Source organism: Phytophthora infestans, genomic scaffold (assembly GCF_000142945.1).
Source record: "Phytophthora infestans T30-4 supercont1.2 genomic scaffold, whole genome shotgun sequence".
Classification (NCBI taxonomy): domain Eukaryota; phylum Oomycota; class Peronosporomycetes; order Peronosporales; family Peronosporaceae; genus Phytophthora; species Phytophthora infestans.
Window position 1 is genome coordinate 1005227 of NW_003303757.1, and position 70288 is coordinate 1075514.

A 70288-nucleotide genomic window follows, 5' to 3' on the forward strand; every position below is an offset into this window, starting at 1 on the left:
AATTCCATGAAGACTAGCTCTGCAAATTGCCCGTGAAGTAAGGCTATTTAACATCGTATTGGAAAAGAGCCCACCGCCGTTAAGCTGCGAAATAGATGGCCACTCGATTCGTGTCAAAGCGAATCATCGGAGCAAAAGTTTATTGTAGTTGATACCAAATTTCTGCTTGAATCCATGAATGACAGGCCGAGCCTTGAATCGCTTCACGAATTCCTGTTTGTCCTTCTTCCCAGTATACACACACTGGTTCCTGATAACCTGTGCGTCTCTAGATTCGAGCGCTCCGCATCTATCCACACACCATGTCTGCGTAGCAAATCCAACTTTTCGTCCATGGCTACCTACCATTGCGACGCAAATTTCGAGCGAATGGCTAGGTTTTGAAGTGGATGGAATTGGTACGTCTCGAGAGTGCAATTTCGATTCACCAATTGGTCGTAACTCGCTCTGCAAAACCTTCAGCACCTTGTGGACAGCGAGATAAAGCTTGAAATTATTCAACCGTGAACTTCTTTTCCGCTTTCTTCCAAATCGTGAAACTTTATAGTATCACTTTCAGCAACATTTACAACGGGAGAACTCACTGGAACTTCCAGTGGAAGTACACTGATATCAGGCTGATCAACAGGAGCCGGATTGGCAGGGGTGGTAGCACCAGGCGGCTCCACGACAACTTGAACTTGGTAGGTCTGCACGAATATACTATCTGTCTCTGAATCTAACCGTACAGCATCCTCTAGCTTCATTTGCATTAGTACGAGCGATACCCTCGCCGGAAGGTCATGATCGCCGTGATTGTAAACATTACTCAATAGCATGATCATGTAATTGCGCGCCACTGTGTAGTCTTTAGAAATGTTAAGATTCCACCACGATGAGTCGAAACTGCTCCACTTGAGAGATCCAAAATCTTATAACCATACGTAGCAGGAAATTATCAGATGAGAATTGAAGTTCCAACTCTAAACGACAATTTTTTTTCTTGGATCGCGCACTAGCAATGTGGTAGTAGGTCAGGCATCCCCAAGTCCTTAAACATGCAATATCAGGCAACTGACCGGAGAACGTTTCGTGTAGTGTCACCCCTCCTAAGCCTCTCGTCGCCGTGACGTTCAGCGTGTAGACAACATGCTGCGCGGCCTCTACCCACAGCGACTCCGGAAGGTTAGTCGTATGAAGAAGAATTCGAACCTTACGTAAAACGATTCCGCTGGCACGCTCAGCGACACCTCTTACTTGTGGAATGTAGCCATTGGCTGTCGACAGATAAACCCCCTCCTTAGCGCTGAATTCTTGAAGGCAGGTGTTATGCCCCCCCCTCCCCCCCCTTGATCCGAGTGTATTTCTTCAACGCGCCAGTTCTTAGCTCTTTAATTAACATGTAGGCGGTTCACAAGAGCGATGATTTGTGAATTTGCGTCACTAATGTGCCGCAAGAGATATATTCACTTGTATCTGCTGAATTCGATCACTACAAGCCAGAGAACGGTACTCCCATCGATAGTGAGCTCATTCACCGAACAAACATTCACTTGAAATCGTTTTAAGGGGTGTGTCGCATGTATCAACCACTCTGGGTAAGCCATTTGAACCTTCTTGCCACGAACACACGGAAGACAGCTGGATAACGTGTCTCCCTTTCCAACAGCAATATCCAGACCGTGAACAGCTATCTTCTTGTCCATGTATCGGATCGTCGAGCCGCTTGCATGTACGAATCGCTTGTGCCAGACAGCCAAAGGTACGGACTTAATGGGGCTCCCTATTGCACTATAGATAATAGATTGCTTCTTCCTGTGCTGCCGTGATGACCACAGTCAATACAAATCGCCAGCCTTTACAAACTTGAGTCGCATTCCTTCTCAGATCAAGAAGCAAAACAGCAGATCCGCAGGCATGGAGACAACGTAGTTCTGTTGTGTGTGTATGTTGTCATGCGAGAGCAAGTTAGCGGGTACATCTGGCACATAGTTCACATCAGGAAAAATACGCTTCCTCTGGTGTCCTGTTAGCTCGTTAACGATCGCGAATTCCACAGTCCCAGCTTGATTAATGACCACAGTATTTCCATTCGCGCACAACATTTCAAGGCCTTCCCGAATTGCCGAGATCTTCGTGAGCTGTGAGAGATCGTTGCTGATGTTCGCCGTCGCAGCCCTGTCCAACTATATCAGGACCTCCCACCGACAGAACCCCACCGATATTTGCTATAAACGACTTAAGACCAGACTTGCTATGCCGCCCACCACCTCGAACACCGCGACGATCGTCACCTAGTCTAGACGAGCCGCGACTACCGCTGTTCTTCAGCTGGCTACTAGAGTTCTGGTCGTCCTGCTGCCAGCATTCTCGATACCAGTGGCCCAGTTTGCCACACTTCGCACACGGTCGTCGCGGTAAAGCTTCTTTCACTGACCGTCGGCGGCTCTGGCTCTATCTGCCTTGATACGGGTGGTGGTGGTGGCAGGCATCTCCTCCAGTCGAAAACTGGAAAACCGCATTTGTAGTAGATCGACCATTTAGAGAGCATGTAGCATTACCACCGCTTTGAGGCACATTAGCACTGGACGGAAGTCGCATATTCTCCTCCTGTTCTCTCGACAATAGTCGGCCACGTACTTGACCGACTTCAAAGTCCCTGGCTTCATCCTTGTTCCAACCAACTCTGTACTTAGGTCCGGGAATACTTCATGGGTATTTGTGAGGGTAAGTCGAGCAAGTTCAGCAATTTCAAGAGGGTGACCAAGCGTCACGAGATCTTCTTGTAGCCGCATAACAGCGTCAAGGTACGTGTCAACACGCTCATATTTAGCCAGTTCCGCGCAAACATCGGAGCCTTGATCAGGATGGCGTTCCTGGCGGCGCTTCCAGTGTTGATTTCTTTCTCAATCTCTTATAATTATTGCACAGGATCATAGCTCACAAGCAGTCGCCTGTACCGGTCGGCTAGACGCGGGCCGAACGAGCCGGCGATGACAGCTTGAGCCTTGAGTCAGCGATCATTCCAGTGACGCTTCTTGACAGAGTTTTAGGAACGGTCTTGAACCACTTCTTCGGTCACTAAAGACCACAGTTATTGTACCTTGAGTACCAGTGAGCATGGACACTTCCAGGGCTGGGGTGTCCCTAATTACGGCCTCACTACGCTTATCCTTACTGGAGCGCTTCTTCTTGCTAGCACGCTTTCGCTAAGAGCTGCTTCGCCTTTCCGATCTACTTGTACTTGATTCAGACGCACTGCCGTCCAACGAGAAATCCGAATGCGCAGAGCTCGCAGAGCCATCGGACAATGGTGACGACGGTGGCGAGCCTGGAAGCTCCGACGCAGCTCCACTGACGCTGTCTCCGTCATCACTGCTGCTCCCCTTGCAAGTTAGCGGTTCAGCTTGAACACCTTCCTTGAAAAGCCTTGGACACGAAGAGAGACTTTGTTTGGACTCATAACCTGACGTTTGCTCGTTCTGAAGCTGATATAAAAGGAAGGTGAACGCTGTCTAGCGGGACCACAGCTCCGGGATCTTGGTTGCCGTCCTTGGCAAGGAGAAGGAGAATCCATAAGTGATAAAGTTTGTCCTTGCTGCAGCCTAAATATATTAAATAAAATTGGCGCACTACTCCAACATCTTATCTACTGGAACTTTCACAGCTGACGTGATCATACGAGTCACGCTGAGTCAGAGGTGATGCCCAACAGATCGCTATCCGACAAACCATGGCGGATACCAACCCAGCATTGTCACGTCCTACGAGACGTTTGACCCATCACATAAGACTCTCTCTTGTCAAAACTTCAACATCGTTTTAACCCTTTCGTGTTAACCCTTTTAAGAAAGTTTAAAATTCATGATTAAAAAATCCACAAAGTAACAACCCATCGGAATGACGGTAAGTCACACCAACCGCCGCATTTGCAACAGTACATGTACTGAACCCCCCTTGCGAGGAACATGCCCTCGCTCCTCGGAAACACCCATCAAGCTTCGCTAAGCTATGCAACGTTTATCAATCCCGAGCCAACCGATCGTCCAGGCCCGCGCAATGGCACACTCACTATATCATGGTCTTCTCGTTTGCTCTTTTCCTTTGCTGAACCCTTGATGATGAACGACAGCTAGCTGAAAAAGATATCTGGGAACTTGATCTCGAGAATCAAACGCGGACGGCACTAACCAAGCTCACGAGACAATATGAGAATTCAGGGGGATTGTTGCTGCGTGCTGTGCTTCGCTGTTACGGACTGGAGCTGGCCATGTGTGGTTTGGCTTCCATTGCGTCTGCAGCCTGTGAACTGGCTGCACCAGTAGTGCTGCATCATGTGCTTGAAGCCTTTACTGCACCGCAGACGGACTTACACGACTTGTGTATCTGGTTGGGGCTCTTCTTTGCGTCACGTCTACTGAATGCTCTACTGTCGGCGCATTTGGAGTATTATGTTCAAATCATTGGACTTCGAGCTACGTCGGCCATTAGAGCGTTTCTGTTTCTAAAGTCTCTTCGCAGTTCTTCCTCCAGCTCCAGCTCTGTCGAGATTATGAACCTGTTTACTTCAGACATGGGTAACATCACGATTATGATCCAGTACATCAACTCTACGTGGGTGCTTCCTCTTCAGATTGGTGCAATTGTGTACATGTTGTACTGGGTTATTGGTCTTGCAGCTTTTGCAGGGCTGGCTTTGATCGTGCTTTGCTCGCTTCTAGGAATGATTGTTGGCAAAATGGCCGCGGGTGGGTTTATGAAACTGATGCACAACGTGACCGCCGAATGAAGGTCATCCAGGAGGTATTTGGTGGTATTCAAGTCGTAAAACTCAACGTGTGGGAGAAGAAATTCTCTCAACGTATAGAGGATTGCCGATCAACCGAAGTGAAGGCTTTGAAGTCCCTAATGTTGATTTACTCGATCGAGGACATAGTTGTATCGACATCTCCCTTGCTGGTATCGGTTGTGTCGCTCGCAGTCTACTCGATTGGATTAGGAGAGACTCTCACAGCTGCAAAAGTATTCACGGCTCTAGCTTTATTCAATGCGCTCCGCTCGCCTCTGCAAGAACTTCCCTGCGTTATTCAAGCATGTTTTCAAGCCAATGTCTCGCTGGAACGGATAGCAGGTTATCTACAGAAAAAAGAGTGACTTTAACAGCACAAGTATCCTTCGTGTAGATCCCACACAAGAAGAGGGTGTTGCTATCGACGTGCAGAACGGTACATTGGGATGGAATACCGATACGACGGTTTTAAACGATGTAAACTTCCAGATCAAGCGAGGGGATCTAGCGGTTGTCCATGGCGCGGTGGGCTCGGGCACGAGTTCGTTGTGCTACGCTCTACTAGGAGAAATGCAAAGAATCGACGGACGTGTTTTTGTTCGTGGGAAAGTGGCCTACTACTCACAGCAGCCGTGGATCCAGAACTTGTCCATTCGTGACAATATTCTGTTTGGACACGAGTTCGATGAAGCCAAGTATGGAAAAGTGCTGGAGGCTTGTGGGCTTGTGGCGGATATGAAGCACTTTCCAAGTGGAGACTTGACTGAAATCGGAGAAAAAGGAGTCAACTTGTCTGGTGGCCAGAAAGCTCGTGTTAGCCTGGCTCGCGCTTGCTACGCTGACGCAGACGTGTATAAACTGGATTCCCCTTTGGCCGCTGTTGATGCTGCTGTTCGAAATGAGATCTTTGGCAAGTGTATTTGTGGTTTACTTGGAGACAAGACAGTTCTCCTGGTAACTCATAGCCGCGATGTGATTCGATCTCCAGCGGTTAACTACATTGTGAGGGTAGAAGACGGCACTGTGCATGGAGAACGACTAGCGAACCAGATCCATCGCAGTAAGTACGCAAAGCGTTGCTCCATGGATAAGACCAGCATTGTCGCTGATATCCAAGTATCCAGTGGGCGTTTTGTAGTGGATGAGGAGCGACAACAAGGACGAGTTACTAGTGACGTGTTTTGGATCTACTTCAAAGCGCTAGGCGGGGCGAAAATGTGTGTGCTGGTGGTCGTATCGCAGCTACTGTGGCAAGCTTTTCAGATTGGGAGCGATTTCTGGTTGAGCCACTGGACAAGTGAAGCTTCTGTTGCCGATAACGAGACGAATATGGAGGTATACGCTCTTCTAGGTGGAGGAGGGGTATTAATGGTATTGCTACGCTCAGTGTGTGTAGTGTTTGCTGGACTGCGTGGCGCTCGGTACCTCTTTGGCGCTATGACAGACGCGCTAATGCACGCTCCAATGAAATTCTTCGATACTAATCCCATTGGAAGAATTGTGAATCGCTATACGACGGATATTGGCTCGATCGATTTTCAGCTGCCTTTGATCAGCGGTGCGTTTCTCGCTGATTTCTTTCTCGCCGTATGCCAGCTAGTAACCGCAGCCTACGTGGTGAACTTTCTCGGCATTCTGGTGGTCCCGCTGGCTTGGATGTACGTGAAGGTGGCGAATTTCTACTTGGCATCGTGTAGCGAGATTACGCGACTGCAACGCTTGGTGTCCTCTCCTGTGCTGAGCCATGTGAAGCAGTGTGAAGAAGGTTTGCAGGTAATCAGAGCATTTGGTCCGGACTGCGTTTCTCAAATGGCCGACAAGATGTTCCAACTCATTGATCAAGGTGTCGTACATTCAGACCGTGAGCGAGATGTGGTACATTGTGCGCATTCAGCTTATCGGCTGTGCTGTTGTGATTGGCATCGTGTCTGCCCTGGTATATCTCCGCGACCTCTTGCCTCCTGGATTCATAGGGTTGGCCTTCACGTACGCGCTCAACGTTGACGCGGGTCTGGCGAATATTGCTCGCCAGTGGTCGTTCGTGGAGCTCATTATGGTGAGCCCAGAACGTGTTATGGAGTACGCGTCAATTGCCCCAGAAGGTAGCAACATGCTTGTTGAGATTGAACCAGCGATTGATTGGCCTCTTCGTGGGGTTATCACCTTTCAGAATGTCAACTTCAGCTACGAGCGAGGAGATCTCATATTGAAGAATGTGTCGTTCACGATCGGGAACAATGAAAAAGTTGGCATCGTCGGACGAACAGGGGCTGGTAAATCTAGCTTGAGCATGGCGCTTTTTCGGATCAACGAGTTAGTGTCCGGGCAGATTTGCATCGATGGAATTGACATCTCCACGATTTCGGTACGGAAGCTTCGAGCTGGGATGTCAATTATTCCTCAGGTACCAGTTTTATTCAATGAGCCTCTTAGAGACTACCTCGACCCTTTTGACCAGCTCACGGATGAAGCTATTTGGGTGGCCATCGATAAGGTTGGTATGAAATCAAAGATTAGAAATATCGAGAACCAGCTGGAGTTCGAGTTGGGCGAGAACGCAGGCACCTTTAGCGTCGGAGAGCGGCAATTACTGTGTTTAGCTCGAGCGGTGTTAAAATGCAGTCGGATTGTGGTGATGGATGAAGCAACTTCCTCAATTGATCATGACACCGAGCAAAACTTGCAGAAGATGCTGCGTCAGAACTTACAAGACACTACGGTAATAACTATTGCCCATCGTCTGACTACTGTGCTTGAGCTAGACCGAGTCATGGTACTCAGCCAAGGCACTGTCGTAGAGTTTGATACTCCGCAGAATCTACTTAACAACCGCGGGGGGTTCTTTTCTGACCTCGTAAAGGAAGAGGGCTTCTTGGGTTAGAAAGGAAATTTTGGCATTCTACCTCGTTAAATAGAGCATTTTGCTCAATCTTTAAAAAAACGGAAGTACGCAACGACGAAATTCGATGCGGTGTTCGATCATTTTTAGCTGTGATACTACTGCAACATGAATAATATAATGCCACTTCTGTAGTATGTGCTTTTGTTGATAATTTAGAGCAGGTCCGGGTGACCCATAATTCGAAAAACACGAAATCTCCGACGTGGGCAGAAGTGCTTCAAGCTCTGCTCGCCAAAGTGAGCTTTTGCTATCTGAATACCATGTCGCGAACACTTGCCACATCAGCTTTATATAACACGCATGTCAGTAAGCAAGGCCACAACGTCTCCGATATCCGGGATAATTATAATACCAATCATCAGACGAGCAACGTCCGGTTTGCTTGATTCAGTGGTCAGCCTGTATTCGAAGTAGAACGGGCGACCTACCATCCCATCCAGAACCAACTGTTGCTCGTAATCTTCCACAGTGTTGGCCAAGTACCATTCCAAACGACTAAAAGTTTTAAGACTCGACGCCTGACCCAAGCACATTGAGTCGCGAGCAGTCGAGTACGTCTGTACGAACTCTCGGAACTCGGATGGTTCGCGTTCAGCGAGTGGAATCTTCAGCAGACGCTTCTCCAGTACATCCATAATTTCACGAGCTTATGGTTTTCTGTCAACCGAGACGCAGAGTTTGGTTGTACCGATCACAAAATCAGCGTAGGCAGGTCGTATCGCAGAGTCTAGAACCGGAGCGAGAGCAGCATCAGTGACCGCGGTGTGGTCAACTCGACTCAGCTTTTACATCAAGTGAAGGCAGTACGCAGCCTCGGAGCAAATGACGACTCGGACATGAAAGCGGGTCGAGTTTGGGTTGCTGGGCTGCGAATACGACGCGACATCGTCCTCCATATCTTGAACCAGTTTACGGGCGTTGTAATCATCGTCTGTCTTGTCTCCAAAAGGATTACCCAGCCGAGTAATAATTGACACCGCCAGTTTTCTGAGCTTGTCCCTAAGCACAGTCACACTCTCCAATTCCATATTCTCGTTAATGTCAAAGCCATCAAATCTGCATCAAACGTATCAGCACCCGCTTTGTGTCGATCACGTCGTCAGTTAGTTCAGCCGCTGCAGCAACCATTCATTCTTCATTTGGGGGGGCCATCTCTTGCTGTATTTGTCCTTCATTTTGTTGCTCTTTGCCCTCGTGGGCTCCCGTTTCATGGGAGCCCACGTATTCTGCAGCTAGCGTTGACCTGTGTACTGTGCGAGGAGTAATCTGCGGAGGCAAAATGGCATCGCTTCTTCTCGCCTCGCCAGAAATCTTTGCGAAATATTCGGCTGTGAGTGCAGCAATCTCGCGCGCCCACTCCCTATCGATGGCTACATCACTCACACTTTGTCCTTTTCCGTCTTTGATCCGAAGATCGGCTCCAATTTGGAGTCCAAATGCCCGTAGGATGTTAAACAAATCCTTGTGGCCGTTCTTGACAGCCAAATGCGCAAGAGTTTCCTTCGTGTGAAAGGTGGGAATATTCATATCCATCATGTTGTCGGGGATAACGCGAACGATGTCTTCATGGCCCGCTATTGCAGCGTTGTGTACAGCCATTGTGTTAGGGTACATCCAGCGAGGGGTTTTCAAATCCTTTAGCTGAGCCTCCTCCCGGCAGTGCAGCGTTGGCTAAATGATGAGAGCTCCCATTTGAATCATCCAGTCGACCAGATCAGCAGCAGAAGCAGGCTACAGAGTTCGCGATACTTTGTAGCATCGTGTGGGTCTGGATCACTCGAGATCAATCCCAATAAGTTCGGATCCTTCTTGAGCTCTGCCTTTAAGTAGCTCAGATCGCTTGCACTTAGTGGACCATCGCTTTCTCGCAGCAGCTTCATCAAATCTTCAAACACTTGCTCGGAATCATCTCTCCTCGTGTCTGGGTCTGGACCTCCATACTCCTGGGTGACAAAGTCTGGCTGAGCTAAATACGTAAAGTATATCTGTTCACAGACTTCAGACGTAGTCGAGAATTTAGCGTTGATCACAGCAGCAATCTCACTGCACAGCTTCTTGCCAAGCAAGGCATCCATAGCCACTGTAGCAGACATTGCACCTGGTATTGCGCTGATATCAATCGACCCGTCTGACTGCAAGGCGTCCAGGGCAGCGGCATCGCCTTCCTCATCACCGATTCTTCCAAAGCCCGACTTAATCTCTGCTGACGAGACTCCCCAGCTACCGAGTTGTCCATGATGCTACTGAAGCAATTATGCTGTCCCAGCACTCGGACCAACTCGGGAAACAGATCTGTGAGATCTTCGTTCAGCTTCAGTAAATCACGAGACAGCACGCGCGTCTCAAATAATTCTCTCGAGCAAAGGTTTGCCACGTCTTCCAGCATATCCTTCCATGATCCACCCTTCAAAATGGACTTGTCGTTCAGCCTACTCAGTCGGAATATCTCCGAGACATCACTCAAGTGGAACGCCTTCTTTTTCTTATAAGCTTCACTCGGGGCAGGCAGCTCCTCGCCGCGATACACTGCTTCGATCAGATTAACGCGTAGATTCGAGCTAATCAGATACGTACGATAGTAAGCACCGTGTATCGCCGCAGCTCGAGAAGGAGCAAAGACTTCTTGACCGTATACATCGTACACATCGTCGAAAAAAGGATTCCGCTCCAGATGTCCTTCCTGCACCAGCGCGTTGTACAAATGACCGAATGCGCGGAGCTTCGACGTGGCAAACAGGACTTCGTTCGCGATGTGTAAGTACTGGAACTGATGATTTAGCGCCGTAAGACCCGCGAACAGAGGGTTCGCACGCGCAATGTGGTAAAGCGGCACAAAGTGTTTGATCTCTCCAGTGCAGCGCTCCAGAAGACTATTGGCTTTGTTGTAAGCTAGCAACGCCTTCCTGTGTTCCACTGCCTCTTCGATCCGCTTCTGCAAGTCCTTCGAGTGCTGGAACGTGAGACTGACGTTGCGACCGAGACCTCGACGTCCTTGCAAAGCAGCCACAAATTTCATCCAACAGATGCACGCAAACGCCACTGGGAGTGTCACCTCTCGCGTCTTGAAGAACGTATCCATGATCGCCATGAACGGGCCCAACGGAGCCAAGTCGCGTCCCAGCCGTACAGCCACCTTTCTATCAGCGAGAGCGTTATACAGCAGTGGCAACTGTTGCATGAGAAAAAAAAATCTGTCATTGTTGGTATCTGGCATCAAGACATAACGTGGCGTTCGGTCTTCTCCGTAGAGATGTAGACGAATGTCGACGGGTCCGCTGCGGTTTCCTTCACCACATCATTAAGCGCCTCTAGCTGCACACGCTGGCCAGCGTGCCGGCCTTTACCGTGTGCACGCAGCAGCATGTCCAGAAAGAAGGTTGTGGGGCCGCTTGTACTGCGCGTACTTGCCCGCCAGAAATGTCTTTCGGGTGAAACACTTCTTCGAGTTTCTTCAACCCATTCAACTGCAACTTCTGTGTACCACACCTTTTTTTTAAAAAACCAAAACAATCACATCATTTAATCCACGACTTCAATAGCAACGGGTGCCAAGATGTGCCGATGTGTGAGAGTAATGCAATGAACGTGCCGTTGGATCCAAGAGTGGGCAACCTCCAGAGGCAGACGGAGTTGCTTCCACAACACTCGTCTTGCCACTTCTCATCTTCTTTTTGCTTGAGCGTTTCCTTGACCTCTTCTGAATGTTGGGACTGGTGCACCCAGGTGTACTTATTAAGTCTTGTTCATCGCTCTGAATAGCTGCTAATTTACGCCGTCGTTCTGTCTCCTCTAAACAATCATCACGCTTGCCAACGCTGTTGAAAGGCGTTCTACCAAGTCGCACAGAGTATGCAGCGATAACACGAGCCCAATCTGCGTCAGCAGTCATAGCACACGCACATCTCCCGCCTCGGTCTTTAGCGAGAAGATCAGCTCCAAACCAAACCAGAGTGTTGAACAAACGTCGATGCCCATGCTTAACAGCCAAGTGCGCAAGTGTTTCTTTTGTGTGGAGTGTAGGCGTATTTAGATCCGCAAACTGGTCTGCTTCGAGAAGAATCTGGACGATGTCTCCGTATCCTGCACGTGCTGCACTGTGCACAGCCATTGCGTTGGACAAAAGTACTTTGGAGCACGTGACATCGTTCTGTTGCGGTTGCTTTTGACCGTGAAAAGTCGGTTGAAGAACTAGGGCTCCCATCTGAATCATCCACTCCACCAATTCAGCATCGTGTGCTGATCCTGCCGCGGCTTGATGAAGTAAAGTGCAAAGCCTGTTATCGTCTAGCGCATTGGTACTGTCCTCAACGGTGTCAAGACATGCCGGAGTCGGTTCAATCATACCCAACAGTCCAGAATTCTTCTTGATTTCCGCCTTGATGAAGCTGCGATCGCTTTTAGAAAGTGGACCATTACTGCCTTGAAGCAACTTCATAAGTTTGAAGAAAATTTGCTCACAATTGTCATTCTCAACCCTTGACTTGTCTGACTTCAAGTCAAATTCTTGAGAAATAAAATCTGGACGAGACAGAATCGTAAAGATCTTTTCACTCCTGACCGTCGATGAGGTTGAAAATGTTTTTCTGATCACAGCGGCAGCCTTCTTGCACATATCCACCGGCCCTCCAAAGTCAGGACCCCCATGATCACTCTGCAATCCGTCGAGGAGCTGGAGTAAAATCATAATCACCCCGTCTTCCATTTTCTGCTGCTCAATCAGATCAGCCCCAGTGTCGGTGATCGTTTGGCCATACCAGTCTCCCTCTTTCAACTCAGCACACAGTTCAACGTACACATTCGCGAGTTCGTCGTTCAGTTTCAGGAGATCGCGTGACAGCACACGAGTTTGAGACAGCTCTTTTGAACAAATGTTCGCAGCGTCGTCCAGGATTGACGCCCAAGAGGAACGATTTAAGCCTGATTTGTCGTTCCTAACCATCAGTCGGTAAGTATCGGACACGTCACTCAGGTGAAGCACCTTTCGTTTCTTAAACTTTTCGTTTCCAGCTGGTAAACCTTCACCGCGGCACAACGCATCGACTGAGGCCGATCTCAAGTCGACACTTAGCAGCAGAGTACGATAATACGAACCACGCGTAGCAGCATCTCGAGATGGCGTAAAGATCATCTCGCTGTAGACTTCCAGTAGATCGTCCAAGGACGAAATCTGCTCGAGATACCCTTCTTTCACAAGGGCATTGTAGACGTGACCAAAAGACCGAAATCTTGACGTAACCAGCAGAATTTCGCTCGCCATGTGCAAGTACTTGAAGTGATGATCCAGCATTGTGAGCCCTGCCAGCAACGGATTCGCACGCGACAAATAGCGACGCCCAGTTGATCGTTTGATCTCGTCTGCGCAAAGCTGAAGCAAGTTGTTGGATTTATTGTGAGCCTTCCGAACTGTACCCTTTGCCACAGTTTCCTTAATGTTTCTCATCAGCTCTGTCGAGTGCCTGAAGGTCAGGCTAACGTTGCGACCTAGTCCTACATCTCCTTGTAATGCTGCAACGGATTTTATCCAACAGATACACGTGAACACTACTGGGACTGTAACCTCTCGACAAGTGAAGTATTTCTCCATAAGCACCATGAATGATTCCATGGGTGCAGACGAATCGTGTCCGGATCCGGTAGTAACCTTCTTCTCCATTATCGTTTTATGCAGGAGCGGCAACTGCTGTAGTAGGAAAACATTCATCTTGCTGGGATCTGGTAGCAGTACGTAGTGTGGTGTCCGATCTTCACTGTATACTTCACCAAAGCAGCCAGTTGGGACCTCTAGGCTCTTCGTAGTATCGATGGGTAGAGCAGTGAGAAAGCTGGCCAAGGTAGTTCCCACACCCAGGAAATCCATCAGAAACATTCCAGGAACGTATGGCACCGCTCCGTCACCATTGAGCAGCGAGTCCTGTAGATCTGTCAAATACTTGGTGTGTATTGTTGCCATTCGATGCCTGAATTTCACCGGGTCAATATTCCGAACGACGTTGTACATGTCTTCACTCGTGCGCAGTGCCGGATATTTCAGTTGCAGTTGAGCCGTGAGCGCACTAGCAGAGTCCATTGCTAGCTTCGCCACCACCGTAGCCTCAACCAACGTGCGCTCCTCTCTCTTCACTTCTCCGTAAGCTTTACAGACACCTTGCATCAATTCGTCCAACTCCGAGAAAAAGCAAACCACTTCAACCTTCATTCCATCTGCAAATGCCTCCTGAAGCACAGGATTCCTATCGACCTTTGTAGCCTTGGGAAGTTGTTTTGCTGTCGAGAACGAGTCTTCGTCCGGCAAGTACTCGTCATCCACTTCCAGCACTTCGTAATAATTCTCCCGCTCAGAAATTTCCAACTGCACAATAGTTTTTGATCGTCCCATTACAACGCTCTTCAAAGCCCTGTGCCAGTTACGCAGTAGTTCTACGAAATGCTGGTGGCTAGCTTGCCCTTCATCGTGCTCAGAGAAGAATGAGGCCACATGTTCGCGCAATTCTATTGCGTATTGACAGGCTGCGAGCGCCTTTGAGCACTCTTGCAGAAGCTCTGTTGTGAGAGTCGACGGATTCGCTAGGATCTCCTCGACCACGTCGTTGAACGTCTCGAGCTGCAAGTTATTGCCACCTCGTTCTCTTCTTCCAGCACGCGCCAGCCAATTAAGAAAGAAGGCGGTGGCACGCTTGTATCGCGCGTATTTGCCCACTGGAAATGATTGCGAGGTCATCATCATCTTCGGATTCTGTGCTCTGCTGCAAATTGACGAGTGGTGTGCGCTAAATGCATCGCGTAAAACATCATCTCGGGTGAGAAGGATGTTGAAATGGCAAGAATGAGCAAATGTGTCTTTCAACAATAATGTTAAGACAAAAACTGTAATAATAGTGTAGCCGTTTACTTAAAAGAATTTATCAATTAATGCTACTGGTTTTTTATTGTTGAATTGGCAGCTACCAGTACTACCACCGGTACTTAAATAGTTGTTCTACTACCGGTACTATACCGGACCTGCAAATCTGCTACCAGTACAATTTTAGACTCCGCTCAGAAACTAAAAGGGTTAACCTTATAAGATCCCAACGGCTATCAAGTAAGTAAGTTTAGGTTATTATTTTGCAAATCATTATAATCTCGTAATTTCTAACTAAAATAGTACCAATAGTAGGACCGCGTTTGCGAGGGTATAAGATTTCAGTTTCTGAGCGGAGTTTGTGCTCGACAAATACTATCCCCAACGGACTCAAATCGAAACGGAACTCAAACGACGGTAATCTATTATAAGACACATTTTTAAAAAGGGGCTGTAGTCGTTCAAATGCGTTTTCGGGAAATACTTTTTTATCAGAACGGTTAAGGAAAGAGTTGAAATTCCTCTCCCTTTTACCGCATTCCAAACAAAAGCGAATTAGAGCAGGGGTAGCCATCTAAACCTCAGCCATTCTCAAACTCATATAATCCCTCTTGAACAGCCGATCAAGTCAAGTTTCAGTGCTATGGAGTCCACGTCACTGCAGCAGAGCTTCGTGGGTGCTATTCGTCTTGTAAGAGAGGAAGAAGGCTCTCTAACGAACGATTCAACCAGCTATAACGTTTTAAGAAGTGCTCTTCATCGCCGGGTGACGGGCTAAGTCCGGATCGATGCCAAACCAGGACGTGCACCCCTCCTATCCCGAGAAGATGAAGAAGGGATAGTCGAGGTCGTTTTCTTTCGTTCAAGACGTAGAATATGCATGACCGATAACGGGCTTCGTCCTCTAGCCCGCGAAATCGCAAAGCGCAATATACAGTCGCTGTCACCGACGTTTTCCAACGCTAAATGGCCTTTGAAGTTTGTCAAGCGTCACAAGGAAAGGTCGGTCAGGAAACGGTTGGAGATCAAATGTCAACTGTTAAAAGGATTCGCTCTTTCTACAGGTGGCAATACAGGGACTAACTGCTGATCCGATTTGGAATTGCGATGAGACGGGGTTTTGCCCCCAAGGATGCAAGACACCTCGTGTTATTTGTTCTAAGGGAAAGCGAGCAAATATATTGCGGTCTAGCGACCGTGACAACATGTCACTGATGGTGTGTGTGTGAGTGCATCCGGAGATCAGATCCCACCAATGCACATTTTCCCGGTAAAGCGACGCCAACCGGAGAGAATGCTTGGCTTCTTAGATGGCTCGACGTGCTTCGTGACCGAGACATCAAATATAAACGGGGTTTCTTTCTACACTGGTTGCAATATTTTGACACTCAAATATTTGCTAAAAACGTGCTGCGTCCAGTTCTTCTCATTCTCGATGTAAACGGACCGGGTTTGAACTACGCGAGATCACACAAAATTGACATATTTGTGCTCCCGGCTCACACTAGTCATTTTACACAGCCTCTTGATGATGTCGTATCTATATAACTGAAGAAAATCTACGAAAACCTAATATCGTATTTCCCAAATCTATTCGGCCGGCCGCACGCTACTAAGTAAGATCTCGCAAGATTAGCTTGAGAAGACTGGCGAGGAGGCATCAAATATCGCAAAACGAGGAGCTCAAAGGGGCCGTGACTTTCGACACTATAACAAAGTCGTTTAAGAATACCGACATCTTCCCATTGTCATTAGAAGCCATGCTCGCTGTAGTGTCTTGCGACCCTAAATGCTTGCTAGTTGAGAGCCCACTCGTGTATTTGGAGGTGAAAAGAATTCTGTTATTAAATGCAGTGCTACGGCGGCTGCCGTATTGGTTTCTGTTAGTTTCGCTATGCTAAATGCCTCCTTGACTATGCAGTATACAATTCTTGAGAGCACGACATGATCTCATGCTTCTCGCCTGTTGTCGGTAACCCCTCTGCCATCTGTAACTTATTTGAAAAGTGTCTGCTGAGAGCTGATTCCATCAAGGAAATTACTACACCGCCCTCCAAGCAGACAGTCGCATGCAGCCAACCAATCATGAGATGTCCTACGCCTTTCTGTTGGCCTTAGCCGTACGCCGACGACGGTCGGTGCTTGTTAGCTTTTGTCGTGCAGCTCGTTGTTCTGTTGTTTGGCTCGTTTGTTTCTGAGTGGACGCTCTGGTCGTAAGTTGAGAGCGAAGCGACTCAATCCAGCATCCCCGGCAGTGCTCACATATTGTTGCAACTTGAGAGGAACATCCTCGAACATGTTCTTTACAGGTTCCCAAGAGACCCTCCATAGGCTCAAGGCCTTCCCAGTGACCCAACATCTCGAAAGCATGCGTCAGATACTTGCGGTGTTCCGTGAATGCCTCCACAGTGATGTATACATAATGTGCTCCAAAAGATCTTCATTGACATCAAAACTTTCATCTGCCTACAGTTTGAAACGTGAAGCATGGACCAGTTTCGTGTTCGCAGTGATCAAGTGTTCGATTTCGAACGAGTTGGCATTTGCGCTAATTACACGGTATTGTCCCACCCACGTCACGGATAATTTGTTGCCTTGCTTTTTTGCGACGACTCGGGACCACAAAACAAAATTTCCAACATGGAAATTCACCGCTCTTTCACTTCGTTGATTTTTTTGTTGCGCTCGGTTTGCTTTTTCTTTGCTGTAGTAGCACCGTGGTGCATGTCCAGGAGCAATACTCTCAGCTCTTGGACCGCTTGGCTCACGTTGGGCGTGAAGTTCTCCACATTCAGTACATTTGCCGCAGCTGCATCAGTACCAAGTAGGAGTTTCTGTAACCTGAGAAATCTGCATTGGAGAAGAAGGCGGTACGTATTTTGGGAAAGTATGAAACAAATCTGAGCATGCTTCAAATTAATTAATTACTTTTATTCATATTTTAATTTCTAAGTAGTTAGATACACTATTAACTGACCTGTATCCTCATTCTACAGATGTTTTGTACGACAATTCATCGAAATAGGCACTCGTTTCTTGCATTCGACCAAATTCACCCACATGAGCGGATATTTCTCCAAGACGACCCTGTACTATGCCATCTCATAGATCAGGACGCAGAACAGGTTATTCCTATCCATGGCTTGATTAGCCTTCACTACAGTATCGGAGCTGAATCCCTCGTCAGAGAGCGCAAAAGGTTTAGGTAACATAACCGAGAGACGTGTAGGTGCTTGAGCTATACCATGCTCAGCGTCAGCCTTCAGCTTCACGCATCGTGGAGTCAATTACTCCAAGCCCACTACACCATCTAGCAAGCTCGAGTGGTGTTTTGGAAAAGCCGCGCTCATTTTGCGGTTAAATCTCTCGAACGAATTGTTGCTCCGGCTTATAGTCGTTTTAGGGTGAGGCTCGACGTTCCAAAGCAGTGGCGGAAAAGTTACAATCCAAGTCCTTGCAAAATATTTCAAAAATCGCATATGCTTTTTATTTGAGAGTCCAATCCCGAGCTTTTCACATCCAACTGCAAGTTTTTCCTTGACCCATTGAATGGTTCAAAATTTGATACCCTGCTTTCTTAACTTTATGCTGGGGGGGTACAATCAACACATCGAGAGCTCTAGAAGCCATGACGAACTTGCCCTGTTGGTCTGGAATTCCGTTCTCGTTCATTTTTCTTCGGAACGCCTTCTTAAATGAAATAGACATCCGATTGGAGTGGCGTTGGAAAATTGATCTGTGGTGTCGCGAATGAAACCTGCTTCGGAGTCACAGTGAATGAACGCTGGGTCCAATGCGCTTTCAGTCTCATCATGTACCAAACGCATGGCATGAAAAAACGTCTCGTATTTCTTGGTCGTGTAAAGAATAAAGCAAATCGGATATTAGCTGCAAGTAGGCATGCCGTATGTAGTGAAAGCGACGCATTGTTTGAAAGTTGGTGGTACACATCGGAAGGTTTCATCAACGAAGACATCAGTCTTTTATGCTTGAGCATGTTGAGTAAAATTGGGTGGGCCCATCCAATAAACCGCTGCCGCTTCTTTGTCGTTTTGTCGAGCCACGAGTTGTAAAATTGAAGGAAGTTTGCGTCGACAATAGTACCATCATCATTTTGCATTGCGACCACAGCGATACTTCAACTTGACTGTACACAGAGCCACCAAACGCCTCAGACCTAGTTCGATTGATTCGTCGCCTAACCGCTTCCATTGCAAGTACTGTGAACGATCGATTCGTTCTCGGACCTCCGTAGAATTAGATTCGCTTGATATTCCCAAATTACCATAGGGGTAGCCGCTGTTGAAACAGCAAGACGATCAACCTCTCTAGTCATAGCTTCTGTCACATTGTTCTCGGTATATGTGCCCAGAGCACTATTGTCAATCGGGTTTGCTGAATGTCCACAGGTACGCGGACGAGCTTCGTAAGATCGAATGCGTGCAGATACTGACACGTCCCTTACAGTGAATTCCACGGTAATGGCTGCATCTATAGTAGGTCTTCTACGAATTGGTGTCGGCTACAGTACACTTATAAACGTCAATCCACTTGGCTGCTCTTCCTGATCGATCTAGCGACGGTAACGTCACTTGTCCCCAGGGAACCCGACAATATCATATAAACCTATTTTCTGGGCCTGCGGCAATAAATAGCGTAATGCAAATCTTTTTTAATAAAAAAACTACAATTGCAGCTTGAACATTACAAAAATACATTATCAGTGCATTAATCGTACATGTTCACCACTTCCTCACAGTCGAGAGTCCTCATGTGTATAAGGCTTCCTTATTACAATTAGTGTAAAATCCAAATAGAAGGTCACATTTACCCTCATGTTCGCCATTTCCTTCCTTTATGCATCTGCCGACGGTAGTAACGTCCCAGTACTTAAGATTGTCCAGAAGAAGCAAGATCGTCTCGAGCATCACAGACATGCGAAATAAATCATCTGCTACATACAAAACCCGTAAATACTTTTTGGGTAATTTCCGCAACCGAAAATTAATTATTTACGGTAGAAATAAAAAAAAAATATGTGTCGGGTTTCCTGCTTGTCCGCCTCTTCTTCCCTTTCCACTGACAGATCGTTTAATCCTTTAAAATTGTAATCCTCGTCAAACTTACAAATCGGTCTAGGTATTGTATCGACAATCTCGGCTGTACTTTTGTTAATCTGAGGAGCTACACTTTCGTCGGTCGGATTTACGAGAAACCAAATGTTTTGAGCATTGTAGTCGGCTACTCTATTCTACGATGGATCAACCGCTTTTACTTGCTCCAAAACATCGTAAATTAGTCATGGTGATTGGGTCGATTGGTGGAAGTGGAACTTCAGATGTATGATCGACTCTGATACCCGGTTCGGTTAGGTAATATAAGGTTGGATGCTTTATAAGGCATATCAGAAAACTGATGGGTACAAGTTTTACCCACCAGCATTTACCACATGCTCGCGCTGGCCACGGGGTTGCTGTTGACGCAATAAAGGTAAAGCTCGTGAACGCTGACGGCGCGATCGGCAGCACAGCTGCATATTGAAGCTTATCTCTTTCGGGTACGATGCACGTCCGTTATGGCACTAGAATAGATTATTCTTGATTATTATTTTAGATGACTAAACCACATACCACGTTATTTACATCTGTAGCGTTTTTGATATCTGTATACGTTTGACCAGTTTGAACCTGACCATCTTCCGTTTTTTCTGCATGAGAGGATTTTCTTACACAAATAATTTAGAATATGATTTAGTGAAATAAAACAAATTTGGCTAGAAGGGAGGGTCGCGTTTAGCAAAACGTATTCAAACGATCTTAAGCGTCCACAAAACGGGGCCTTTTTTTTTGAAGCGAAAGGTGAGCGATATAGTCTCTTCAGGTGAAGAGGGTAGTGTACCGTTTTCAAGTGCTCGATAAGACCGTATCAACGCCAAGAAATCAAAATAAAAGCGTAAGTCGAAGTACGTGCCAAGCACCTTGAAGCAAGACATCCCTTATTCAAGAGTATTTCAACAGAACTAGCTGTATTAGAGTGCTCCAACTATAACCTTTGAATCTTAGAGCATGATGGCAGTGGTTCCTGTAGTGGTGCCCGCGCTAATACGTACAGTAGTACTTTGCTCAACAGTATTTTGTACTAAGATTACTTAGCTTTGGTGTAATTGTTGGAGGTTCCGCAGCATCGCTCTCACTGATTTCAACAGCAAAGTGACTCAGCTACAGTCGACTGGATCTCATCTAAACGCTACCCCTACCCCCCCCCTTAAATGGCTTTTGATGTGGCCTACACAACTCATTTTGTACGCTCGGAAGGACTGAACTTACCGCATCGCCCCTGTTCTAACCGAATTTTTGTCCTAAGCGAATCGAAATATAGTCAATCACAGCTTCCAAATTTAGACAGATGTATAAAAATAAAGAACCATCTCGTGGAGCTAATGACAGTATGGGCTGTGCTGCTGTCTGGCTCCAATGTGGCAATTACTGAAAAAAATCAATGGGCAGAACTCATTCAAAAGGAACCGGTAGAAAACCGAATCGATACACTTGGATTGCACTGGACCACGCACACAAGCTAGAGCTGTTGACGTATCTGGTAGCCGGACACGATGTGGGTGAGGACATTGCTCACTTCTACCCGAGCTGCCCTGGCAACGCTAAGACACGCAAGCTTCAACAGATTTCAACGTGAAAGAAGCAGGAGGGCCTTATTCAATCTGTCAGTGACGACCGCAAAGACCACCTTAAGAATATCCGCTTTAGTGGACAGGCTACTGTCTTGTCGAGCGAAGCTGAAGGCGCTATTGTGCTGTGGATTAATTCTTTGCGCAAGGAGAGGTGCCCTGTTTCCTCCCAAATGCTACACTTCAAAGCCCTCGAAGTGGTCGCTGACGAAAGTCTAACACCCGATTTATTCAAGGCGTCTCATTCTTGGCGACCGGGTTATGAGGAGATACGAGCTATCAATCCGAGCTCGAATGCGCCAGGGCCAGCCAACACCAGAAGACGAGGACGCTGCCAAAGCAAAGCTCTGTGGGGGACGCGCGGGCTGTAATAGCTATACACGGGATCACTAACGCGTACAACGCTTATCAAACTGGTAAGGTCATTACGGAATATATATATTTATATGACTTGATTGCTTTGACACTATATGAGTACTCTAGCTGTGTTCTTCGATGATCTACCTCGCAAGCCAGTCTCAACCAAAGGGCGACGACGGTGTGGGTCAAGTGCAGCGGCAAGGATAAAAAGAGAGCCACGGTAATGCTTTTCGGCGACTGGAACGGAAAGAAGCATGCGCCGTTCGTCATTCTTAAGAGTGGCGCCACACGCTACCAATTCATTCAGCAAGAGAACGACTCAGTTCGGCACGGATTTGAAGTTCGTTTATAGAAGGATATGTTTGCTCTTTAAGCTCTCCATGGCTATCGTATTTATGATAGTCCTACTGCATGGTGGAATTCCCACATTTCACTAGAATTCCATCAGTTCCAATTCGCATTTCAAGAGAACACAAATGAAAAAGTTCTACAGCTTTGGAACGACTTATCTGGGCACTGAATCCAAGAGATAATCGATTATGCACCGTCTATATATGTGGTGCTGATGAAGGTCCTATCGCGTTAAACATACGTACGTCAGCCTGTTGACGTGGCATGGAGCCAGCCATTCAAAAGCTGTCTGAGAGGGCGCTGGCTGGACAGCTTGTGATGTCAGATCGGTCGCCACCACGCACTGGAAAAGATCGAGATGAGGAGCTGCGTAAGCTAGCGAACACGTGGCTACGATTGCTTGGACAGAGATTCAAGAAGTTTCTGGTTAAAAAATCTCGCCTACAGGAACAGGCGTCAACTTCAGCTTTCGAGTTGGTGGCTCCCAAACAAGTTGATATTACATCCTGGATAAATGAAAGCTAGGGAGAACTTAGCACAGCTACAATTATCAGCGGCTTTGCAACGTCGGGTCTCTTGGGGATACACGCTTCAATGAGAATGTCATCGAGTCACCAGAGACGGATGAAATAATAGAGCTCCTGGATCAGCTGGATGAGCTTGGTGCTGTTGGTAAATCGGTTGAGAGTGACGATGAATATACCAGTAGCTCGACTTTCCTTTTCAAGGAACACATAAATAGTACTTCTCCGGTCCACTTCAAAATGATGATTTCAGTTTTGGAAAAAAAAAACTCTTTAACAAGAGCTAGCTGGTAGACACATGGTACACCACGTCATAGCCCGAAGTACGACGCAGAGGAACATATTTTTTAGGTTGTAAGAATGGTAAATATGCGCGTGCACGCTGTGATCAAAACCGCCGCGTTTGGAAAGGCATTAGGTTTTTTGTCGCAATTCAGTCAAAAATTAGCGATATTACACCATACTTTTAGAGCGGCTAAACCGGGCAATAAACAACAGCTGGACGCAGTTTCAGACGCAGGGACTTACTAGAAGCACCGCGAATTAGATGTGTTTGGGGCGAGGTTTATTCGGAAAGTCGAGAGCATTTGTATAAAGCAACTATTTATATTGACTAATCAGTGATTGCCTAAAAATTATAATGATAACTACGAGCAACAAAAGCTTCAATTAACTTCAAATTTACGCATACAGCTGACTATATCCTTTCGTAACCGCATCGGTGTCGACTACAGCCGACATTGGCATTTGCGCATTATGTCCAGTATTTTACTAATGCGCGGAAGCTTAAAATCGTTGCCCCCACCACTAATCATTATAGACTCCATCACTTTCTGCAAAGTGATAAAATACTTGTCAAGTGTTTGCCACCTGAGCTCGTCGAAAGCTTCCTCAACCGCCGTAATAAGGCTGTCAGAGGCGTACACTTTTCGATACTGTAGAGCTTGAATCGACGAGAAGTATCCCAAATCAAGTACATTTAGGTCGGGTGACCGAGGCGGCTGGCAGCGCATCTTTATCTTCCAGCCATCAACCATTCCATGTTCTAGTTGAGCATCACCTTTTAAAGCATGAGGCCCTGCGTTGTCCTGCGTTGTCCTGCTGGACGACCACGGTCGAGCCTCTGCGAACTAAGAACAAAAAAAAATAATTGAGTTACAACAATAAAAAAATAACACTTGAAAAAATACCTAGCAGTTTGGATCGAATTGCTGGAAATGCTTTTTCGACAAGTAGTTCGCGGTAAAGATCTCGTGTCATAGACACACTCTTCGTAATTAGCGTGCCTTTAGGACGATTAACGGAGCTACGAACCGCCTCGACCCTTTTAACAATAGGCCAAATGCCAATCTTACCATCAAAGTACTGTTTCTTGTGAAATTCGTAGCGAGGACGTGCGACAGCAGCTAAGAACATGGTTTACCTATGTATCTCTTGTTTGCACAGGATCGATAAGGCAGCTGCTCATTGGCTGTCAGGTAATATCTTGTGGCCCCTTTGTAGAGGTTAAACCACTTTTCATCTACATGCACAGTATCGTACATGTGATGCATGCGGTACATTCGGGCACCTGAGTCAAAACAATTTAAACAAGATAACTAAAAACTATAACAATTAAAAAGGTTGAGTAGTAATATTTTTCGAGATGTTACAGTACCTAATGCCATCTCGACATGCGATAAAACCCATTGTAGTCGTTTTGTCTTGTGAGCATCAGTCAGAGTAGGTTTAACACGAGAAGATGCGCGACGTAGAGTCCCATCAGCAAGATACCGCTGTTACGTAGTGCGTGGTATACCAGATGCAGCCGCCAGTGCTCGCTGGGTTTGCCTCTGGCAAAGCGGCACCCCTTGGACGATCTCGATATTTTCTTGCACCGACAGGCGCTTTCCGCGCTTGGGTTGCACTCGCTTCTGGGCGGATATAAATCCAACCTTTTGGCGCGACTTCCAGATCTTCTTGACGCTGTTGCGACACATATCAAAAGCCTCCATAGCTGCACAAACTGCTCCACCGAGCAATTTACCGTTTACGCTCCGTTCAGCAAGGAAAACAACCACATTGAGACGAGTTTCAGGCGTAATGTCTTGTTTTCCAGGTGTTCTGGGCATCGTGCTAAAACCCAAAATGCGGGGTTGACTTTACTCTAGGCCAACCATAATTTTAGTGGCCCGCAGCCATGCAAAACCAAAGTCTCTTTTTATCCAATTGAAGTAGATTATTCAGTTATGTACGATCAATTACAAAAAAAACAATCATCATTTTGAAACGGGTCGGAGAAGTACCTGACCCAAATGTGAAGGTATCCAAGTGAGCTTGGACACGTAGCTCAAGTGGCAAGAGCACCGCGATTTTATGCGGACGGACGCGTGTTTGATTCCCACCTTGTCCACATTTTTATTGGCTCAAAATTAAATATTTCTTAAGTATTATAGGCTAATTTTTCCCAATGAAAATAACCCTTCCGCGAGCTTGTGTACATTGCAGTTCACTTAGGACAGGGGCAATGCGGTAATTGTAAGAAGCGATTTCGGATTCGTCATATGTCGAGTGTCCAACAAATTATGCGCTGCTATCGATGACTAAACGAGCAATCGCCGCCCATAAGACATACTCGATTTAAATAAAGTCCGTTTTTGGTTTTATTACAAAGTGTTGTGTTACTAGCCCATCATGTATGAGCCAACTCGAGTAAAATCAGCATTTTTGTCCTACGGTAGGACGGTCAATTTGATATGTTATTAGTGATATTTTTGTCACTTTGAAGCTGATGCTACGACCACGTGAACCAAGGGGGATACTAAACTGCCTCATGCGCGGATAGCACGAAGTTTAGTTTTTTATTTAACGCTCTACATGGCTACATCGAACCCAGCAGCACTAGCAAGTAGCAAAGACCTTTGAGCGTCTCTGTTGTGCAAATTGACTTGAAATGGCTCTGAAGTCTTTTCTGTCTCAGCCACTTCATTGTTGTCAGTCAACGGGCTTGTCTTTTTTAAACGCTTCGTTGGAAGAAGCGACTTCTTGTGCGCTTTAGCTGCCTTAACAGCTTTCTTTTTAGCTGCAAGTCGATCTCGTGCGGCCTTCTTCTCCAATTGTTGGTTCTTTTTCTCTGTCGCATTTTTTTCTCGTGCGACTCGCTTTCTTGCAGCAGCTTCCTCTTGCGCGGCTTGCTTTAGTGCGGTGGCTTATTTTCGTGCAGCTTTCTTCTCTATTTGTTGGATCTTCTTCAAATTTTCTACTTTTTCTCTCAGCTTCTTTTGGATCTTTCTCTCTTCGAGCTTCCTCTGCTTTAAGAACCGAGGCTATCATCTCGTCCCGTGTCATGAGAACACCGTCTTTGACAAATGTTCGCTGTCGTTTTGATATTGGCTGGGAGGTGTGAGAACGCGGAACAAGTTGTAGTAGCTGCTGAAACCTTAAAAATTCTGCGTCGAGAGATTCAGGTGAGATGCCTTGACGGCTAAGGTGTCGCTCCTGTCGCTCTGTAAGAACTAAGGTTTGGATAAGAAAATTGATCGCTGGCATATCGGCTACTACAGGCTCGCTTCCAATGATTTTGCTGAGCATCACATCCACAGATAAAGAAAAGATTCCGGTGTTCTTGAAAGACTCTTGGCAGAACTCAGGACAAATAGCCCCAGTCCATTGTCTGGAGGCCCAATCGGGGAGCCTCCAACGTCTTCTTGGTCGTGCAGACTAGTGAATGAATACGCAACATTCATTGGCTCAACAAAACCTGTTCACGCCATGCTAACGAGGTAAACAAGGTCGTGCTTCGTGGGCTGTGGACGTCCGAACATGATAAAGAAAACACTCAGCAGAGTCTCGTAATTCCGCTTCAAGACGGAGAAAACTTTGCTGTCCAATGACTGAGTGAAGTGACTGGTGTGCGACGGTAGAACGAAGAGTTTAATATTTTGGGCCTTCGCGTAGTTTGGCACCACACCGAGACGTGGCCATCCCGAATTTATAAAACCGACCGTTGTACGTACTTCTTTGTCATCTCATTGTCGAGATCCTTCAACCAGTGTAAGAACCCGTTGATGTTCGAGGACTGGGACATGGAGCAGACAGCGCCATCAACGGCTCTATCCATCCACTCTAGCTGCCTGTTAATTCCCGGGAATATGAACATCGGAGGTATGTGGTCGCCCGCAGCGCTCACACAGGCCATGACTGACATGCTCTCGAGATCATTGGACCTAGCTCGCATGCCCTTGGAGCAGATCACACGGGGTGGAGCTCCCTTGTAGTCAAAAACTCGTTTCGTCCGAGTTCCAGACTTGAGCAGCACTTAGTCCTTCCATTGCCTCTTGCAAGTTGATGTAGTACGAGTGAATGAGCTCCTTAGTCGACATTTTGAAGCGCTCGACGTCCAGAATTTGAGCCTTTTTGCGAGTTAGCCGGTCGATGTGACGATCAACAAAGCGCGTAGGCCATCTAGAAGAAGGAAAGAACTTGGGCATGGCCCTTCCTGCCTTTTTGGCTCTCTGTTGTGCAAGAATGCGCAGTTCACCGTCCGTCATGCACACACCCAGCTTTGAACGGTACATAATCACTTGGACAATGCTTTTTTCTTTGTCCATTGACAGGGTAGTCTTGCGCCCGGACCGCCAATCAGCGTTAACGCCCTTTTCCAACCGCCGATATAGACTTGTCTTGGACACCCCAAACGACAAAGCTGCTCGCCCAAGAGAACCACCTTCTTCCTTCACCAAGCGCATAGCCCCGGCAAAGCGCGTGGCTTGACTCTCCCGGTATTCATTTTGCTTAGTCGGCTTGATAACCATGAGGCTTGGACTGCGCTCGGTGAGATCGATTTTTGAATTGGTAGTGTTCCTTTAGTTTTTGGTTGTTTTGGTCGGGGTAAAAGGGAGAGGAAGGCCCTTGATTTCTCTTCAACAACAGAGCGACTTTAAATGTTGCCGTCGAGTTGCTACAGCAACATCTACGCTCAAAAACAACATCTAATAATAACACCTGTATCGTTCCACATTGTGCTTAACTCCACATTGCGTTTGCTGGGGGTAGTTTGGCTTACTCTGATGTGGATACGACTGTACTAACTGGCTAATGGTAACTACAGCGTCCGGAAGACGACACCCGACAGCTGGGAAAAAGACAACAAGTTCACTAAGCGTAATGACTCGAAATCCGCGTTTCGGGTTTTGCAGTGCGCGTTTCCGCCGAGAAACCTGCGGCATGGTCGACCAAGCGCCCTTTTAGACTTTACTCTACCTCCGCCTTGGTGATGGCTGTTTAACTTGAACTGGGTGGCGCTGCTATTCGAGCTCAAAAAGGAGGCTCAAAGCAGCTTGACAGCTGACCAATCAAAGGTGGAGGACATTTTCATGCCGTTCTGTCTCGAACCCCTTTTTTTCTACTTAGGCCGATTGAATAAGACCAAAACAACAAATTTGGTCGGAATTAACGATATTGCCAAGACAGTGCAGCAATTATTTTATCCTTGTATGCGTCCCACGGGCGGGCCCCGGGCTAACTGGGAGTAATATCCCTGTTTCCTGTGAAACTGCTTCAAAACTCAAGAAAGCGCAAGATTTGCCTGCTGGAATGATATATCAGCAAATTGATCACTTTTATTAAGGCTAGAAAAGACTAATCATATATTATTACCCCTTATACCAATTAAATTAAAGCATTCAGAAATACATGTATAGGCCAATTAACATGTTAGGGGCTGGGTCGTTCCTTCAAGCCCTGCACATCGGGTCGAAGGGGACACGCAAAATATGGATATGCCAATAGCATTTCAAGACGTTGACATGACATATCACATGCATAAAGTGATTTCTCTAACCGGTGTAATCATTTCACTACACTAGACTCAACTCACTGTCTACAATTTGTTTACTATGATACAAATCCTCGAGCGCTAGATACGCCTTTAGAAATATTACTGCTGTACACGTAGCGTGATAGATGATAAAAAAATCGCCATTTCGCGATTGGGATTCAGTGTGGACGGACCTCTATATTCACAGTCTTAGTTTATATTTGAAGCGACTTGGCACAAAAAAGCAAATACACGCAAACTATTGTGGACTGATGTTATTATGTGACCACATATTTTCTACTACATCATAAAGTACATGTTTTAGTTTTGCCTTAATTAATACTATGTAGTACTTCGAAGTAGATGCTCGCTCCGTATAGTGTATCCGAACTCAGACAAAACTCTTATTGTCTTTCAAGCCATCGTAGCAGCTCGAAAGACCCCAGCAACAGAGAGCATAAATGACCCCAAGCAGATCTCAGAGGTGCATCGTTGGGATGTACGTATCCTCGTCAAACTGTAAGTCCATGTCATCGACAACACGGCCCACGACAGCGCGCGTCTTTGCTAAATCAGCTTTACTGGGGCCACCGTGGATGATACGCTTGTCATTCTTGGGAAAGCAGACAACGCCACTAAGCTCGGGAGTCGCAGTAATCGCACTCGTCAAAAGCTTAAATTGATGGTCGCTTGGTCCGACAGAAAGAACGAAGTCACAGTAGAAGGTTTGACCGACGAGCTTGTCAAGAATCAGCTGTAGCTGGTAATCGCCCACAGCGCTAGTCAGGTACCAATCCAGGCGAGATAACGCGTCAGAGCTTGATGTTTGTCCGAAGCCCATCTCCTCCCTCGCAGCTGAGTAAGTTTCCACAACTTCTCGAAATTTTACGAGATTTCGTTGAGCGAAAGGCATCTTCAGTAAACGCTTTTCCAGTACTTCCAACACATGGCGTGCTTGCGCTTCCTTGTCGACGGAGATGAGAAGTTGCGCTGTCCCGACCACAAACTTCGTATAGCGTATACTCACAGCACAAAGCTCTCGAATGGCAGCCAGCTCCGGGCCTCTGAGTGCAGCATCGTCCACTCGATAAAATCTCTGCATCATTTGAATGCAGTGTGCAGCTGTGGCAGCAATGAGACTTCGCTTGTTGGAAAGCGTGGAGTTGATCCTACTTCGATCCGAGAACCTCTGGACGTGCGCCATCAGCTCTTCAATAACCTTAGTTGCGTGCTGAACGTCGTCAATTTTGTCATTGGCACATATGTTTGTGTCTCGCAGACGGGTAAAAAGTGCCGGCAAGGAACTCATGAGCAGTTCCTCCAGCGTCGTTATACTCGTTGACTCGGTATTTGCATCGAGCTTGAGGCCGGCGGAGACCAATAGGCTGGTCACTAAACGTGACTTTTCCTCGAAGCGAATATGCTTGAGTTCTGCAGCGTTAGCGATCATTGATTCTTCATTGGTGGTTTTCTTCTTGCCTTTTTTGCTCGTTTTCTTCCCATCCGATCTGGTCGTTACCCCGGGATTTTTCGTTTCTTTCTGAGTGGCTACCCAGCTGTGGAGCTCTGCTCGGAGTTGATTCTTATGCCTCCTTGAGCTCGGTCCAACAGACTTTGGTAAAGAAGTCGCAAGTTCACGAGCCCAATCTTCATCGTCTGTCAAATCACACACGCGTCTTCCGTCACCCGTATTGATACCTAGATCAGCTCCAAACCACCATATAGTACTGAACAAGCTTCGATTTCCGTTCTTGACTGCCAAATGCACAAGCGTTTCCTTTGAGTGGAAGGTCGGCGTGTTCAAGTCCACCATGTTGTCCGCCTGAAGCAGAAGTGACACGATGTGCTCATTACCTGCAATCGCAGCACTGTGTACAGCCATGGTGTTCGGTAGAGCATCCCTTGGAGATACGCGGTCTTTTTGCAGTGGTTCCTTACGGCAGTGCAGAGGCTGGTTGAGCAACGCTCCCATCTGAGCCATCCATTCCACCAGTTCGCAGTTGTGTGCAGGGCCAGCTGCGGCTTGGTGCAGTAGCGTGCAAAGGGCGCTATACTCCGCGGGAGTACCAGCGCCCTCGACTACTCCCAGTAATAGCGGATCCTTCCTGATTTCCTCCTTCAGATAGCTCAATTTATTCTCTGAAAGCGGCCCATCACTTCCTTCCAGCATCGCCATGAGATCTGCGAATACTTGCTCGCGATTCTCGTTCATTGTTGGCTTCTTGAATGACACCGAGCCATACTCTTGTGTTACGAGATCTGGCTGGGGTGGAAAATTAAAAAATTTCCCTCACGGACATCGAAAGCCGCGTATCTGTTGCCAATCATAGCAGCAATCTCCTTGCACACATCCGTAGCTGTATCAAAACTGACAGGTCTTCCAGGCATGCCCCCGAGCCTTAGACGCACATTTACACCCGGCTGCATCGCATCAAGAAGCTGCAGCATAAAGGTTGCCGCTCGATCCGAAGTCTGGGTTTCCTAGCGTCGTCCAGACATATCGTGAGCAACAGCAAAATTGTAAAAGTCACGCTGCTCCAACACGCGACATATCTCGGAGAATACATCACCAAAGTCGTCGTTCAATCTCAACAGATCTCGTGACTGTACGCGCGACTCGAACAGCTCCGCGGAGCAAACTTTCGCAGTGCCCTCCAGTATAGCAGGCCATGAGGCGCCTCCTAACTCGGACTTGTCGTTTAACTTCACCAGTCGGAAGGTCTGGGACAAAGTGTTGAAGTACAGCTCGCTTGGCGCCTTCGCATTCCCTTTTGCTGCCCGAAACGCTGCATCGACTGCGGGCGTTCTCAGCTTTAAGCTACGCAGGTAGGTGCGATAGTAGGAGCCATGCTTTGCTGCTGCTTGAGACGGTGCGAAGACTGATTCGTTGTAGATCTCCAACATGTCGTCGATCATTGAGATAAGCTGCAGGTAGCCTTCTTTCACCAGCGCATTGTAGAGGTGTCCAAACAGTCGCAGCGTCGACCCAGAGAGTGCAGCTTCGTGGGCGAGTTGCAGATGCATAAAGTGGTGATCCAGCATCATGAGCCCTGCGAAAAGCGGGTTTGCACGAGCTAAAAAGCGGAGATGAGTGAAGTACTTGATTGTCTTCTGCACATTGGTGCAAAAAACCATTCGTCTTCTCATTGCCCACACTATGCTTCGCCGCTGTGGCCTCGATACTTCTCATCAACTGGGTCGAATGCTTGAACGTGAGACTGATGTTGCGACCCAGTCCTGCGTTCCCTTGCAGTGCTGCCACCGACTTCATCCAGCACATGCACGCGAAAACAACGGGTATAGTCACCTCTCCGGAGGTCAGCATCTCTTCTATCAGGGTCGTAAACGAGCCCAACTGCGTCTCCGACTCGAAGCCATACCCTCTTTGGGCTTTTATGTGGAAAATGACCTTGACGAGTAGCGGCAGTTGCTGAAGTAGGAACACTTTATTGTTCACGGGGTCTGGGATCGACACATATTGCGGAGTTCTCTCCCCACCGTGGTTTTCACCAAAGTACCCATCCGGGATCGTTAACTCCTTCTCGTTACAGGCCAAAGTATGCGTCTGAAGTCATTCCTACACTAAGATACTCCAGGATAAACATGTCAGGGATGTACGGGACCACACCATCCCCGTTGTCCTGGGACTCCTTGAGGTCCCATAGAAACTTCTCATTAATCGCCAACATAACACGTCTGAAAGACTCCGGAGCTTCGTTTTGGACGATGTTAAACAGCTGCTTCGCCGCTGTGAGCGACGGATATTTCAGCTGGAGCTGGGCCGTCAACGCACTTGCCGCATCCATGACCAGTTTCACGACCACCGTCGCCTCCACCATCGTACACTTCTCTCTCTTCACGTCTACGTAAACTCTCCACACGCTTTCCATCAGTTCATCCAGTTCCACGAAGAAATAGCCCACTTCCAGTCTCAACTCATTGGTGAAGGCCTCCTCAAAGAGCCGCGCTCTGTCGATCTTCGCTCTCTTCGGAATGCCCGCCTCATTCGCGCCCTCATCTGGGAAATAACCCTCGTCCATCTTCAACACCTCGTAGTAGTTCTCAAACTTGGCGTTCTCCCCGGTTTCCACCACATTTTCACCTTCCACCGCCAGATTCGATAGAGCGTCATGTCAGTTCTTGAGCAGCATCAAAAAGTGCTGGTGGCCGTGGTCGTCGTCCGAGAAGAACGCGGCCACGCGCTCCCTAAGGGTGATGGCACACTGACAGGCTGCGAGGGCCTTGGGCAGGTCGTGTAGGAGCTTGGGAGTCAGGTTCGAAGGATCTCGTGCGACCTCCATGACTACAATGTGAAGTGTCTTTAGGTTTGCACGTTTGCCGCCATACCGACCTCGACCGCGAGCACGCAGCAGCCAGTTGAGGAAGAAGGCGGTGGCGGGCTTGTAGCGAGTGTCGTTTATGGCGGGGAACGACGACATTGGGCTGGGCTATTAGCTTTACGTTTTAGCTTTACGTTTCCTTGCCGCGAATTGAAGAGTTCGGAGGTGGGCGGGCGGAACAAGGAAACCCCAGACAATCGGCGGTCTGGCAGAGCGTCATGTGATGGTGCAATTATTGTGGAGAATAGTACTGCCAGTACCGGTACACGCCTTTATGTGCTCTTAACAAGAAACAAGTACCGGTACTGTACTATGCGTAGTACATTTATTTAAATACCGGTAGGTTATTGAATTAGCGGCTGTGTCCATTGTAGATACCGGTAGCTCTTTTGCACTTGAAAAAATAGCTTGCGATTGTTTAACATGTACAGTACAGTAAAAAAAAACAATCGCAAGCCATTTTTTCATGTGCATCACACAAGTTGTTCAAAATAGGTTCACCCTTAACTCGCAACTTGGCGGTAGGGGGATATCGGCGAGAGTGTCCAGCCAAAAGAGGCTTCAAGCCAGCGACCGACACTCAAGCCGCTGCGGAGAGGCTCCCTGCACGCGCCCCCCCCCCTCTCTTCTCGTCTCTCTTTCACTGCCCCATGCAGACCACGACGACAAGATCGGGCGGTCAGGCGGCTTCCCGCAAGAATAACAGCGCTGGCAACGGCTCCAAGGGCAAGAAGAAGAAACCGCAGCAGCCCAAAAGCAATGGCAATGGCAAGGAAGCTGCTGAGCCCGCGGCCGCCGGTCCGCGACCCGTTGTCCCGCCACCACTTTCCGGTCCTTGGGGCAACCCTAAACCCGCGGCAACTAGCGCGCCCCCACCCGGCTTCGCTCCCAGCCCTCCCAAGCCTACCTCATCTGGCTTCAGCGGTAGGTTGTGTTCCGTCCAAGTTTCGAACATGTTATTGACAATAATGGTAATATTTTTACGCTTGGAACATGCATTGCAGACGGGCATTTGAGACTGCTGCGGCATCGTGCGCTGTTTGCGTTCCGCTTCCTAGTGGGCAAAGCTGTGGAGCTGCAGCTCGTTGCGTCTGACGATAGATATGTTGGTATCTTGGACTGCGTGGATCCGGACGATTTCTCGGTGGTATTGAAGAGCACAAAGCGACTGAGTAGTGGGCAAAACGCCACGCCGTTTGAGGACGGCAGTACCGTCATCTTCAGACGCCAACAACTGGCGCATTTGGTAGCGGACGGCTCGGTCAACTACACAGACGGCGTGTTCGCGCCAGGAGCTGCAGCCTCGGGTGGAATTCGCACAGACACGGAGATCAGCGGACAGAAGGGAGAACATTTGTTCGGACGGGAGCTGGAGGCTGCCAGCTCGTGGCTGGACCCTGCGTTGGACACTGGCTCCCTCGAGGACCCATCGTCCAATGGCCGACGTAAGAGCCATGGCTGGAACCAGTTCGAAGCCAACGAGAAGCTCTTCGGCGTCGTGTCGACGTATGACGAGAATATTTATACGACCAAGCTGGACAAGACCAAGATCTCCACAGAGCAGTCACGTGCGGCTGAGAAACTGGCGCAGGAGATTGAGCGTCAGTCGGCTGCTGGGAACTTCCATCTGCAGGAGGAACGCGGACAGGCTGCGCGTGGCGGGAAGCACGCGAATGACATGGATGAAGAGGCTCGGTACAGCTCCGTGGATCGCAGAGGCGCTCCCCCAAATGGTGACGCGTATGTGCCTCCGGCCATGAGGAACGCGCAGCGCCAATCCAGCGGTGGCAAGTCTCAGACGAAGGTGCCAGTCCCAGCTCCTCCTTCAGAGCCGGCACCCCCTGTTGGAACTCCTGCGCCGGCGCCACCGGCTGCGCCTAAGCCTCTGTCTTTTAGTGAAGCGGTTACTGGTCGATCAGCCGCCGCTGCACCTAAGGAAGCTTTAAAAAGTCAGCTAGATGAGAAGAAAGTGGTCGCTGCTTCCCCAAAGAAAGAGACGCCGTCTGTACAAGTAAACGGTAAGGACGCCAAGCCCGCTGCAGCTAAATCGAAGGGAAGTCCGAAGAAGAAAGACACTGCTAGTGGTAAGGAGAAGACGGAGAGCAAGAATGAGCCCAAAATTGAGAGCAAATCGACGTCCAAGACGACTACTACCGCAACCACGAAGAAGGAAGAGACACCACAGGCAACTCCGAAGAAGGGATTGAACCCGAACGCCAAGGAATTCAAGCTGAACGCTTCAGCAGCTGAGTTCACTCCGAGCTTCACAGTGCCACCGGCAGTAAAAGAGCATGTGTCGTCGCCCTACCGTGGCGGCTCGCCTGGTCACATGCCTTATCCTCACCCTGGTATGGGATACCCTCCACCGATGCAGGAGGAATGGATGTACGATAGTTTGGGTGGAGAAGAAGGCGGGGAGATGGGAATGCCTCCTTACGGCTACGGAGTGCCGATGGGACCCAATGGAGTGCCCATGATGTACCCTCCCATGATGCCTCAGCAGAATATGCGCATGATGGGTGGCCAACGCGGTGGCTACGGCTACCAGCAGCCTGGATATAACCCCCGGAGTTACTTTTCGCCACCTCACGGTAGCTTCCCGCCGTACGCGGGTGTAGGTCCTCAGCCCCCTCTACCCCCCACGCCCAGCGGCGATGAGACCCCTGTTGACAGCCCACCAGCTCCCCCCGTGCCTGACACGGCACCTGAAGTAGACGCGACTACTTCAAACTCGAAGCAGCAGCCATCGGCTTCCAAAAAAAAGTAGACGAGATGTTAGTTGGGCGCGCGATCGCGGCAAAAGCACGAATTCAAGAAAGAGGATGATCGAGAGAGGATGTCAATTGCGTCTATTGCGGGTTTTGCGTGGAAAGTATCCATGATACAATATTGCATCTTTTGCTCTTGTGCTCAGGAAGACAGACGCTTTTCAGACTATTTTTGGTCTATTTGAAGCGACGTTGCTAGCTTCTATCATTAATGAGGTATTAGAGGATTGCAGCGTTGACACCCGGGCCATGTTGCCTCCCGTTCACAATTACTCGACTGGGCTAGGAAGTGATCACCGAGGCAGTGGAGTAAACGGCGGCTTCTTCAACGACAACAACAGGAAACAAGCCGTTGCTGCGGGTCTTTTCTCTGCAAGTCGTGTTGGGCATCAGTCCAATGGCGGTGTGTCTGTAGGAGGAGCATCGGATCGAATGACAGAGCGCGTGCATGCGCTTGAACGCGATAACGAACGCTTTCGGGCAGAGTTGCAGCATCTTCGGCAATTTTACTCAAGCAACCAGCAACACGAAAGTGACAAGGTATGAGTGATCCTGTTCCCTTAAAGTGGTAGTGACGTAAGCAACTAAACGCTCGTTTGAAACCAGCTCTCAGTCGGCAAAGTTGCTGAAGATCTGCAACGGCTCGCGCATTCCTTCAATAGCAAGCTACAAGTAGACTTGAGCCAGCAGCAACGTGAACAGCAGAAGGCAGCGTTACTCTTCGCAGAGATCGCACGACTTGGACATCGAGTGGAGGGGCTGGAAAGTGAGCTAAGAGGTGTCGTCGATGATACTCAGCGGAAATTTGAGTCCCAGGAGCAACATGCACAGTTCATGGCGTCTGTCAGCTCCAAGCAGCAGCAAGCTCTATCACCAATCCGCAACACAGAGCTCCAGCGACAACTGAAAGACATGCAGGATGCGATGGTCCAGATGCGCAGTGAACTGGATGCAGACCGCAGTGCTCGGTGGAAGAACGACGCTGCTATCGACACAAAACTGGATGCTCAACTCGAGCGATTTAACTCGAAGTTGATGGCTGACAAGCGAGATTTAGTGCGTGCACTTGACGAGCAGCGACAACTCGTAACAGGCGCGGATTTCCAACGCGTGACTTTACATATGCGTGAATTTTCACGTGTAAATGACCATCTATTGGCGATGGAACGATGGCTGCACAGCGAATTCGGACAGATTAAGAGAGTTTTCCAAGCAATGGCCGGTGATGTGGATGCCCGCTTTCAGTGTGTGCTAGAGGAGATTGCCAACGGAATCAAGATGTGGCACGCAGCACAGACACGACAGGAAGAAGACTTGAGCCAGCGACTTCACGACCTGGAGGAGGCTGTGCGAGCTGTAGCCGTCGCTATGCAACGCAAGCTTTTTACGCTAGAGGAAGTGATCCCTCTGGAAGTTCAAGCGCGACAGAAGAACGACGACAAGCTGCAAAGACGTGTGGAGGATGTGGTGAAGACATTAGGCCATGCTATCGAAACAAATCGAGAGAAGTACTTGCCACAACAACAGTCTACGCTTGCTCAACGAGTGCACCAACTGGAACAGAACCTGCGAAACTCTTCAGCAGAGATCCAAACTGCGCTCGTACAGCGCGTGAATCAATTGGAGCGCACCCAGCACAACACTTTAGACGAGGTGAGTATGCAGCACAATGCGATGAGGGAGACCATCCAGGCTTTCATGGAAGATTCAGACGCGATGCTGGTCAGGTTGGCTACTGCTGTGGAGCAGGAACGCATTAAGGGGATACAACTGGTCACAGCTCGAGAGGCAGCTCCTCTTGAAATACGCCAACAATTGGCAGCTGAAACGGAACGCATGAGGGAAGAACTGAGCGCTCTTCAAACTCGGACAGCGTTGCATGAACAGGAGTGCCGTCAATCCGGTTCAGTGGTCGTACCCGCGACAGAATCTATGGCGGTGGCAACATATTCGAACGAAGCAATGGGATTGGAGGCCAAACGTGTCAAGGAAGAGCTAAACGCTCTGCAAACCTGGGCAGCCAAGCATACACAAGAGTGTTGTCCTGTAGTAGCAGCGTCCACTGTCGTAGGAGCCCATACGATTGGAGAAGCTGAGAGCAAAAGTTCAAGGGAAGACGTTGAGGCTCTACAAGCATGGATGACGGTGCACGCTGAGGAGTGTCGTCACTTCTTCGACTTCCTCAACTACTCGATGGATGATATTCGACGTGAACGTGTTGTGGTGCGATGCTTGGACTCTGTAATTGATCAAATTATTGAGACACAGACCTTGGGGCACTTGAATACCCTGGTGAAGGACGCTAATGGGGCTATTAGACAGACTGCGGTGGGTTGGCCTGCATCAACTGTGACTCCAACGTCATTGTTGACGACAGCACCTCCCATATTCAATGCGACACGTAGCCGACCAACCCGTGCGCAGTATTCGTTGCAATTGCCAGGACAGGGATACACCGAGCCAGCGGGACACAACGCACAGAGCCCAAAGAGCTTAAAGAGTGAGGGCGCCTCGGACATGCTGGACCTGTCGACCACGACGTTGTTCGCTTCGACCGATGAAGAGATTAATGTGAATGCTGTACAAATGGATCGCGTAAGCGAGAATGATGCAAGTGGAGAGGAGAGAGCGGAGGCTTCGTTGCCGTATGAGCATTATTCGGAGAGAGTTGGCAGTGCTCATGACCATGAAGGCAATGCAGGAAAATATGCCAGACACCAGACAACTAACGACGACAAAGAGGATGAATACAGCATGGACACGACACAAGACGAGGAGTCTACTATCGCCCTCGCTACGCGGCCTCAAGATGAGTCTCAAGACGATTTGCAACAGGATCTTCAACCGAGTGCACAACACAACAAATCACCAAGTGAAGAGGAGCCATTGACGCTGGATCTGTAACATCACAGTCCATGACCGACGAAAGATCAAGAGACTCATAACGCACATATCTTAAAATTCCTATTGGATCTGCCCTGAAGTGGTGCGTCGCATGGTCTTGACGGTCATCTGTGCCGAACAAGACGCCACTACCGCCAAGTCGCGTTCTGACGTCGCCTGGAACTGGTCCTGCGGCGGCGTAATGGGGACGTACCAGCCCCACTGTGGACTCTCCGTCTGCTGAGTGTCCGCGTCCGATTCGTTCACAGCTGCCGCCCCCACTGTCGCGTCCAGCTGTTGCTGCGTTACGCTCTTGCGCAATCCGCCCGTAAGCGCTCTGTGCTGTTGGAAGGCGTCCTCGCAGCTCTCGGCCACATCGTCACGCGTTTCGTCGTCACTGTCACTTTCCTCCATCCGTCTATCTCGCCTACTACGCGGAGGTGAATCGTCCTCAAATACTTGCGTCAGACTGCCGCCGTGCTCGTCGCACCAGCTCACGGCGGCCGACAATTTGCCGTCACTAGCCGCTCCGGACGAGCATTTGCGGGACAGAGACGGCGAGCCTTTGCGGCGAATAGGCAGCGGTCTCCTTTGTCGAGTGGAAGCAGCAGTGTCTGCTGTATCGGGAGCGTCATTTACATGCTCCACCTCCGCCTCGGCCAGCTCCAGTGCGTTCAGATATGTGATGACGGACACAGCAGTGGCAGCGGCAGCAGCCAGCACCGGATGGTCCTTGAACCACTGCACACCACTTGAGAGCTCCTTGGCCGTGGGGAAGAAGGAGTGCTGCAGCGCGTGCGGCATAAGGATGATGTGCGCAAAAGAGGAGAAATGCGAATGACCAATGGTTTAACACCGTTTCGAAAAGGCGGAGTGGGACCATAGTGAAAGCAAGAATTACCGAAAGAGAAGCCACTTCAACATGGGGTAAGGCAAGGAGGTTGCCTCAGCTGTGACTACCTGGTCAAAAATGGATGTTTCGAAAAGCTGGAAAGTGAGTGCTCTCGTAAGTTTCTTTATTTTTGTGCTGAAGCGTTTTCTCCGGCGCATTACACCAGCAACCACATTATTGGAACCCCGTTCCGTGAACACACTTCTGACCGCTGTGACTCTTTGAAGGTAAAATGAAGACTGAATTATTTAAGTGCTAGCGCTGCTCTCCCAATACGTATTCCAACACACATAACAGTTGCACTTCTACCAACCAAGTACTGTACATATGTAGAAGAAAGCTATACATGTACATACATGTATATGTAAAGCTTCTTTCTTCATTTCTTCGTGAAGGCGTAGCTACCTTTTACCGAAAGCTTTCTAAAGTTTTTAAAAAGTTACTGATAAAGTCTTTCTACCAGATAGTCATGAGATGAAAACAATAATAGCGACACACACCACTACCGGTATCCAGCCGGTCAAGTACTGATGTATCGCTTTTCGCAGGGAACACTGTTGAAAGAGACCAGCTGCCAGCCGCCAGAGAGAGAGAAAGAGCGCCAAAGCGAGCGACGCTAAAGTCCCCTGACCTACGTACCCATCTGCTGTGCGTGCACTTGTCCTCCCCCTCCCAGCTACCCCTCACTAACGGCGTGTCCCCCCATCTCCAGACCATGGCTGACTACGAGGAAGAATCTGACTGCTGCCCTCTGTGCATGGAGGAGCTGGACATCACGGACCAAACGTTTAACGCATGTCCGTGCGGCTACCAAGTGTGTCTCTGGTGCTGGCACCAGATCAAGAATGAGTACAACGGTCTGTGCCCTGCCTGTCGCCAGCCCTACGCTGAGCTTTCGAAGCAGAAGAACCCGCTGGACCGTGAAGAGTAAGTCGTGTTCTGCCTAATTTCTACCTCATTCTACCGTTAACCGACTAACTGGGGGCTACTGTGACCGACAGTGTGGTACGCCGCACTAAGCAGCGTAAGCAGAAGGAGAAGATCGAGCGACGCTCTGCCGCGCAAGCAAAGCAGACGACGGTGAACCGTAAGAGTTTGCAGAACGTGCGCGTAATGCAACGTAACCTGGTTTACGTCATCGGACTACCCGTGCACTTCGCCGAGGAGGACATTTTACGCTCTAACGAGTGCTTCGGTCAGTACGGGAAGATCGTTAAGGCTGTGGTGAACAAGAGCCACTTGAATACGGACAGAGCCAACGCCACGGCCAGCGCCTACATCACGTTCGCCAATAAGGAGGACGCGTTGTGCTGTATAGTGGCAATAGATGGATATTACCTGGACGGGAGTCAACTACGGTACGCTCTACACTACCTTTGTGAAGGAATAAGGGGGGAAGTCTGACAGGGTAGAACCCATCTTGTTTGTGGGTGTGGGTAGAGCGTCGTTCGGAACGACCAAGTATTGCAACTTCTTTTTGCGTAATATGCAGTGTAACAACCCGGATTGCCTATATTTGCACGAGCTGGGAGACGAGGACGATAGCTTCACGAAGGAGGAGATGCAGTCTGGTAGGAGACGATCAATTCTCACAGGTGAAGATTCTAAGCGAGAGCTGACCAAGACTGTGTGTGACTGTAGCTTTACATTCTGGGAAGGCATTCCGGGATATGTCGATGGCAAATGGGCAGATACACGAGCGGGAAGGATCAAGATTTCCACCGCCCCATAGACCCAGTGCACCGACCAGAACAGCCTCAGCAGCGAATGTTAGAGCGCCGTCCCCAGCCCGAGGGACGGCATTGGTCAGATCACACAGCGAAGAACCATATGGAGACATACAGCGACATGCACAGAGCGCAGCGGCGATTTCTAAACTCAGACAGGCCGCAGGGGATTGCATCAATAGTTCAGGGTCTCCGTCTCCGCATCATGTTGACAGAGCAGCAACACACAGCACAGAGTATCCTCCTCTGAGTAGAGGGCATTCGTACAGCAATATCGTAGCGGGTGGACACAGCAGTAGCAGTCTTGCAGGGGCAGCGCCTCCAGCCCCAGTCGATCCAGTACCAAACAAGAAGCCAGACTTACGCGTAGACACATCCCGAGAAGAAGACAAAGAACATACAACAGAGGCGGCGGTAGGTCCGTTGGAAGCGCTAAAGTTGGCGACAGGGTCGTCGACAGAGCAGCCGGCGTGGGCACAGCCATTCCCGACCCCAGCAATATCCCAGAACGAGAGTGAAGAGACAAATACGGCCGACAGCAGTAGTGCAAGTGTTTTTAGTCCGTTTGGGCTCGGCTTTGACGGTGGCATTCGACGTGCCAGCAGTGCGGTAGAGCTCACGCCAAAGACTCCAGTGTCTGGCGACGTATGGGGGTCGTCGACCGCATCCGACGCTACGCTGGACTCGTTCCCGTCTGCCACTTCAGCGATGTCTGCATCAGCGAGTTCGTCCTCGTCGTTTGCATCTATTGACGCGATCTTCAGCCAGCGGAACGACTCGTCCGAGGCACTCGCAGGGCTGCTCGGTGTCCAGTTGGCTCCCAACCCATTGGCACAACCTCTGGCTGCACCAGCTAAGGATGCGCATACCTCTCGGTTTTCATTCGCGAACCTTGCAGATGCTGGTCGTGGTGCGTTGCAGCAGTCAGGTGCGCGCTACGAGTTGCTGGATGGAACGACAGTCAACAACCGCAGTTCGTTTGGCGGATTCGACGCTCCACGCTCCGGAAATACGTCGACTTCTTCAGGGTTCCCTACGACGACGGACAGATCTGGTTTCCCACCACTTGGGAGCTCGCAGCACCATATGCCGCCACCGCATCCTCCCAGAAGTTCCTTTGGGAATGACTTCCGCAGCAATGATCTCCCTCTCGGTGGGAGTAGCGCTCTAGGTGGAGAGTCTGGCGGACTGGCGTTCCTTCAGCAGATGCTACCGAATGTCAACATCAGCTTTGGAGGTGACTATCCTAGTTTATCTGGGACGGAGTCGAGCGGAGTGGGCGCCACGACTCCGCCTACTCGCAGTGCGAGCACAGGTCGCGGGCGAAACGCAGGGCGTCGACTGTTCGAACGCAGTCAGAGCGCTGGCGGCGGTCTGGTCTCGGCTGATGCGTGGGATGGTGGGAGTCTGAGCTCGCTTGGGTTTGACGGACAGTCGAGCGCTAGACGAGCATCGAGTGGATCGTCGTTCTATGATCCGACCTTAGCTTCGCAGTCGTCCAGTGGATTTTCGAGCAATTTTTACGGCTTCAATGCCACGAACTCGAACGAGAGCGAAAATGACCGTCTGCGTATGCACAGCGACTTCGGTGGCGACGCGTACCGTCGCTCTGGCTCGTTGGTCAACAACAGTTAGCCAAGATGCTGAATCTACGGACTTCCTTATCACCTGAGCGCAGGTTACAGTATTACACACAGTCGGAAGGCGAATGGAGGACGCAAAAAAACGAGGATGAAGTTATGAGTCCCGTGCCAGAAGACAAGCAGCACACAACACACACAACACATACAAGATGATATGAAATGACGCGAAACACAACATGATAAAAATGGGACTAGGAGAGCACAAACTCTTCTCTGGAGAGCGACTATTGTGGTGAACAAGCTTTCAAGATGCCACACAACAACACACACACACATATATGGCAGACACAGTTGAGCTAGCACAAACACGGGTCGCTTTTTATGTCCCTTGCGAAGTCCGTGTTCTTGAGTTTCTTGGTTTGTCTGCTATAGTTTTAGCGACGTTTCAAGGGCCGAATGGGCATTTGTCCACCTCTATTTCGAAGTAGGTTGAGCACTTTTGTTGTTCTTGAGCAAGATGTGAAGGCTAACTCTCCAGTTGTCTCTAATGTAGACGATGCGCAAAGACCTCTTCCAGCACGACGATGACAATAACGAGAATGCAAAGCTTACGGCTGGCTCTGAAGGCGACATCAGTGCGAGTGACTTGGACAACCCTGAGAACGAAGTCGAGCAACTACACTACGATTTCGGAAAATCAAGAGAAGGAAGCCTGTGTGAGGAAGAGACTAGAGAAGAAAATGACCTTCATGTTCATAACTCAAACGGTACCAGTGGAGATTGTGGCGAGCCCGAGCAGTCTGATGATGGCGATCAACTGCTAATTAGTAGGGGGTTCGTGGCTGCATGGATACTGGCAAACTTTCCCAACATCACTAGAGAATCGGAGCTCAAGTATCAAGCCGAGCACACAGTCGACGATGTTGCAGAAGTCAGAATGAAGCCTACGAGCTCGGTCTGTGATACTGGACGATGTCTATGCGAAGAGTGTAGCACCTTCCTTGCCGTTTTTATATGTGAAGACTGCAGCCTCGCCCTCTGCTTCCGATGCACAGATGCCATCCATATTGTACGCAGCGTCTGCTGCTATCTCGCATCTGAAAGCTAGGAATTGACAAGAATCTGCTTCGTGGCAACAGGTTCCGTCGCTTTCGGCACACAAGATTCGTTTCGGTCGATTTAGCAGTGTTAATCAAGTAGCTGAGCCACAGGAAGCCTCAGAGGTGTCCTCATCCCCCCAAACTCCCGCAGCATTTGCCACGAAGACACGATCCGAGTCTCGGCTGTCACTTTCCGCTGGGACGAACATTTTCTTTCGAGCGCCAGAGTGCTCGCGTTGGTCACGTGAACTACTTCACGGCACGTTAATAAGTCAGGACCCTGCCACGACCTTAAGCGGAGGCACTTTTTATCACCGTGTAGTCTGGTTACGAGGTGTAGAAGCCCTACCCAACGGTTTCTTTCGTGCAGCTTTGGCACTGCCTGGTTGGGATATTAGCAGCGATCGTGACGTCGACAGTGGCGAGACCTATTGGCCGCACGAAATCGGAGTATTCCCGACGCAGCTTGGTGCGTTACGTGCTGTCGTGACAGCGGAGCGGATCGCACGGAGTAAATTCCGACGCGAACTGGAAGGGGGACGCATACATCACTGGCGTATCGGACTTGAGGATTGCGGTGACGCGGAGCTGGAAACATTTCCATCTTCTGAACTACTGGATGAGGTCGTTACTGAGACTGCAGCAACACTTGGCAGCGATTTTCACGTGCGACTTTGGCGTCAGGATGATGTGAGATTCCATCAACAACTCGCTCTAGGGACGTGGAACTTCCGCAAGTGGATGAACTCGATCGGACGTGCTGGTAATCTACGCGAGGAAGACGCCGTACCGTTCGAAGTTGGTATAGCTAGTCGTGACTTGATGTTTGAGGAAGAAGTGGAGAAACCAGTGCCCACGCCTTGGCCCCCTGCCACTCGCATTCGCTGCTTCATGATACCGCAACACGACTTGGTGCTCCCCGAACGCGTGCGTCGACAGCATCTGCGAGCGATCCTGGAACAATTGCTGTTTGTGTATGCAGGTTTTGCTTGGCGACTGTGGCGTGAGTACGTGAAACGGCATCGTGAGCGAGAAACGCAGCAGAATCGAGAACGCGCTGCTTGTGTATTGCAAGCTTGGACTCAACGGGTAGCTGAAAGAGAGCGTCAAAGAGCACGTCAACTCCTACTTAGCAAGACGTTAGGGTCTTCAATAGATGCACTGGAACTCTACCGACGTCGACAGATCGAAGCACGGAAGCTGTACGCATTCCTTACTCGGCAGATGGAAGAACGGAAGTGTATGGCGTTAAGACGATGGCGTGAAGCTGTAGGACCTAGTGACCCTCCACCTCCACCAGCTATAACGTGGCATCCTAGTTACGGAATGAAGACAATGCTACCTAAACTACCGCGTATGGGAGCTCGACGACGCACAGCACACGACAAGTCGGTTGCTCCTGCAACCCAGGTTATCATCGAAGACATGGCGACTTACAAGTCGTTCAAAGGCAACCATGCTGGCCCAGCAGATACGTCGTACTGGGTCATTCGAGCTCGAGTTCTGGCTGGAGCGTGTCCTATCGGTCCTGCCTTCCGTGAAGCACGACGACTTGTGTCACGCACGGACTTTGCTACGAGTGTACTCTTGCAGCAAATTAGTGTGTTCCTGTGTCTAATGGAACCCGAAGAACTCCAAAGTGTGGAGACAGATTCCAACGCCGCTGATTGGAGTTGTGAACGTCAAGTTCGCGCTAAGTATCGAGCTCTGTGTACGGAGCTGAGAGGCGCCGAGACGATCAGCAAACGTCATGTTGCATTAGCACAACAGGCCCTGATCGAGCTCGACGCAGACGTCGCTACTGCCTCTGCTGTTGCAGTGGGGAGTTCTGGAACGAAAGAAACCAGAGTGAGGAGAGCATCGATGTCAGTGCAACAACTACAAGACGAGGATGATACTGACGAAGCAAAGATGAGAGAAGCACGTGACGCGCTGCAACAAAAGCTCCAACTGGCTGAACAACAGGCTGCCAAAGCTTCACAAGAGCTTGCAAGACTGGGTATGATGCAGATCGAGTTCTTGTATTTCCCAATTAAGCATGACAGTGTTCCAGACAGTGACAAGTTGACGTCTTTCCTCGAAGAACACGTCGAGCCGAGGCTCCGTGCCGGTAAGAACCTGTACGTATTCAGTCGCCTTGGCCATGGTCGTACGGGCATCGTGTCGGCGTTGCTACTCGGTCGTGTGTACGGAATTACAGCATCGGAGGCGCTGGATCGAGCGCAGGGAGTCCACGACTGTCAGCGTCCAGGAGCACCACGAGGCTTGAGCTTCTGTTCCCCAACTACCGCATCTCAAATAGCGTTCGTGAGACGAGCATTGGCACGCTCCATGGATCCTATCTACGCTCCGTTGGTACTTGAAAACTCAGCCGAGGGCTTCCGGTCAACGCGAGTCCAGCAACGAGGGCTGCTAGCAGAGCCATATATGAAAGACGAAGGGTTTATGATTAGCGCCGTCGAGGACGCTCAAGCACGAGAAGGGGAAGCTTTAGAGCAAAAGCGTCTAGAGCGCATCGCTCGACGTGAAAGTACAGCTGCAGCGGTGCAGCGTGAGCGTCGCAAACAGAAGAATGAACACGAAAGTATGGAGATCGAAGAAAGTAGTCAAGCGACTCGAGAAGTGATGGCAAGTATATGCAAAAGCATAGAGGACAGTTGAGAGCAGAAGTTCATTATTAAGGGTTTATAATATGCAGCGGAGTTCTACGGCTCGATCGACCGTGGCTTACATGACGCTGCACTTGGCACCACACGCTGGCTCCAGATTCTCCACTTCGGCTTCGGCCTTCAGCTCGGCTACGTCCTCCTGCTTCATCATCTTGGAGGATGCCGGCGCATTAGACGTGGTAGTAGTCGCCTTCAAAGTGGTCTTGGGCGAAGCTGCCGCCTTCGGAGACAGCACCACAGGTGCAGGTGCAGGACCGTTGATGGCGGGTGTAGGAGGGAAGGTTGATGCGTCGGCCACAACCGTCTTCGGCTCATTAGACGCTGCTCTATTAGCTGTAGTCACTGGATCGGCCTTCACTGAGGAAGTCTTTGTAGTCTCAGCTTTGAGATCTTCTTTGACAGGCTCAGTCTTCGTGGATTCAGCTTTCACGAGCTCAGTCTTGGTCACTTCGGTCTTAGCCGGTGATGCAGCTGGTGCAGTTTTCACCGGCGATGGAGCAGGAGAAGCTTTAGCTTTCGCCTCCACAGTAGCAGGCTTCGGTGGTGAGGCAGGAGAGGCCTTTTTGGTGTCCGCAGGCTTCGGTGGCGAGGCAGGAGAGGCCTTTTTGGTGTCCGCAGACTTCGAGTTGGCAGAATCCGCAGGTACCGCCCTCGAAGCCTCATGCGTGGAAGTAGGCGCACTACTTGTCGAGACAGTCGCCTCCGTTTCGGGGTCTTCGTCATCCTTCACAGCTGGAAGCCGTGCAGCCACGGCAGCAGGATCGACAGGACTCGCCAGTCCATTTGTCATGGAGCTACTACGAGGACTCGCGGGGTTTGAGCCGAAGCCAGCGATACTACTGGAGCGACTCATAGCGTCAACATCGGAGAACTCACTACTGTCAATACGGTCTGCACGCCCGAGCTGGTCCACCTTTGACGGACTGAGTGCCTCCATGCTGCCGCGACGAGCTTGCGGGTTCTTGATGTACTTGGTCGTCTCGGTCTTCGGCTTCCCGTCAGCATCGACTGAAATGTGGAAGCTGAAGGTGAGACTCGTGCCCTTGGCACCACAGGTGACAATACCGCCGGGTGTGTCGCTCTTGGGTTTGGCAGCATGGGTAAGTGGTTGGTTAAGCGTCTTGCGGACACGATTCGAGTCGACGACGCGGAGGTTAAGACCGTCGTCGCCGTATTGAACATCAGTGGTGTTTGTGCAGCTTTCCTTCTCCACCTGAATATACATCTCACCTTTGGTGGCTGAGAGTTGCAGACTGACACCTTCACGTTGCCCTACCACCTTGTTGTTAAGCGAGTACGTGCTGCCATCCTTTCCGTCTGAAGTTCGAAGCACGAACGGAGTCTGGTAGGTCAGTGGGGTGCCGTTTGCCTGTTGCTTGTCTCCACGAATTGGGGCACTGTAGTTGCATAAGGTGAGCAGAGTGAACTGGAAGGCATTTCAAAGTGACGTACATGATGAACTCGGCCTCCGTGAAACGGTCCTTGACATCATCCTTCACTGGGGGTACCACAAGCAGTTGGGTCTGCGCCTTACCGGGTAGTTCAAGAAACCCCAGGAAGGACGGAGTGCTCTCGATAAACGCCGACTTGGTCTGCAGCTTGACGACATCACCGAATCGGATGAGCCCCTTCGTGCTGCTCATTGTTGCTGAAAGTCTACGCACTAGTCTGGGGTTTTGGCAAAAGCGCTGGAAGTTCAGGAATGAGAAGGAGGAGGGTAACACCTCCCCGACCGTTGACGCAGAGGAACGCCAGCAACAGCTAGAAATGCCTATTGTTGGTCTGCTATCTATAAAACACGTCTCCTTCGTCTGAACAAGTAATAGCGAGGGTGGAGAATTTGACCCAGAATAGCTCACGTGAATGTTTACCCTTTATTTTTAGTCAAGCTGTTGCTGGACTGCACTATTTAAGTGCTGAAGTAGATAGTAGTGCTGCCTACATGTAAGCGCTCATTATTTAAGGGATTTTTAACGTTATAAAAAGCACAAGTTTTCAAACAAACTGGTAAGCTGTCGACTATTAATACTACAGTTTTAGTACACGGTTTAGAAGAAGCATTCAGTTCTCCTTAACCCCTTAGAGCATCTCCACCGGTGTGTCGCTATATCTATAGACTCGTTGCCTTCCGATTGGCCGGAATGTTTTTAGCGATAGACACCGAGAGGCATCACTCACCAATCTGTCGCTATGTGGAGAAATCGTCTTCTGCGAGAAGCTCTTGACGACGAGAAGAGGCGTACGTCTGCTCGCTACTTTTGACCCCTCGCGCACGAAAAGAGAAAACACGGCGGTTCACAGCCCGGCAAGGCTGCAAATGTCGACAGAGACTTCACTGCGGCTATTAAGATGCTTGTGCGGCGAAGTATCGCCGCACTAGCATCCTGGTACTATCGTACAGTATGACTGCAAGATTAGCGTCCAAAGGTTGTCCGCCCTCTGATCGGCCCCTGCGATTGGTTAGCGCACCACGCCGTGCACAGGGCGGCGTCTTCCTTGTCCGACCAAGCTTTTCCTCGAGGCATTGTTCGTTTGCAAGTGATCCAACCTCCTATAGATTTTAGTCGCTATGGCGTCCGAAATAGCGACCGAAACCCCCCGGTAGCTAAAAAATTGGCGATAGAGACGCCTGGTGAAACCCCAGTAGTTATCAATTTGAGCTCTTCAGTCGCTATATAGATATAGAGCCCCACCGGTGGAGATGCTCTTAGTTCCTTTATGTTGGATCATCCAACATAAGGGGTGTTTACCCTAATTCACTTCTGTTGCACCTTTTATTTTATGTTGGAGGTACAACATAAGCAAATCTTATACCTGAATTTTGTATGGGGCAACGGTCCATACCCCCCCTTTCCCCGCTATAATGAAATGAAGTCATTGATATGAGTGTGAAACGGTCACATGCACAGGCTTAGGTTTAGTTTGGTTGAATGAGTTAGAAAAGGGAGGCACCCACTATCGAGCGAGTGGCCACCAGCCACCAACCTCCTCACTCTTCAAAACGACGGCCGATAGCAACATGGTTGCGCCGACACCCAAGACACCGCGTCACCACCTCACCGAGCAAGAAAGGCGCCTCTGTCGCGAGGCTCTGCTATATGAGCGTCACGAGCGCCGCATTCGACGGACAGAGCAGAAGAGCGGCAGATGAAGCATGGCAGACGAAGGCGAAGAAGGCGACAAAGAAGAAGGCTGCCAAGCGCACAACGGCAGATATGGAGGTGGCGCAGTATAAAGGTCTGTATATTCCTTCAGCAAGTGCTCAGGTTGCAGACACGGCGGGCGAAAAAGAGGGCTCGCGAAACCAGACGATTGCTGAAGCGAAGGAGACGATAGAGACAACCGCGATAGCGGATGCGATGGAGGTGGAAGCAGACCACGAGACGGAGGTGACAGAAGTCGTCGCGGACATGGTTTTGAGCGTTGAGACTGCGCTGCCTGCCCAACCGTCTGGTATCGCGTTAGCTACTACTGATTCCAGTGCTGAAAAACGAAAGCGTAGTACTCAAGTGCCGACAAGAGGGCATCGCCGCGCTCTCCTACAAGAAGACAGCGATGGCGACGATGACACGGTGCGTTTTGTTTGTTTATCCAACCTAGAAGGATTGTGGCTGACAACATGTCTAACATAATATCCAACGTACGTGATGTATGGTGAACAGAGAATGCAAGGTGACGAAGACGAGAGTGTTTACGAAGCAGACGTTGTGCACAGTGTACCTGCGTGTGTTATTGACACAGACCCTAACTTTATGGACGAAGGAGCTGACGAATGCACCGGGCTCAACTCCGACGAGGACCCAGAGCTTCGTGAGGAACCTGAAGACGAAGAGGATGCTGCTGACGATAGTTGGGACGGTGACTGGGACCTTGGAGAGCTGACAGATGAAGATTCGGACCACGACATCGAGGAGCTTCCAGACACGGCGTGGTTATCCGCAGCGAAGAACGCACCACTGATCACTGCAATGCGTACCGATGGCTGGGAGTATGGTACGTTATGTTGGCCGAATCCTACATAATCCTTTCATTTTGTTTCTGAGTTAACATAAAGGCTAACATAGTTTTTGTCCTTGTGTGTTGTATCTAGACGCGACTAAATTTGGACCTGACCCAACGTATGCTGGGTTGTATGATGGGCCATACGGACCAAGTGACAGCGTGCTACGCCTTGGGGACGATCCGCTGGCATTGCTCTTCTTTTTCCTGCCGCCGAAGATTTGGTCCCAAATTGCTGTCGAAAGCAACCGCTATCATACTCAGTCAATCCCTACGAGGGCCCGCTCAATTCGCAGACAGCAACAGCGTAGTGGTGGCGAAGCAGAAGATCTTGCTGAGATCAGACGGCGGTTGTCAGCAGTTGAAGAAATACAAACTTACGAGGTCCTTCAAGTTATGGCATTGCTGATTGCACGTATGTTGGTCCCCATCCGGAAAGGCATTGCAGCGCATTGGTCAATGAAGAAAGTTGGAGTTCTACCGTCAAACCGCTTCAGTCTCGTGATGGGAAAGAATCGTTTTTTTCATATCATGGGATATCTACACTTTTCGAGCAACAAGTCGCCACAAGCCCGTACGGACCGAGCGTGGAAGATTCGACCGGTGCTCGATGTGCTACAGCGAACATTCGCAGAGCTCCCCCAGTCATCAGCTTCGATGAAGCAACACTGCCTTCGCGCTCGCGATACAATCCCATGAGGATCTTCAACAAGGACAAGCCCCACAAGTGGGGGACGAAGGTGTTTGTTGCTGCGTGTGCCAAGACCGCGTACTGCATGAGGTAGCTTGAGGCAAGCTTCGGCTTGCCTTTTTTTTTGGCCCAAGTACTTATGTTGACTTGTCCAACATAAGAATCCTGCGCCATCTGTTGATACAACATAATATTAACATAATCGTCTCTGTTGATGTGTTTGCCTGCTAGAATTGAGATTTATTGCGGGGCGAAGCCACATCTACGTACTCCTGTTCCAAAGGATAACAACACTGGAGAAGCGGCTGTACTTCGAAACATGAAAGCTCTCTTATCTCCGTCACCGACGTCTCCATGGAGATTAGTCGTCACCGACCGTTTCTACACGTCGGTCAAGCTGGCGCTGGAGCTGCTTCATTATCGGATGTATCTAACGAGGACGATACAGACGGATAGATCAGGTTACGCTGCTGGAGTGATCACTACGAAAAAGAAAAAAAAGGTGAACAGGCGCGAGGTACTGGTGCCTCCGCAAGGTACCATCAAGCTGGCTCAAAACAAGATGTTTTCGCAACTAACTGCTGCCATGTGGATGGACCGTAACCCGGTGCACCTGCTCTCAAGTGGGGGCAGCCGCCAAACTGGCACCGTGAGTACGTACTACATGCATTGAGTTCCCATTTGGGTGTTAGCACTAATTGTATTTGTATTCTAGTGAGACGCATCCACGGAGAAATGACGCCGGTGCCGGCTCCAGAGCTTGTTCGCGACTACCACCGCTGGATGGGTGGAGTCGACGTCCATGATCAACTCCGGTTGCAACGTTACAGCGTGCAACTTTGCTACAAAACACGCAAGTACTACAAGACTCTGTTTCTGGGGCTTCTGGATATGGCGCTTGTGAACGCGTTTATCATTCATCGACACTATCGAAAGGTAAACAACAGGCGCCCGCCAAAACACTTCTCGTTTTTTGAGGAATTGATGGAGCAGCTACTGGCAGTAGATTCAATCGAAGCGTTTGACGAGATTGATGTAAGTCAAATGTTGACCAGTCAACATAACCTCATCTGCTTCAGCAGCCTTCCAACATAACAACTAACTTATGGTGGGCTTGACTGTATTGGACCAGCAAGCGACATCTGCGCAAGATAGAACTGCCCCTTCGCCGGCAAGAGCAGATTCAACACAGCTACAAGGAAGCGCATCGTCAGCTATCGACGGACATTGTTTAGAAGAAAACCCAGATACTGTCGATTGCGAGCAGGGTGTGAAGCGACGCCACCGATCATGCAAAGTCTGTGCCATCTACAAGGTCAAGCCTCGCAAGTTTACGAAATACTTCTGCCCGGAGTGCTCGAACGGGAACAAACGGTGCGTAGCTCGCTTGGTACCCTTACCGTAAGCTTTGGCTAACTCGTTTTGATTTAGTAAATACCTATGCACCGTTCCGCGTGAAGGCAGGGTCAGTACGTGCTTCAGCATTTGGCATGCTGATTGGAACAACGGCAACGACATCCCGCGCGACCTACTGCAAGAGCACAGGACACGTGAACGACCGCCAGCGTCGCGGCCAGGCAAGAAGCGGAGACGCAGACAGCAGGTAGGCGAGAGCGGAGCAAGTGCTGGTGCTGGTGCTGGGGAGTCGAGCGAAGAAGATGATGAAGCGGTGGAGGAGGAGGCGTAGTGGTTGCGCCGTCTGGTCGTACATGTCTATGCAAGGAGCAATCAATTGATACGGCACTTGATCTTTCTTGTTATTGGCTATAATAAATGAACTCACCGCTGCTGGACGTATGCAACAGCACAAAGATAGGCTAATCAATAAACAGTACATATCTTATGTTTATTTATACAGCATAGTTGTATATGATCGTCTCAATGTACTACATAAACCCTCCTTTATGTTGGAGAATCCGTACTATACACACTGGCAAGTCGTTGTTACCACCCCGAACCCGCGCCAAGATATCCGGACTTAATTGAAACCCCATACAAATTCCTTTATATCTGTATATGGGACGAGGTCAAAATATACCCTCATATTTGAGGCCGGGAACTAAGGGTTAAAAGCGAAGAAAAGCACAAATGAAACAGTACGTTAGTATGGATATTCATTTTCTCTTTTTTCATCTTGCGCCACTGGCAAAGCTAAAACTAAAATGGCGAGTTCGCTGGCAGAAGGAAACACGACACCTCTTTCCCCCAAGACCCGTGAGCGGGTCGTGTATCCTCTCTCCAGCTCGCTCGTCTTGCTCCTTGTCCCTCTTCTTCTTCTCTTACACAACACACACCGACACGGCTCTCTCGCTCGTGTCGCCTCCCTCACCCACTCACTGCAAATGGAGTTTTCCAACGAAGCTGCATGCTCGGCCAACTCGACCTCGCTACTCCCTCGACTTTGACAGCTTTCCCCCCTCGCAGTGTGCTCTTGCTCTTTGACTTCGTCTGTCGTGGGAACGGGTAGTCGTCTAACAATCTTTTGACCCTCCTTCCACTCTTCTTCGATTAGTTCAAGTGCTCGTTGCCGGGCATGTACGTGAACCCATCAAAGTGAGCCTGCGCACGATGCGTCGCTCCTAGCTCCTGCGTCACGGGCGAATCGCGGGCCATTTCGCGCGTGAAGATGTTGGCAACGTTGCCTGTGTCGGCCTCGCTGCTCACCACAGGCTTGAATGGTGGCTCCACCTCACGTTTCAGCAGCTTATCAAAGTCGATGCTAGCGAAGAACGGGTGGTCCATAATCTCCTGCACACCCGACGGGCCTGAGCCTAATCGCTTGGCCGGGTCTCTGCGTAGCAGACCAGTCAGCAGATCCTTGGCGTCCTCCGAGAAGGCCTGGGTAAATACGACGTCCCGGTGTAGAATATTGTGGAACATGCGCTTCCGGTTCCGGTCGAAAAACGGCGTCTGGCCAGTCATCATTTCATACAGCAAGGTACCGAAGCCCCACCAGTCCACAGCCTTACCGTACGGCAGACCCTTGAGTAGTTCAGGCGCAATGTATTCGGCCGTACCACAAAAGGTCTTGGCTCCATCGGGCATGTCCACGTTTTCCTTGGACAGACCAAAGTCCGTCAGAGCAATGAAACCCTTGTCGTCCATCAGAATATTCTCCAGCTTCAAGTCACGGTACGCGATGTTGAGCTCGTGCAAGTGCGACATCGACATGAGCAGCTGCGCCGCGTAGAAGCGAGCGCGTTTCTCCGAGAACTTGCGCGACTTCCGCAAGTGGAAGAACAGCGAGCCACCGTTGTAGTAGTCCATGACCAGGTACAACTTGTCTTCGTTCTGGAACGCATACCGCAGCCGCACCACGAACGGGTGATCAATGTCACGCAGGATACGACGCTCCGACTTGGTGTGCTCCACCTGGTTCTTCGCAAACACCGACGCCTTCTTCAGCACCTTCATGGCGTAGATGGCGTTGGGGTTCGACGTTCCATCCGGCACCTTCTTGCGCACCAGCATAACCTTACCGAACGCGCCTTTACCGATAACCTTGAGCAGATCGAAGTCTTCGACACTGAGTTTGGAGTTTTGAGGAGCTTGAGCGTTCGACTCGGATCGTCCCTGGTTGGACATCTGCGTGTCCGACCGATTACGAGCTTGTGACATATCCATCGAGGAGTTCGTGGTGGCCACAGCGTCGCTGGCAGTGCGGTTCATGCGCGGGTAGCTCGGAACCGGCTGCGGTGGGGCCTGGTTGTTGGTACGCGGGCCTTCCGTGGCACACTCCGTACACACACGTTGGGCCGTACTGGATCCCGGCAAGAAGAGACGGTCACGCGAGCAGGCGTTGCAGACAGCGCGGTGACACATGCGGCAATGATGGCGACGGTCGAACAGCGTGAAGTGGAACAGACACAAGTTGCAGTGCTTCTCACTGTTGCCCATCTTCGAGTTGTTGGCTTCACGTCGCGTCGACTCTTGCCGTACCAATTGAGGCGCGGCCGGACCGGCACCGTTGACGACCACTGCCGGTGCCGATGCAGGCGGTTCCGGCACAGGTTTCTCTCCAGCCACGTACGTGGTAGCGTCGCGTGTGTCCAAAAACCGGAACAACGCGTCCTGGATCTTGTTGATGCAGAAGGCAGTCACGTAGTAATGGTTCGCGTGGGCACGCGGCGGTCTCCCGGCCGACAAACAGGTACAACCGGTACGATGGGGTGCGTCACCGTCCAGTTTCGTCTGGAACAGTTGATCGTTGCTCTCCCAGTACATCGTACGGTGTGCCAGGATGGACTTGACGGACTGCGAGTCGCCGTCTTCGATACGGTGACTCGACTCGATGAGTGCAATGGCTCCATTACGACGCATCAGCTGGTCGCCCCGAGACTGGAGAAGATACTTGATGAGCACACCGCCGTACGAGTATCCGAGGAAATACACGCGTCTGGCCGCAGATCTCGCGACGTACGAGTCCCATAGTGAGTCCATGTGTTCCTCCGGACTGGAAGATCCGGGAATTTGCAGTCTTTGCTTGCCGTCACGCATCACGATGACGTTCTTGTTGGGATTGGCCACAATGATACCGTAGCCTTCGTCAATAGCCTTGCGGAAGTACTCGAGCATACTTCCGCTCTTGACACCAGCATGGAGTACCAGTCCGCGACTCCAGAGACCAGGATACAGGCCTCGACTGACGGCCACAAAGACCAGAAGCTTCTTACACGTCTCGTAGTTGCGAGACACGAACACATTCGCCTTTACTGGCGCCTCGGGGGTGCTGCTGGCTGGGATGAAGACCTCGCGGAAGCCCAGTTCCTTACGCATCGAGTCCTGCACGTACTTGACGACAGTGTTGATAATCTCGTCCTGGTGTACGGCCAGATCGGAGTCATCCAGTCCCTTGCCCGTAGCCTTGAGGTGGATCATACCCTCGGCGTCCATGGCGTACAGTGGGTGAGAGAAAGGGAGCGCCGCCCCTCGGTTCGCGGACGGAGCTGCCGCGCGCTGGCCAGAGTTTTGGTAGTCGGCCGAGGCGGGCGCCGGCGGCATTGTGCCGTTGGCTTGCCACGACTGCTGCGACTGATAGTCCGAGCCATTGCTGTAGGTGCGTCCCGGTGCGGACGGAGGACCACGCGGAACACCGCCGGCCCCGTTTGCACCGTTAGGGTAGTACTTGTTGCCCCCGACGGGCTCTTTGCTTTTGCTCTTCTTTCGTCCCCATCGAGGGAACCGGAACGACATCTCTGACACTGGCAACAAGATGGACAAGTTAGCACTAGCCAGGGAGGGGGGTACATTTGCACTCAAGCCGCGACGCACCCTAAAACGAGTCTTCTGACTGTTGCTAGTAGCTACGAGGAAGACACACACAGAGCAGAGCGTCGGGTTAGCCTCTCGACTGCGGTGCAGGCGTGTTTTCTCGTGTGAAGCTGCTAAGATTGAGTCGGTGCCCTTCCCCACGTGTTGCACGTACCCTGCCGGTTGTGGAGGCCTCTACCGCCTGGTGCTGTGGTGCAGCGAGAGAGCGAACCCTTGCCGCTACGTGGACCAGATGTCGAAGGAGAGCTTTCAACCTTCTCCTGCTCGCGCCTGGTGGCGTTTGGCCAGCGCAACAATCCGAACTGGACGTCCGTCTATCCGTCGTACGCGAGGCCTCTTCCTCTTGGCTCCAGCCTTGACTCCCCCCTCGCGTCGTCGTTCTGAGCATCCCCTACCCTCATCCATATCGCGCAATTTCATTGGCGAAGACGAGATCGATTCGACGACAAATGCCATAAACGGGTCAGTAACACTGACGCCTTCCTGCTGACAAAAAACCTCGCCCTAAAATGGGAGCATAGCCCAAATTCGGCCAAGCGACACACCTCTTCTAAACTTTAAAGGCAACGACTGCGTCATGAATCATCTCATACAAAGCGATGACAGGCTGCTCCTTTGTGTCTTCGGGAAGAGCGCAGGCACACAATTTTTTTGACACTTTGATCATGAGCTCGAATTGGCGAGAGTAACGCCACTTTCATCAGTTTGTCCATATTTCTTGTCACAATGTCGTAGTCTGGTCACAATAGTCAAACGGAGCGTTTCGTGATTTGAGAGAAAAGGAGTGACTGCCCGTTTATTGGTCAATAACGACAACGATTAGAGCTACGAATACCGATTGAAATTCAACTGGAATGACTGTGGTATTTCGCGACAGATCAGCTCAATTGACACCTGCAAAACCAATATCAACAACCTTCTCGATTTGGCAGAGTTTCTCCTGTGCCAAGTCGGCACAGGATAAAAAAGCAATCGAAACCGCGATCCAGAACTGGGTACAACGCTCTTTTTTACGCAAAGTGCTCAAACTTCTTGTGTGCCCGCAAACAGCACCGTTGCAAGATCATAGCCGTCGCCGGCTTTGTGGACGCCCGGTCGACTCAATCTTAGTATTTCGTAGGCTGTGTCGCTACATAAATCATGTAGCGACACAGCCTGTCTTACTTGCCGTTATGTTTGCCGGTACCAAACTCGAGAGTGCATGCAAAAATGGGCACACCTGGCTCTTCTTCCAGAGCCAGAATAAAACCTCAGTCGTCGTGAAGTCGTGTGATACAAAAATGTCGCTCGAAGCATCTACGACATTCAGACGACTCGGTGCAGATGAGTGTAGCCATCGTGTCACGCACAACAGTCTTGACAGACTAAGATGAAGATGGCTCCGTTAAGCTACACGTACACCCACTCATCCCTGCCTTATTTATCGAGTATTATAGCGTGGGGTGGAAGGGGGGCGGCACTTGTGGTCGGAGTCCGACCACAAGGCCGTTTGCTACTTCTGTGTCAGAGGCAGAGTCTGACCAGGTTCCGATTGCACATTCCAGCATTGTTGATGGCGACTGGCGTCCGCCCGCAGGCTGGTTGCACTTAAAGAACGGAGAGGCGAAGAAGATTATGTTCGGCAAACATTTGGCCCCGTTGCATTCACTGACTTACGTAAATTCACTTTAGTTTACCCTCCTGTGGCACCAGGCGCTTCCTTCGACGCCCGGCTGCTTTACTCCTCGAGCGCTTCGATCGTGCTCTTCTCCTTCCTATCACTATGGTACCGACTGGACTACCACTTCTTTTTTTATCGTCTTTGCGTATGAATCGTCAATTATGGATAAAAGCTGGTCACTCATTTTTCGGACAGCACGCACAGTAGCTGTGGCACGACCTCGACGCGGAACGGCCCAGGGCCGGCGAACACCTCTCCGTCCACGTTCAGCACGTCTTCCACGATCGGCTCGATCACCATGGCCTTGACCTTGTGGTAGCCAACCAGTTTCGACTTTAGGAACGTGTTGCTCAGATAGCGCACGGCGATCTCGGCTGTCTGCGAGATGTTGCCCTTGCGGGAGTAGATCAGATCCAGATTGCCGTCCGACGGGTGCGCGTACTTGGTCTCAAAGTACACGTTGGAGCCGCCAGCCGACGTCAGCTCTGACGAAAAGCTATGCCACTTACCAGCATATTTCTCCTCACTCGCAGGATGAAAGATCGACTCGGCGTCGCCCTTCCACTGCTTGGCAGCCGGGTCCGTGTCGTCGTAGATGCTGCAGCGCTCCACGTGATGTTGGTCCTCTGCAGTGTCGTCCATGATCTCGTAGTAAGTGCGCAGAATCTGCTCGCCTGTGTTGGGGTCGACAGGCACATTATCCGATAGAACGTAACTGATCTTGGCCTCGTGCTTGTGAGGCGCGAAGAGGCCACGTTTGACCTTGAGGTAGAAGTATCGGTGCACGCCCAGCCATCTGGTTGCCTCCGACTCGACAGCGATGTCCGAGCCGATGCCGTAGCTCACACCTGTACACGCAAACTCGAGACGAGTGGAGCCATCGTCGTTGCTGGCTTGGCATGTCATCACGTCGAGCGGGCGGATCTTGCGCTTGATGATGCAGTACACCGACGATGCATGTGTGGGGGTGCCCACACCCTTGCCAAAGGCGTTATCAGTACCAGCACAAATGAGTGACACGGGCGTCGTAGCGACCAGTGTGCGCCACACACTCTCCTCGCGAGAGAACACGCCGTTCATGAACTCATTGACTGTACCGTCGCCGCCGACAAACACGATGGCTTCGTACTTCATATCGAGGTCGAAAGCTGCACCGATGTCGCGTGCGTGCCCGCTGTATTGAGTCTCCTCCACGTCGCACTGGATGTTGGCGAGTTCCAGTAGCGTCCTCCAGTGCTCCCAGACTTTACGTCCGCGGCGACGGCCCGAGTGCGGGTTGACTACCACCTTGATACGACGCGTCACATTTTCGGGCACACGAGCCATCCACTTCACAAACATTTGCAGTGAAGTCACCAGCTTGGCAGCTGTGGTTTCGTCATTGAAACGCAGAGTGATGGTGCGGTATCGACGCATGAGGCGACGGTGCTCCTTGCCTCTGCCTGGCAGCATGAAGTGCACGTCCACGCTGGTCTTGCTGCCGGGCGTAAGCGACGCAGCGAGCAGATCGTCCTTGAAGATCTGGAACTCCTTGGTTTTCTTGCGGAAGAGCGACACGCGCTGGCAGTTGAGGCCGTCGCGGTCCACCTGGACGGTCATTTTGCGCCAGACCGAGCCGATCTGCATCTCCATCTGCGCCGACATGACGCACTGCTCGGGGAACTCGCGAAGACGGTGCGAGTGCATTTCACGCACGATTTCGCGCGCTGATGCCGCGGTGGAGAAACGGAATTGTACTTGACGATTCTCAATCGCCTCCAGAGCAGCGTCACGTTGTGGGCAGCCAGCCCAGCTCTTGGAGCGCATGAGTCTCAGGCTCGAAGGCGTCTCGCCTGCTTTGCTGCCGCTGTCGTTGTCATGCTCGGGCGCGTCTTTCCTGGGCACGAGGCCTTGCGACGGTACGGCCACGGTCATGGCACGCCGGAAGTGGTTCTTGGCTGGCGACACCGGCGGGCGGTTGGCGGCGTCCTGCAGCACGCGCTCGCGCACCTCACGAATGCGGTCACGGTCTTCTCCTGTGAGCACCTCGCCATCGCTGCTGGCGGCCGTAACATTGGACAGTCGCTTGTCCTTGACGTCGTCCTCGTCGCTCGACAGTCGCTTGGTCTTGATGGTGTCCTCTTCGTCGCTGTCGTCCAGTGCCGGTTGCGACTCGTGGAACAGTTGGTTCTCGTCTTCGATGATCTTCACGGGCCCGACATGATCGAGCTCGTCGTCCCTAGCGTGCGTTGGAAGCACCGCCATAGACGTCGGTTGCTAGTCAGTAGAGGTACAGCTCTGTTCTTGTTGGTGAGTGTGCGAGTGAACGAACTTGTTTCCGCCCGGAAAATGCTGATTGCGCTCCGTCGGAAGTGAAACAGCGATATAGGAGCGGCATGCGACAACATGGTGTAATCAAAATAAGAGTTATAAGTAGTGCCTACTGATTTTGAAGAGGTATTTAAAATTGGATGATATATGAGAATTATATGCAATTATCCAGTGAGAACTTGCGAAAAAGTGTATGTTGGCATCATCAGGTCCACGGAAGGGACAGGCAGACCCATTCTCAGTGCCTATTTTTTATATCGTGGAGTGACTGAACTTCGCTATGTGCAGGAAGCTCGCAAGTAACTAAGGCACACAGGGTGATTCCTGGTACAATATTCGGGACGGTTGTTGTCCAGCGCACGGCGACTTCCGTAATTGCCGTTTACGGTATTTTGATTTGGTTTCAGATGTGCGCCGGAAAGTCGGCGAACGCTAGTAACAGCGAACACGCGCTTGAAGCCGCAGAATTTACTGGTGTTGCGATCTAAGTAGGACAACCGCAGTTTCTGTCTGCAAGTAAGCTACAGGACAGGAGTTTGCACTTGTGACAACTTGTTATGAAGTGCGGGGGAGGTATTCGCTGCGAGCAGGTCAGTGAAGCAAGGGTATCTATATATATTATTTTGACAACAACTTTTACTATTATGAAAGTACACACTGGGCATTCTTAGCCTTTATAAAGAACGAGAGCCCGCAAGTGATGGCGCTATAATAGCCACAGGGTCTACGGGCAAAAGGATAGACGGTTCACCCCTTCTCTTCTCTACGCGTTCGACTATTGGTATCATTCGCTCCTTGTCAGCAGGAACAAGGCTTACTGGTAGTGGAACTGTACTCTTGCCGTCTTGGCGTATTAATGGGAAATAACACTCGACAATCAATTTTCTTTTACTCTTCCTTGCAGAAAGTAAATGAAAAGCTGGCGATGTCAATACAAAAGGCATGACGATGGAACAATAAATGTAAAATTGGAAATTTTGCTTACATTTATTTACTCGTAATCCGACCAACTAGTGGTTGGCAACCACGCGTTGCAGGCAGCCATCAGCCAGTAGATTCAGAGCTGTATCACGGTAACGGCGCACATTTCGTCATCAATCATGCACCCGGCATCGTCTACATGTAAACGGTAATATCCTTCTGATCTTCATCCCAACCAGGTGCTTGTGTTATGGGTATTTGCCCAAAATACTGACCTATTTTAGATTACGTGCCCCAGATTGCGCCACAAAAAATGTGCGTCATGTATTTTGGCCGCCGGTCGCCAACCACATTGGGCCAGTTCCTGCCTATGGACATGTTCGGAACGGTCAACTTTGGTCGCGATTTTCGTGAGTCGCTTTTGCCAGACAGAGCCCGGGCGGCCCAGGCTCAAATGGAGCAGGAATTTTGCTCCAGAAGAGTCGATATTCGTCCATGCTTTAAGTGAGATGCTCTGCCAGCTCAGTGAGAGTCTCAGTGTCGCGGTCTTCCTCTAATCGGGGTCGTGAGTATCTTAGGCCGACGTAGGAGGTAGTAGTATTAGCGACACTACTGTGATAGTAATGTAAAAGTTGATATATTCTTGTGTTTCTTGTTAGAAGGAAATCCACGACTGACTTCCTCGTTTCACCTCGCTAAGAGTTTTTAAAGCTTCTTACCTTTTGTCAGATCCCTCGTCCAGCTCCAATTCCCGCCACGACCAGCTGCTCCACGACTTCACACTTGGAACTTCACTGTCTTGGCCGCAGGTCCCGCTTGCTTGGACGTGGTCCGGAGAGTCTGGAGTGAGTAGACCTTCTGCAGGCAGTCAGCCAGCATCGTTAATCCACCGTCTAACTGTACACCGTGACAGTTCTCCCCGACTGACGCTCGGTGACCTCGCCGAGCCACATCGCCCGGAGCCTGTCGCACGGTGTCTCCCACAGTCAGATCTGGAACGTTCCCACGTGACGTTCCACTTGCATTAGGACTCTCGTTCCTTACTCTAGACGACGTTCCTTCGGCCTGCATGCCTCGCAGTCGTTCCACGCTAGCTCGCTCTCTTTCCTCACGACGCTCTATACGACCAGCCAGTCCTTCCCACTTGCGTCTCGCCGCCTTATCATTCTGGTCCATAGCGCTCGGCCGGAGCCCTTCGTAATACCGCACCACGTAACTGTAGCAACCGACAACTAACACAGCCAAGTTCCAGTAGCAACAGCCAATTTCAAACTCCAGGTAGACGTCCACGATCAACACAACCAGCGTCACTCCCATCCAGCCACACAGTATTCCCTCGATGCTCTCGTACACCAGGCGGGGCAGGTAGATTAGGATAGACAGTAGTAATGATGTCAGCAAGTAGCTTCCCACGATAAAATCTCCAACTCGATCCACAACGGCTACCACAGCTTCGCTGGTGGCACGAGCGTACCGGCAGGACGTTCCCCATAGCAAAAGACTCGCCTCTGGAACGTACAGGCAGCACGAATGGTGGAACGCCTCACACCACTTAAGGCACATTCGACCGGTAATCCCAAAGCGGGATTCGTAGTCCTGTAGCACCGCGATAGGAACCAAGAACAGTAGCTTTACTAGCGCGCACGCGTACTCCGGAGGTGGCACAGCTGCGGCATGGGCGTTTCGAGCCGCCACCAAGTAGCGATCGCAGCAAGTGTACCAGAAAAAGTAGATGGCACGTACGTTCTCGATCGTTCCGTCGAGGAACGCCCACGACACGTTCCGCAGAGGCGTCGTTGCAATCCAGATCACTATCCCCATCACAGCGCTGCCGACGACCCTCATCTCGTCCGCCACTTCGAAGTCCATCGTCCAGTTCGCCTGTTCCGCCCATTCCGCTAACGCTCCCCACATCGTCATCAATTTCCAAGTGACATCGCTGTCCGTCCACCGTCCGGTACGGAACGTCGCCGCGACGAGTGGTCCGAGTTCGAAGATGAAGGCGAGTACGAAGAGAAGGAAGCTGCGGCCGACGGCGAAGACGCTTCAGGTAACGACGACGAGGAGTCCGAAGCCGCCGACGACGAAGACGAGCAGGAAGAGGAGGAATTCGTCGAGCACGAGGACGGCGACGAGGAAAGCGACAAGGACGAAGAGGAAGGGGACCAGAAGAAGGCCGCCAAGTAGCACGTCTTTGCGATGTAGCCGTTCGTAGCTCTCTTTTCCTTTTAACCGTAACGTTCCGTCGTTTCTCGCTGTCGTGCCTTGTTCTTAACTCTCCGTTTCTATCGTCAACGAATCTCTCTTGAACACTTCTTCTTGTTCCCAACCGACGCATCCGAACTCCCTCGGACTCCAAACTACCGCTTCATAAACTTCCTCACTTTCCAGACTGATTGTTCACAAACTCCTTCACGTCCCAAACTGATGCTTCACAAACTCCTTCACGTTCCAAACTGACACACTCAGTCTTCGTATGCTCGTGACGTTCCCAAAATACCCAACTCCGTAAAACCCAAAGAACAACCCGTGGTCGTTCCAAAATAGAAAATATGTACACGTCACTCAGTGTTCTGAGACTCAGCGAGTCCCAAACACTCTCGTGCAGTCCCACAACTGCACACATTCTAACCGGCTCCCGTTGCCAGCTAGAACAACACCTCCGCATCGTCGACATCAGCATTGGCTTCGACCAATCTGACGTTCCGACGCAACTCCGGCAGACCTCTCTTCTTCCGATCTGCGTCCTCAAAGGCACGTATCATCGTTCCAAACTCCGGTGCCAACGCCGCTCGAGACAACCAGAACGTCTCATACGTGGCGGTGAGTACGAGATACTGCAACTCACGCTTTTCGACTCTCTTCGCGATCACGTCCACTATCGGCGACGACACTCCCGAGAACGCTGTTTCTTCTTCGCCAATTGAGAGACGTTCCACAAAGCTCGTCGACGGCAGGTCCTCGACGTCCAATGGACCCGTACCGTCCTCATCCTCTTCTTCTTCGACTCTGTCAGGCTTCTCGTCTGCGTAGGGTCGACTCCAGCGTCCTTGAAAGCGCTTCAGACGGTTGACGTTTACCGTGACGACCTTGTTCGGGTGCGTCGGAATCGCGATCCTGTAGGCGTTCTCCCCGACTTGGCCAACAACACGGTAGGGACCGTGCCAGGAGAACGCCAGCTTCTTCGTCCTGCGTTCCCCCACTTGGGCTCTTAAGTACTGGTACACCCAGACAGCGTCGTCTTCTGCATATGTCACCTTCACTTGGTTGTCCAACCTCTGCTCGTGTCGATCCTGAGCCTTGAGTAGCTGTCGTTCCACAAGACGACGCGAGTCACGCAACGAGCGATACAATTTCCGGCGGTACGTCGCAACTTCGTTACTCTTCCAGTCCCTTCCTGTGTTCAGGAACGCTAAGTCGATAGGTAGTACCGGGTCACGTCCATACAGACTAAAGAACGGCGTGTCACCGAGGCCTTCGTGATATGCCGCTCGGTACGCAAATAGGACCCTTGGTAGGTACACGTCCCCATCCGTCTGCGTCTCGCTCACAAACATACGTAGCATGCCCATCAACGTTCCGTTGAAACGTTCCACCAGACCTTGTGTCTGCGGGTGGTACGCCGCTCCGAACAACTTCTTAATCCCCAACGTCTGATACAGTGACTTGGCCAGATTAGACGTGAAGTTGGAACCACGATCGCTTAGTAGACGTTCCGGTACTCCATGACGGCAGATAACACCCTCTATCATTGCGTTCACAAACGAGATCGTGTCCAACGAAGCGACCGCAAATGCCTCGACCCATCTTGTGAAGTAGTCCACAAACACCAGGATGTACTTGTTGCCACGAGGAGTGACGACCAATGGTCCAATTGCGTCGACTACTAGTAGCGAGAACGGGCCAGACAAGTCCTGAACTGACATCCGTTGCATCAGTCCCGCTCTCCACGGTCTATGTCCCTTTCCTCCACTGCAGATAGAACATTCACGCACGTACTCTATCACGTCCTTCCTCCACCCATGCCAATACGCGTGGCGTCTCACCTTGTCCGTCGTCTTCGTTCTCCCTAAGTGAGCAGAGAAGATGTCGGCGTGACAATAGTGCAGGACCGTCTCAATGAACGGTAACGGGACAGTTGGAACGCACACAGTTCTGGCTGGACCGGCACGTGCTCCTAGATGTACGAGACGTGCCAGAACTCCGTTTCGAATCAAGTAGTGCGGAGACATCTTCAGCACACTCACTCTTAGTTGTGGATCAAGAGCCAAGGCTCCATCTTTCAGGAACGCCTTCAGCGCTCGCATCCAGGGCACACGTTCTTGTTCAGCCACGAACTTGTCATAGTCCAATCCAAACACGTCAATCGGTGATGAGTTCGCCTGTAGAGCTCTCCCTTGCGAGTCTTCTTCCTGCTCCGCTTGCGTGAGAGGCTCGACAACTACGGACGCATCCTCTGTCTGTTGGTTACTTCTTTCAGTCTCTCCGTTAGGATCCGTAGTCTCGGCAGGCTCCCCGACTGGGATTGGAACGTCGGTGACGTTCCGACCCAGCGTTCCGTTTAAGGCTTGCGTTCCCGATTGAGTCTGCACTTCGTCCGAAATCGGCACTTGCACTCCAGGAGTCTCTTCCTCACTGTCGTTGAGAAGGTCCGCCATTCGGATGGCGCTAACAATACCAGCATCCGGTCGGTGATACAGTCTCGACAAACCATCCGCGTGTCCCATCGACGTTCCAGGCTTGTGGTATATCTTAAACCGTAGCTGCGACAGCTCCATGGCCCATCGTGCCAACTTGGCGTTTGACGTTCGTGTTGTCTCGCCAAAGATCCACGTGAGAGCTTGATGGTCCGTGTACAGATCAAATTTCGCGTGACTCAGATAACACCGGAACTTGCGCGTCGACCACACGATTCCCCAGCACTCAATTTCTGTCGTTCCACTTGTCTTGTTAACCCAGTTCCGTTGCGATCCAACCAGCATCTTACTCGCGTACGCGATCACCCTGTCTCTCTTGTCGACCTCTTGCATCAGACAAGCTCCCACCGCTAAGTGTGACGAATCTACATAGAGCTTAAACCTCTTCTTGAAGTCTGGATACACCAGTATCGGTGGTTTCACTAACGCTCGTTGTAGTTGTCGGAACGCGCCCTCACAGTCGTCGTTCCACCTGAAATCGACGTCCTTCTGCTTCAAGCGTTCCAGCGGCGCAGAGATCGCAGCGAATCCCGGTATGTAACGTCGAAAGTAGCTTGTCAGACCCAGGAATGCTCTAACCGTGTGCAAGTCATGCGGCCTCTCGATGTTCATCACCGCTTTTGCCTTCTCAGGGTTCGGTAGGATTCCAGTCGGAGTCACGATATGCCCTAGGAACGCCACTTGGTCACTACCCAATGGCACTTCTTCATTTTCAACTTGAACCCTGCCGCTCGGAAACGCTCCAGAACCTGTCGTACTCGAATCAAATGTGTCGGGAAGTCGTCACTGAAGACAACACAGTCGTCCAAGTAGACGAGGCACGTCCTCCACTTGAGATCAACAAGAACGTTCTCCATCAGACGCTCGAATGCAGGCACGGCGTTACACAAGCCAAACGGCATAACCAACCACTCGTAGAGGCCGAATTTGCTCGTGAAAGCCGTCTTCTCCACGCTGTCGAGATCCATTGGAACGTTCCAATATCCCGAAGCGATGTCCATAGTGGAGAAAAGCTTCGCGTTTCCCAGAACGTCCAGGATGTCGTCGATCAAAGGCATTGGGTAACTGTCCTTCACGGTCACAGCGTTTAGTTTCCGATAATCGATGCAGAATCTTACGCCACCATCAGGCTTCCGTATCATCAGCACAGGACAGGCCCACGGGCTAGTCGACGGTCTGATAAGTCCGAGATCTAGGTACTCTTGAATCTCTGCTTCCATGACATCTCCTTCAGCCTTCGACACTCTGTACGGAGGCTGTTTAATAGGCGCGTGATCTCCGGTGTCGATGCTGAAACGTAGCAGGTCCGTCCTTCCAGGCTTCTTTGAAGTTTCGACGAATAAGTCTCTCAGGCCCTTCAACATCTTCGCGAAGAGACCCCTCTGTTCTGCTCCGAGTGACGAGTCTTCGAAGTTCACTTCGAAGTCGTCTTCCTCGCTGTCGTCCATGGCGGCACTCATCTCAGCCTCGATCGTTCCAGCTTCAGCCGGCACGTTCCCCTTCACCGTACTCAGCACTGCGCTTACGTTCCTCGTCGTTTCATCTGACTTAGAGACTCTAGTTGCGAACGCCGACTTGGGAACGATGGTTACAGCAGCGACGTACGCGACAGACTTGATCTCTACCTCTTCCGCGGGAGCATTACACACTTCGACCAACACCGTTCCATCCGTCACGGTACACAACGTCCTTGCGACTCTCAAAGCCTCGTCCGTTCCGGGAACGCCCTCGACCAACACAACTGAGTGGTCCTTCATCGTTCCGCGAACGCTCGATCTCACTAAGGCCTGACGTCCGGGTTCTAAACGCACCGTCGACGATATCGTAGCCGCGTAGGTTTCTTCTACCCTTGTCGCACCCAACGGGACCACGTCCCCCGTCTCCTTCAGTGTCATCGACTGCTCCTCGAGGTCGATCACCGCGCGGAACGCCCTTAGCGATTCCGTTCCGAGAATTGCGTCCACAAACAAGTGATCGGTCACGACGAAAGGAAGCGTCTTCTCCAGCGTTCCAAGCGTGACGGGCAAGTCGATAACCCCACTAACGCGAATCTTGTGCCCCGAGACACTATCCAAGCCCCCAGTATAAGGTCGTAGAGGTTCGGAGGCTCGTCCGAGACGCTTCAGCACGCGTTTATCGACGAGACTGGCGACCGCACCTGTATCGGCTAGCATTTCGGACGGGCAGCAATCGATAAAGCCGTCCGACAGCGCTTGCACGCCACCGACGCTGCAGATGACACGCTTGCCATCCGGCACGACACTTTCACCGTCGTCGAAGACGTCATCGCCGCTCACTTTGCGCAGCCCAGGGCTTCTCCGCGGCTTGGGAGCTCTTCTCACGTTTAAGGAATAAACATCGGGCTCCTCTTCTCCTATTTTGGGATCTCCGTCCTTGATAGTCGCACCGAAAGTCACCCTCTTCCTGGAACTTGTCGCAACGGTCGCAGTCACTATTTTTGACGTCTCGTCCCGTCTGTCGCATAGCTTGTCGCGAATAACGGAAGCTTCTGTCTCGAAATAGTCACGTGCCCAGGCCAACGCTCGATTTTGGAACGTCTCAGCCAGCGTTCCACCCACTTCGACGAGGTATCCTCGGAATGAGTCCTCGTCCAAGAAAACTCTGTTCTCTTTGTCGCGCAAGGGTGGGATGTCGTCTTCAGCATCACCGTTTTCCCCGCTCTCAGGAACGTCGGATTGACGGTCCTTCGTAGCGTTCTGCTCTTGTTTGAGGAGTTCGTATACTCGTTTACGAATTATGGAACGCCACCGAAATGGTAACGTTCCCTTCTCCTCTGCAGAGAGCTCCGAGATTGGTACGACGTCCTCTTCGAGTCCGACACAAACGTTCTGCACGAACTCGTTCTCCAGTGCGTCCTCCGACATCTCCGTACGCTCGTCCTCGTCCGTCGTAACGGAACCAACGACCGTCGTCGACTTCTCTCCCGTTCCTCCGACATCCTTGAAGTCCCGATTGGCACGTTTCGCTTCAGTCGACGTCTCTAGCGTGTGAGCGTACCAGTCCAGCCAATACTCTGGCGTTCCGAGATCTCCAGATGAGACCTCCCGGGTACGTTCCAACACGTCTTCCGGTATCCCAAGCTCGGCACTCATTTCCGCGAGTGTCGGCTTCCCTTGCTCATCCGCGTTCCGCTTGGCACGTAGCAGCACCTCTTCTTCGCTCATCGGGAACAATCGTTCTTCCAGTTCCTTCTCGTACTCCTCGGGTTCATTCTTCACTACCTGGCTGCCACCGTGCTCGAGCATATCCAGCTCCTCGTCGGTAAACAGGCGTTCGTAGTGCTGCGTCGAATCCTTCCCCTTAGTACGTTCCTCGTCCTCCTCGGCCTTCTGAGCTTCTGTCCTTTCTTGACCTGTACTCACTTGTCCAATGACTGCCGAGAACTGACTTGACCTGGCGCCAGATGCGTCCTCTGTGATCGTTTCGAGTGCTCCTTCGTACTGCTTTGAGCGGGTGGACAGCGTCTCCACCCCCTCACTCTCTTGGCACTTCTCTTCGGCGTCCAACGTAGTCTCGGGGCGTTCCGTTGCTCCCTTACTGACGTCTTCCACCGACTAGGAACGTTCCGTTGTTCCGTTTTCCCAGTTTAGCTTCGCCGAGGAACGTTCCGTTGTTTCCTCAGCGACCACTCTCTCTCGTACGGGCTTCTCGATAGAGCCCTTTATCTCTAGACACTCGTTCTTGGCGTCTGACGCAGTCTCGGGGCGTTCCGTTGCTCCCTTACTGACGTCCTGTACCAACTCAGAACGTGCCCTCTTTTCGTTTTCCCAGTTCAGCGTCGCAGAGGAACGTTCCGTTGTTACCTCAGCGACCACTCCGTCTCGTGCGGGCCTCTCCGTAGAGCCCTCAATCTTCTCGTCTCGTTATAGCCCAGTCCGTTCCGTCGGACTGCTCTCTCCGCTCGTTCCACTCATAATTTCCACAATTTCCGTCGTTACGCTCGTGACAGGAACGTCACGTGCGCCTTCATCGCTCATCACACTTCTCCCGAGAGCCCTCTGATGTCCATCCGCCAAGTCCTGTCGCGGTGAACCCTCATCTCTCTTCGTGTCGCCAACCAGGCAAGAGGAAGGAGCGACACTTCCTTCCCCTTCCTCCTGCCCCCTTCATTGTTGGGACGTACCAGCGGGTGCAGTCACGTTCCCAGCGGCCACGCTCTGCATCATTCCTCGCAAAGTATCGAGGCTCGGGCATCTCGCCACCAGGTGACCCGCCTTACCACACAGCAGACATTCCGCTTGGCGTCGCTCTCCGTCCCGGTAATTCCCTTGGGGTCTTGGCCAGTTGCACTCCATCGAGTAGTGTCCAAGTTCGCTACACCGATTGCAACGGCCTTGTCCACGGGGACACGTCTCACGTCCACATCCAACACGACCACAGCGTCCGCAAACCACTTTTCCTTCCGTGGTACGCGTGTCAGGCCCTAGTCGGATGCGAAGAGGTCCGAGCGGTGCGCCAGCCACGTTCCCATTCGGAGCTGGAACGCCAGTACTTGGAACGTTCGTAGGAGCCACGGCGCCAACGAACC

At 50.6% G+C, this 70288-nt stretch overlaps 10 protein-coding genes across 10 annotated transcripts; 5 read left to right on the plus strand and 5 right to left on the minus strand.

Annotated features, from left to right (window-relative positions):
• Window positions 1–3879: 3879 nt before the first annotated feature.
• PITG_01356 (ATP-binding Cassette (ABC) Superfamily) lies at window positions 3880–7566 on the plus strand (the record flags this gene model as incomplete). The annotated part of the gene is made up of 7 exons (XM_002907981.1): window positions 3880–3885; window positions 4112–4727; window positions 5163–5828; window positions 5907–6326; window positions 6365–6426; window positions 6627–7487; window positions 7531–7566. The coding sequence occupies 7 exons, from the start codon at window positions 3880–3882 to the stop codon at window positions 7564–7566; spliced, it is 2667 nt and encodes an 888-aa protein (XP_002908027.1).
• An 889-nt stretch (window positions 7567–8455) lies between these two features.
• On the minus strand, window positions 8456–14394 carry PITG_01357 (uncharacterized protein; the record flags this gene model as incomplete). Its single annotated transcript, XM_002907982.1, has 7 exons — window positions 8456–8726; window positions 9028–9244; window positions 9406–9655; window positions 9844–10807; window positions 11316–11367; window positions 12015–12587; window positions 12762–14394. The coding sequence occupies 7 exons, from the start codon at window positions 14392–14394 to the stop codon at window positions 8456–8458; spliced, it is 3960 nt and encodes a 1319-aa protein (XP_002908028.1).
• An 18824-nt stretch (window positions 14395–33218) lies between these two features.
• PITG_01358 (uncharacterized protein) lies at window positions 33219–35420 on the plus strand (the record flags this gene model as incomplete). The annotated part of the gene is made up of 2 exons (XM_002907983.1): window positions 33219–33492; window positions 33573–35420. 2 exons carry the CDS (start codon window positions 33219–33221, stop codon window positions 35333–35335), a joined length of 2037 nt encoding a protein of 678 aa, XP_002908029.1.
• Window positions 35421–35585: 165 nt separating this feature from the next.
• On the plus strand, window positions 35586–37219 carry PITG_01359 (uncharacterized protein; the record flags this gene model as incomplete). Its single annotated transcript, XM_002907984.1, has 4 exons — window positions 35586–35876; window positions 35943–36881; window positions 36924–37109; window positions 37178–37219. 4 exons carry the CDS (start codon window positions 35586–35588, stop codon window positions 37217–37219), a joined length of 1458 nt encoding a protein of 485 aa, XP_002908030.1.
• A 1081-nt stretch (window positions 37220–38300) lies between these two features.
• PITG_01360 (uncharacterized protein) lies at window positions 38301–39035 on the minus strand (the record flags this gene model as incomplete). Its single annotated transcript, XM_002907985.1, has 1 exon — window positions 38301–39035. One exon carries the CDS (start codon window positions 39021–39023, stop codon window positions 38301–38303), a length of 723 nt encoding a protein of 240 aa, XP_002908031.1.
• A 791-nt stretch (window positions 39036–39826) lies between these two features.
• On the plus strand, window positions 39827–42473 carry PITG_01361 (uncharacterized protein; the record flags this gene model as incomplete). Its single annotated transcript, XM_002907986.1, has 3 exons — window positions 39827–40038; window positions 40113–40469; window positions 41069–42473. 3 exons carry the CDS (start codon window positions 39827–39829, stop codon window positions 42471–42473), a joined length of 1974 nt encoding a protein of 657 aa, XP_002908032.1.
• Window positions 42474–43468: 995 nt separating this feature from the next.
• On the plus strand, window positions 43469–46182 carry PITG_01362 (uncharacterized protein; the record flags this gene model as incomplete). Its single annotated transcript, XM_002907987.1, has 3 exons — window positions 43469–43499; window positions 43673–44319; window positions 44365–46182. 3 exons carry the CDS (start codon window positions 43469–43471, stop codon window positions 46180–46182), a joined length of 2496 nt encoding a protein of 831 aa, XP_002908033.1.
• Window positions 46183–46248: 66 nt separating this feature from the next.
• On the minus strand, window positions 46249–47871 carry PITG_01363 (uncharacterized protein; the record flags this gene model as incomplete). Its single annotated transcript, XM_002907988.1, has 3 exons — window positions 46249–46791; window positions 46921–47587; window positions 47643–47871. The coding sequence occupies 3 exons, from the start codon at window positions 47831–47833 to the stop codon at window positions 46249–46251; spliced, it is 1401 nt and encodes a 466-aa protein (XP_002908034.1).
• Window positions 47872–52971: 5100 nt separating this feature from the next.
• Window positions 52972–56441, minus strand: PITG_01365 (protein kinase, putative; the record flags this gene model as incomplete). The annotated part of the gene is made up of 3 exons (XM_002907989.1): window positions 52972–56081; window positions 56152–56183; window positions 56306–56441. One exon carries the CDS (start codon window positions 56071–56073, stop codon window positions 53389–53391), a length of 2685 nt encoding a protein of 894 aa, XP_002908035.1.
• Window positions 56442–57796: 1355 nt separating this feature from the next.
• PITG_01366 (uncharacterized protein) lies at window positions 57797–58717 on the minus strand (the record flags this gene model as incomplete). The annotated part of the gene is made up of 1 exon (XM_002907990.1): window positions 57797–58717. One exon carries the CDS (start codon window positions 58715–58717, stop codon window positions 57992–57994), a length of 726 nt encoding a protein of 241 aa, XP_002908036.1.
• Between the last annotated feature and the right edge of the window lie 11571 nt (window positions 58718–70288).